The following is a 60,948-nucleotide window of genomic DNA, read 5'->3' as shown; positions in this document are numbered from 1 at the left end:
TTCCTTGAAACCCTCTGTTCCCTTGGTTTGTCGCACTCTCTTTTTTTCTCCTCCTTCGCCGGCGGCTCCTCAGACTGCTTGCCGGACTCTGGTTCCTTGGCCAACCTTACGTCTTGAGTGCCTCTGGACTCAGTCTGCCACCCAGTCTCTTATCATTTTACCTCATTCCCTAGGTGATTCTATTCAGTTCAATGATTTTAAATGCCATACATATGCCAGTGACTCTCACATTGAGATCTTCCGACCTGATTTCTTGTGCGCCCACCCCTGGGTCCCCCTGGACTCATGTATATGATACAACTGCCTAGCCAGCATCCCTACTTGAATGTCAGACAGAACTCTGGATTTGGTGCCAACAGTCACAGAATAGGTCATCCACCATATGCCTGTGGTAGGCCTGGGCCAGGCCTAGTCATGTGGCAGCAAAGAGAACTGAAAAATTAACCCCTATGGCACAGCAAAACCCTCTCTGTCAGGTAGTAGGTAGACCTTTGAGTGTGAACGTGGCCCTTCCCAAAGCCTAACAGTGTAAGACCATAAAACCACGGTTCTCTGCATTAACCCCCAAATTTCTAGTGTACCTTCAGGAGGACCCTCAGTTCAGAAACCTACTACTTCATTATATTTGAAGTCAAACCTCTAAATTAGCCAGCATGAAGGAGGGAAAGTTGCCCAACTACTACTAGGGAAGGAATTCCTGAAATCTGCTTTTTCTTTTTTCCTTTGTCCTCACTCAATGAGTTCTCATTGCATTGGGAAGGGGAAGAGTTGTGAGCACGTAGAATTGTTCTGTTCCATTGTCTTTCAGACAGAACTGGGATCCAGGTTCTAATTTTCTTTTAAGTTCAGGATCTGATCAGAGTCAGAGGAGGCTGACGGCTGTTGGGAGAAAGGCAGGAAACAGGAATGTACTTGACTTTGAAAGTCGCAGGTCCCAGGGCTCCCATTCAGGTTCCTGAGGACCCTCCAGATAGATCACCATGTAGAATATGGATGGCCTGAGCCTAGGGCTGGTCTCGGGAGATGGAAGGTCAACCACATGTGCAAAGGAAGGACCTGAGAAGCCACTGTCCTCTGATCTGTACCCCCAGGATGCTGTGAAGGGCCTTTTCATAAAGAGAGGGCCAGGTTCACTCCTCAGCCTCTGGTTGGTCTCATAAATGGTAGAGAGTAAATCCTGCAAATTTATGAGCATCTGGAGACATTGTTGCCATTTTTCTTTAGGCCCCTGTCCCTGAGACCCTGGCCAAATGCTTTTGACCATATGTGGTTCTTCCTTGCTCGATCACATTCAAGGAGATCTCGTTCTTGTAGGAAACTCTGGATTTCCTAGTCACTCTAAGGTTTAATTAATGGGCCCATGGGATTTTTTGGTCCTTGGGCTTCCTTTTCCTACTTTACTTCCTAGAAGTTTCTGGTGATTTCAGCCTGATGTGCAACTTGGTCCATTTTTATTCCTGAGTTTTCTCTGCAGCCACAGGGATCTAATCCAGGGCTGGCAGAGAGCTGGCACTTACTGGGCCCTGCTGCATTTCAGCAGAGTCTGGAGGTGCTCTGGTGCAGAAATGGGCTTGCTCCTCTCTGTTCTGGAGGTTTCTGCCTTTTCAAAGGATTTTCAACTTGTGATCGTGTTTTAGTCTCGCATCCCATGTCCAAAGGAAGCTTCCAATTTCTGAGTCTTTTGGTTGTTCTATGATATAAATGAGTTGTCCATTGGCTTTCCCCACGCCCCATTGAGGACCAAGCTTTCTCTCATCTGCTAACTTTGTCATCATTTCCCCTTTCGCTTTCCAATTTAAGAAGCCTTGTGGGCTGTTGTCTCCACTCCAATTTCCTTGAGTGTTTAATTGTTTTTAGCCAGACTTTTTACCATTATTTTCATTAGCTCTTATCATCTTCCTTGAACCCAAAAGCAAGACTTTAATATATGGAGACAAAAAGTTCTTAAAGGGGAGGATGGGTGACTCAGTCGGTTAAGCATCCACCTTCAGCTCAGGTCATGGTCTCATGGTTTGAGCCCTGCATTGGGCTCTCTGCTGACAGCTCAGAGCCTGCAGCCTGCTTCTGATTCTGTGTCTCCCTCTCTCTCTCTGCCCCTCCCCTTGGCCTCTCTCTCTCTCAAAAATTAACATTAAAATAATTTTTTTTTAAAGTTCCTCTTAAAGGAGGAGGTCAGGATGGAACAAAGGTGGGGCTGTTAATGCCCCTGGGGGCCTAAAGAATCTACCTAGATCCACAAACTGAATTATTCAGAGTTCCCTGGGAAGCTTTGAAACCTCACTTCATGCTTGTTAGCCTAAGGGATTGTCCATGGGAATTCTTATCTCTCTCCACTCAATCAAAGCATTCAGATGTGAGCATTTTGAGATAAATCATTTAATCTCTGTACAATCCAACCCCCCTCCACAGTTTTACCTCTAGGAACCAGGGTCCCTGCAAAGAAGGAAGGTCTCTCAAGTTGGAAAAAGAGGCACCCCAAAAGAAAATTTAGTAATTATGCCTCAATCTGTACCCCTCTGAGAGTCTGTCCCTCAGGAACTCCCAATGTCCCACAAGCATCCTTCTGTCTTATCAGACAGCCTTTGATCTGATTAATCTAAACTCATACAGAAAGGCACTCCCTGGCTCTACTTAAAAAGAATTTTTTTTAATGTTCATTTATTTTTTAGAGAGATAGACAGAGTGGGAGTGGGGGTAGGGTGAGAGAGAGAGGGAGATACAGAATCTGAAGCAGGCTCCAGTCTTTAAGCTGTCAGCACAGAGCCCCATGCAGGGCTTGAACTCACAAACCCCGAGGTCATGACCTGAGCTGATGTCTGCCGCTCAACCGACTGAACCACCCAGGCACTCTCTACAGAGGATCGTTTCCTCTGGATTGTCAGGGAGTTCTGTCTGGAGCGTCTCCTTTGCCTTCTGGAGGCAGTTTGCCGGCTGAGTTTACCGCAGCCCCATCTCCAAGTGCCCAGGTTTTAGGGTGTGTTTAGATGTACGCTTATTAGAATCAACATTTAATTTTACTTGCACAGCCAGCATAAGACAGCTAGACACAGGGGTCTGAGATTTCCTAATCAACTAACACAAGAGACGTCAGGTTATGTAGAAAGATCGGTCATATTAAATCAAGGCTATCAAAATTCAATGCCAATTTAAGTGAATACATTCCATTTTCTACTGCAAACATATCCTGTAGATTAAAGAAACACGGCAAAGTTGTATTTGCTTTGCGATAGTAGGGAGATGAAATGATGAATGAATGAAGGAAACACATGTGAATAGCAGTGGACATCTCAGGAAAATTTTTAGTATTTTTTATTGACCACAAGAGATAGAGCCTTGTAAATTACAATTAAGTAAGTCCTTTTCTCCTCCTATCTGATCCCCTATTCCTGAGATTACCAGATGGTACATACACTTTAATTTTTTTTTTTCCATGTTTATTTTATTTTCGAGAAAGTACATGTGTGAGCAGGGGAGGGGCAGAGAGAGAGGGAGAGAATCCCAAGTAGGCCCCATGCTGTCAGCACACCGCCTGATGCAGGGCTCGAACCCACAAACTATGAGATCATGACCTGAGCCAAAATTAAGATCTGGATGCTTAATGGACTGAGCTACCCAGTCGCCTCTATACATATTCTTGATCCCTAGTTTCTTAATTTACTGTGGAGGATAATAAGCCTAGTAGTTTGAAAATTTCAAGTACTTGACATAATAGGTTGTGGTCATAATAGGTTGCTTGCCTCAAAGCTTATTTTTTTAAAGTTCTTTTATTTATTTAAGTAATCTCTACACCCTATGTGGGGCTCGAACTCACAGCCCTGAGATCAAGAGTTGCACACTCTTCTGACTGAGCCAGCCAGGTGCCCTGCCCCAAAGTTCATTAAATGACATTAGAACCCATATAATTTATTTTTATTGAGATCAAGTGTAAGTGTAAAAATTTAAAGTTACTTTTCAAAAGAATTTTAAAGGAAAATAAAAATAAAAGCCTCCAGCAAGGGGACGCTACCCCCTGACTCTTCTCTCTTCAGGGAAGACTAGAAGACCTTCCTAAGGGGTCCCTGGCTGGCTCAGTTGGTGGAGCACGAGGCTCTTGATCTCAGAGTTGTGAGTTTAAGCCCCATGTTGGGTGTAGAGATTACCTAAAGGAAAAAGGAAACCTTCTTAAATAGAAACAGTCTCAGAGAGCACCAGTAAGTTATGTTTCGCCTCAGCCTTTCAACGGGGGTCAGGAAGATAGCAGAATGGCAGTTCTAGGAGGTTTTGGTTTTGTTTTGCTTTTTTTTTTTTTGCCCAAGTTCTATTGATAAAATAGAAAATAGTTTTCACCAAAAACAACTGACAATTAATGTTTATCGGGCTAATCACAGACTTCAGCAGGCTTCTCATTCAGGATTCAGCACTGGAAACCAAGATCTAATTGGCCTCTGCCATAGTCTGGCTGGATTTCGGGAGGCCCCCAGTCTGTTCCAGTGTATCCCCAAGGAGTCAGGAATTTTCAGATGGAGTATATTGACATACAGTATTTATTTTGACAGCTATGTCATTACTTTGATCAGCATTAGAAAAATACAACAAATTAAACCTATGATTCACTCAAGTGGAGTAAATACAAGTCAACCTGTAAAAATATCAGGTAAATAATGGTGCTCAGATCGTGCTCAAGCATGGCAACAGTCATGAAGCCTCAAGAATTGAATGGCCGGATTTGTACCAAGGCAACAAGGTCTGTAAACTCCTGCCTCACTTCTATGTCTACTGCACCACGGATTCCGATGTAAAGACTGGATCTAAGGACCACCACCAGCAGCCCGTGCTTCAGATCCAGCCTGCACTTTGGCAGATTCCCCTTATAGAATTCACAAATAACATTGGCAGAAGTGACAATACCAAAGCAACTAATGGGGCAGCGAACAAGAGGAAATGTTCTGCTGCCCTGAGCTTTGTTTCTTAATGCAGTAGGGTTAGGAAAAACTTCACCTTTTAAATGTCCTTTATTGTTTTTAAGGTATGGCCTGGACTGGAGCGCCTGGGTGGCTCAGTTGGTTAAGCAGCCGACTCGATTTCAGCTCAGGTCATGGTCTCACGGTTGGTGAGTTCAAGCCTGGGTCGGTCTCTGCACTGACAGCACAGAGCCTCCTTGGGATTATCTCTCTCTCCCTCTCTCTCTGCCCCCCCCCCATCCAAACAAATAAATAAACTTAAAAAAAAAAAGTATTATCTGTACCATTAAAAAAGTAAGATTAAGAAATTGCAAGTAGAATTACAATTTGTTTCACAGTCCAGACAGTTTTAAATAGCTCCTTGTTGGGGCCCCTGGGTACTCAGCTGGTTAAGCGTCTGACTTTGGCTCAAGTCATGATCTCATGGTTCATGAGTTTGATCTCTGCTTGGGGCTCTGGAGACTGCTTTGGATTCTGTCTCCCTCTCTCTCTGCCCTTCCCTGCTCTCTCTCTCTCTCTTTCTGTCTCTCAAAAATAAACAAACATTAAAAAAAAACATTTATGTAAATTATCACCACTCCAGGGGATAGAAATTGGCATAGAAGCTGGAGGGAACATGAGGATGTGTCCTTTTTGAATGTGGATAGTTCTCCATACAAGGAGTAATAGACTCTCTAAAAGAAATTAAACAGAATATCAACATTGCAAATCACTGTAGATAAATAGTGTAGAATAGATACTGTTCCTCCGTCTGTGAGTCCTACTATTCATTCTTCTAGTTATTCACTCATTCATTCAAAAAATAGTTGAGTGCTTACTATATGTGTAAGGAATTACTGCCAGCAATGAAAAATTCTTCTCCTAATCAGTTCCTTTGACCTACAAATCAAAGAAGCAAAAAAGTCCTTTTGCCATTTTTGGACCAAAATTCACAACTTCTTAGAAGCTCTTCTGGATCACCTCTATTCTATTCTAATGATTTGTTTACTGTCTCCCCTCAATATTTATTGTAAACACTAGTCAACATGTTGATTGGTCATTGTTATAGGCAAAATAATGCCCGCCCCCCCCCCGCCCCGCCCCGCAAAGATGTCCACATCCTAATGCCCCAAACCAGAGTGATGTGGCCAGAGGCCAAGGAATGTGGGCAGCCTCTAGAGGCTGGAAAAGACAAGAAACAGATTCTTCCCTAGAGTGTCAAGGAGGAGCACAGCTCTGCTGACCTCTTGATTTTAACCTCGTAAGATACATTGCAGTTTTCTGAGCTCTAGAATTAAAAGCTGATGCTTTTTGTTGTGTTTTGTTTTAAGCCATTAAGTTTGTGTAATGAGCGACGACAGCAATAGAAACTAATGTAAGCCTCAAAGCATTGGGCTTCATGTTGTGGGAGATGCAAAGATGAAACCCTCCTCTCAAGATGCTTATTTATAGTTTAGAACAGATGAGATGCCTAAGCTAAACTACTAAGCTAGAACATGATGACTATCATAAAAGAGGTACCACAGAACGGCTATGGGAGTCCAAGGAAGAAAATCGCTTCTTTTTTAGGGTATTTTGGAAGGGCATGGTGGAAGGAAAGGCTTTTGGGCTGACCCTAAGAGGATGAGTAAATTTTAAGAGATAAAAGGAAAGGGAGCACCTGGGTGGCTCAGTCAGTTAAGCATCCGACCTTGGCGCAGGTCAGGATCTCGTGGTTTGTGGGTTTGAGCCCCGTGGCGGGCTCCGTGCTGACAGCTCAGAGCCTGGATCCTGCTTCAGATTCTGTATCTCCCTCTCTCCCTGTCCCTCCCCCACTCATGCTCTGTCTCTCTTTCTCTTAAAAATAAAGAAACATTAAAAAAAGAGAGAGAGATAAAAAGGATGGAGAAAGTGGCATAACTCTTACCAATTAAATCACATAATAAATTGTTGTTTAAATCTGTTATTAGTCCTTTGATAAAGGAAACACTTCTGTGTTAAAAAACAAAATCATGCCCTAACACATCTTTTTTTAAAAAGCTGCTTATTGATTCTTGACAGTGAGCATGTGTGAGAGGGGAGGGACAGAGGGTCTGAAACAGGCTGTGGACTCCGTGCTGACGGCAGACAGCCTGACGTGAGGCTCAGACCCACAAACTGCACGATCATGAGCTGGAATGAAGTTGGACGCTTAACCGACTGAACCACCCAGGCGCCCCATAGGTTACACCAGATGTGGTCGGATCTTTGAACCTGAAGAATGACTTCCATCAGTCTTCCAGGGCTGCCATGACGGGATACCGCAGACGGAATGGCTTCAACAGAAATTTATTTTCTCACGGTTCAGGAGGCTGGACGTACAAGATCAAAGTGTCCCCAGGTTCGGTTTTTCTCCTGATACCTCTCGCCTGGCCTTGCAGACAGATACCCTCTCACTGTGTGTGCACGTGGCCTTTCCTGTGCGCATGCACACCCTTGGTGTCTTCCGCTTCTTAAAAAGCCACCTACAAAGCCACGCGTTCTTTACCAGTTCTTTTGGATTAGAAACCCCACCTTTATGACCTCACTTAAACCTGATCACCGTTTAAAGGCCCTATCTCCTAATCTAGTCACACCAGGGGTTTGGGCTCCTTTCTATGAACTTAGGGGAACACAGTTCAGTCCGTATCACACAGAATTATTGTTTTAAAAATTATAGATGTGAGATACACCAATGGTGCAAAAAATATAAACCAAACAACAGTATGTCATGTAGAAAATAAAAAATTTTCTTCTCTCTCATTGCCTCTAGAGGAAATCAGTTTCCTTCTGGAAAAGTCTGAAATAATTATAGCTAAGACACCGGAGAACTTGCTTCCTCTCTCTTTCTCTGCCCAAATGTACTTAAGAAAGGCCATGTGAAGACACAGTGAGGAGGCTGCCCTCTGCCACCCAAGGAGAGAACTCTCACTAGACACAGACCTTGCTGGCACCTTGATCTTGGACTTCTAGACTCTAGAACGGTGAGAAATAAATTTGTTGTCTAAGCCATCAGGCTATGGTGCTTGGTTATGGCAGCCCAAACAGACTAAGATAGCATCGTTCTCTGCATAAAACTATGCGTATATCTATCCATTTTTTAACACAAATAGGATCTTGCTAAACATAATGTTGTTCAACAAACTTTTTCCGTTTACAACATATATTGACAATCTTTCCATACCGGTACAGGTCTAGTGACCTCATTGTTGTTATTTTCCACTGTCGTTTTATTATACCAGTATCCAACCTGGAATACCATGATACCTTTAGTGATTATTCTCTTTATTTTTTAGTTTTAATTTTGTTTTGAGGTAATGGTGGATTCACACGTAGTTGCAAGAAATAACACATGTACTCTTTCCTCAGTTTCCTCCGATGGTAAGTAACATCTTGGAAAACTACACAACATTATTACAACCAGGATATTGACAGTGATACAGACAAGGCATGAACACTTCTGTCACCACAAGGATCTCTCTTGTGGCTCTCTCATCGCCACACCCACTTCTCTCCTGCCCCTTCCTTAACCCTGGCAACTACTAACTTGCTCTCCCTTTCTATAATTTTGTCTTTTCGAGAATGTGATATACATGGAATCATACAGTAGGTAACCTTTTACGTTGGGTTTTTTTACTCCGTCTAATAGTCTAGAGATTCATCCAGGTTGTGTGTGTATCAATGAATAGTTCTTCCTTTCTACTACTAAGTAGTATTCCATGGCTAGATGTAGTATAGCTTAACTGTTCACCAATTAAAAGATACCTGAATTGTTTCCAGCTTTTGACTATTGTAAATAAAGTTGCTACGATCATTCATGTACAAGTCTTTGTGTGAACATAAGTCTTCATTTCTCTCTGGTAAATGTCTAGGAGTAACATTTGCTGTGTCATATGATAGTTGCTTTTTTAGTTTTGTAGGAAACTGCCAAATTGTTTTCCAGAGTAGCTGTAGCATTTTACGTTCCCACCAGCAATGTATGAGAGACACGGTTTCTCTGCATCCTTGTCAGAATTTGGTGTTGTCACTGTTTTTATTTTAGCCAATTCTATTCGATGTATAGCAATAAGTCATTGTGGTTTCTATTCGCATTTTTGAAATGGCTAATAATGTTTAACATCTTTGCATGTGCTTATTTGCCATCTATACATCCCCTTCCGTGTAATGGCTTTTCGTGTCTATTTCTCATGTTTCAATAGGATTGTTTGATTTTTTTGCTATTGAGTTTTTGAGGTTTTTTAAAATGTTTATTTATTTGGGGGGGAGGTAGGGAGGAACAGAGAGAGAGAGAGAGGGAGACACAGAATCCGAAGCAGGCTCCAGGCTCTGAGCTGTCAGCACAGAGCCCTATGCGGGACTCAAACCCACGAACTGCAAGATCATGACCTGAATGGAAGTCAGACACTTAACTGACTGAGTCACCTAGGCGCCCTGAGTTTTTGAGTTTTACTATATCTAGACACTAGTACAGTAGGCCCTTGAACAATGCAGGAGTTAGGGGCACTGATCCCCCATGCAGTCAAAAATCCATACATAACTTTTGACTCCCCCCACCAAAACTTAATTACTAGTGTTGACCAGAAGCCTTACCAATATGGACATAGTCAGTTAACTGGGTGGCTCAGTGGGAAGAACATGTGACTTCTGATCTCAGGGTCATGAGTTTGACCCCACATTAGGTGTAGAGTTCACTAAAAAAGAAATAAATTTTTAAAAATAGTCAACACATATTTTGTATGTTATATATATAATATACTGTGCTCTTATAGAGTAGGCTAGAAAAAATGTTATTAAGAAAGTCAAATGGTAGCAAAAATGAACTACTGGGACCTCATCAAAATAAAAAGCTTCTGCGCAGCGAAGGAAACAATCAGCAAAGCTAAAAGGCAACCGACAGAATGGGAGAAGATATTTGCAAATGACATATCAGGTAAAGGGTTAGTATCCAAAATCTACAAAGAACTCATCAAACTCTGTGCCTGAAAAACAAATAATCCAGTGAAGAAATGGGCAAAAGACAAGAATAGACACTTCTCCAAAGAAGACATCCAGATGGCCAACCAACACATGAAAAAATGCTCAACATCACTCATCATCAGGGAAATACAAATCAAAACCACAATGAAATACCACCTCACACCTGTCAGAATGGCTAACATTAACAACTCAGGCAACAACAGATGTTGGCAAGGATGTGGAGAAAGAGGATCTCTTTTGCATGGCTGGTGGCAATGCAAGCTGGTGCAGCCACTCTGGAAAACAGTATGGAGGTTCCTCAAAAAATTAAAAATAGAACTACCCTATGACCCAGCAATTGCACTACTAGGCATTTATCCACGGGATACAGCTGTGCTGTTTCGAAGGGACACATGCACCCCCATGTTTATAGCAGCACTCCCAACAGTAGCCAAAGTATGGAAGGAGCCCAAATGTCCATCGATGGATGAATGGATAAAGAAGATGTGGTATATATATATACAATGGAGTATTACTCGGCAATCAAAATGAATGAAATCTTGCCATTTGCAACTACGTGGATGGAACTGGAGGGTATTATGCTAAGTGAAATTAATCAGGGAAAGACAAAAATCATATGACTTCACTCATGTGAAGACTTTAAGAGACGAAACAGATGGACCTAAGGGAAGGGAAACAAAAATAATATAAAAACAGGGAGGGGGACAAAACAGAAGAGACTCAAAAATATGGAGAACAAACTGAGGGTTACTGGCGGGGCTGGGGGAGGGGGAGGGGCTAAACGGGGAAGGGGCACTAAGGAATCTACTCCTGAACGTATTGTTGCACTATATGCCAACTAATTTGGATGTACATTTTAAAACCTAAAAAATAAAATTAAAAAAAATGAAAGTCAAAATACATTGTACAGAATGGTACTGCATTTATTGAAAAATATCTGTGTGTAAGTGGATCCAGACAGTTCAAACACGTGTTGCTCAAGGGTCAACTGTACTTTGTCAGATATGTGGTTTCCAGATATTTTCTCCCATGCTGTAGCTTGTCTTTTCATCCCTTTAACAGAGTATTTCAGGGAGCAAAGGTTTTCTTTCCTTGCATGAGGTCGAGACTGGGCTGCCTGTCTACCGGGCACCGGGGACCAGTAGCTGGGGGGTCGGGCTTCCACCTGGGCCAGGGACGGTCCTTCCTGAACACCTGCCTCCCTGCAGCCCCATCCCGAGTCTGGCTTTCAGTGGGAGCACACGGAGCATGAAATGGAAGAGGTGGGCAGGATGATGGGGCAGAAGACGAAGGAAGAAAAGGAGAAAAGGAAGGAAAAAAAGGAGCTGGAGGGGAGAATGTCACCCGAGAAGACCCAGGAACAGATTCTGAAGTTGCCAGAGAAGCTTTGCCCCCCCCCCCCCCCCCAAGAAGAGAAGCACCAGCTTTTTCTGCAGCTCAAGAAAAAGGAATTTTCCCACGAGGGAGAAACAGGGAGGCCCGGGGAGCAGAGCACCCTGACCACTGCATCAGCTCTGTGTACGAGCAGAGCTGGACGGTCAGGCCAGAGCTCACCTCCTCAGCCTGGGAAGACACAGCCAGCCGGGCGCCCTCAGGGCAGACGACCGCCAAACAGGTGTTGGGACCCCAAGTACTTACCAGCCAGAGCCGCGTGGGCTCAGCGGCTGCTTTTGTAGGGACCCCAGAGCCACGGGCAATTCCGCAGCCCGGGCAGTGCCTATGGGAGTGCTCGTCCCGCACCCGACTGAAGGCCCACGCAGCCCACCCACAGTGCTGGCGAGCAGCTCAGAGCATGTGAGCAGCACGTCCCCGCGGGGCGAGGCCGGTCTCGATCCGGCCACCGCCTGACGCCACGCACGGCCGCTTTCAGACCACCCAGACATGGGAGGCAAGAGCAAAAACCCAGGGAACTCACATGTCCGTCTCAAGGTTTCCAGCCAGCCTGCCCTCTTGTCCACCTCTCAGCCTTCTTGTGTCTGCTATATCCACAACGTCCGGGGGTTTTAGTTGTGCTTTGTGGGAGAAATAGGGAAAAGTGTGTCTACTGCATCTTCTTAGAAGAGAAAAGTGGACCTCATTGGTTTTCAATGGCTAAGTAATGTGCATGGCCTACAACTCATTAACCAGTCTCCTTTTGATAGACATTTAGACCGTTCCTAGGTTTTTTGCTATTAAAATAATGACGAAAGGAATAGATGTTCTCCTTCTTTGCGGGGGGGGGGGGGGGAGAGCGGGAAATGGGGAGAGGGCAGGGCAGATTCTGGGTTCTTGTGCTATTATACACAGAGGCTAAAATTCCCAACGGGAATTGTTGGGTCAAGGGACATGTGCATTTTAATTCACCATATTGTCAAAATATCCTCAAAAAATGTTTCACTAAACTCCCACCAACAGAAGAGTATGTGTTTTTCTATTGAGTATTGTCAAATTTTCTAATCTTTGATCACCTGATTGAGAAATGTTCTCTTAAGCTGTTTTTGTGTGCTTATTTTCCTTTCTTGGTAGGACTCAAAGTGAGAAGGGTGCCTTTTTCATTTTCTTGTTGTCTGCAAGGACCTGGCCCCAGGCTACATACCATAATAGTTATCTGTTAATAGTTTTAGCACTTCCAATAAAGGATTAGAGCTGGTCATACAGAATTCTGGCCAAGTCTCATGACTTCAAATAACACACAAAACTTCAACAGGCTTTACAAGCAGGTGTTTTTCAAAATGTCTGTAGATGAACCTGAATCAGAATCACTTGGGGGTAACGGGAACTCTAACACCACACATCTCCTGTTATGATGGACTCAAGAGGATGCTTTGCCACCTAGATGTAATATTCTTGCCAAAAAATGGTGACACTGAATCTAGTAAGGAGGGAACAATCAGACACATTCAAAGTGTGAGACATTCTAAAACAAAGAAACAAAACCAAACAGGTCTGGAATCTTCAAAAACTGAATGTGCTAGAAGACAGGAAACACAGCCACACTAGATTAATGAGGTCACAAGAAATGCAAGCCAATCCACATACACATATACTATATATATATATATATATATATATATATATATATATATAATGTATATTTATATATATAGAATATATATTAGAATTTCTTTTTTTAGGTTTATTTATTTTGAAAGGGAGGCAGTGCGCATTCACGTGTGTGCATGTGCAGGCGTGCAAGAGCGGGGGAGGGGCAGAGAGAGAGAGAGAGAAAGAGAGAGAATACCAGGCTCCATGCTGTCAGCACAGAGCCTGACTTGGGGCTTGAACTCACGAACCGCGAGATCATAACCTGAGCTGAAATTAAGCGTCAGATGCTTAACCGACTGAGTCACCCAGGCACCCCTGTGGTAGAATTTCTGATGAGAAAATCCCTTCTCCAAAGGGGGGTACTGTTCTAGATGAAAACAGACTAAAGAGACTGGGTCACTAAATATAATGGTTAACCCTTGATCGAGTCCTAGATTTTATTTTTAAGGCTATAAAGTACATTATGGGGACATTTGAGAAATGATGAATATTGATAGCTTTGTAGGTGTTATTGTAATAGCAAACTTGGGGGATATAATATTTCTGTAGTTTTATAGAAGAATATATTTTTAGGATGTAGTGCTGAAGTATTAGGAGTCAAGTGTCACTACTATGCCTAAAACTTCAGAAAGTTCAGAAAAAACTCAAAAGACAACAAATATAGTAAACGGTTAACAGTTGGTAAGTGCGAGAAACATTTGGTGTTCATTACTGTAATCTTGCAACTCTTCTTTAGTTTTCAAGATTTTCAAAATAAAAAGCTGGCCCTACCTCAGATCAGATCTGAATCTTGGTGGGAGGGCAGCACCCATTTGTATCTGCATTTCAAGTAGATCTTCCCATTGATTTTTATGTATACTGCAGTTTTAGATGTACTGATTTGAAGTACAATAATGTGTTTTTATTTTAGTCTTTATGAAGGTAGAGCTAAAAAAACAACAACAACAACAAACAAAAAAACCCAACCCTCCATATCTTGGTTACACAATAGAATTTAAGGATGTTGGGTTAACAGATTTAAACCCAGTCTTTTTCCACATTCCCTTCTGTGGTCCTCTTAATTTTCTCCATCTCCTTCAACTCTCTTAATCTTTACTTATCTTTATGCACAGTGTTTTCAAAGTTATTGTGAAGATTGTGTCAGTGAGGGCTGCCCTCTAAATTGCTGCAGTGGACACCGCCTATATTCAGGTAGAATCTAGCCTCTTATTTCCTCCAGCAACTGAATAATAAAGAGGTAAGTAGCACCACTGTCCCTATCCAGCTCAAAGCAATTCTTCTTAAACACTTAAATGACCGATGTAGGGACAGCACGTATTATGTGGTGTGTTTACCAAATAATAAATGACATTCACAAGTAATAAACTGGTGAAAGATCCAAAGCATGTGCCTTAACAAACTTACGCATATCGATAGCTTGTCAGGACACTGCTTTAAATGCGTAACTATCACCTAAGATCAACAGATGGACTTGAAATAATGTGGGAACCTCAAAAGAATACCTGGTACTTTCTGTAAGGAGCCATCACCATCAACATAAAGCCTACTGTTTTGAAGGTTCTGTTGTTGTACTGACAAATTCGTACTAACTCCTGGATTTCCTCTGGTGAACAGTGGCTTACAATTGCTAGCTGGATTTAGAATGGTCAGTTGAGGCTACTGAAGAGTATACATGGCCTCACATGATCCGGGGTAGCAAAGAAGCAGGTGCAGTTGACTTTGAGAAGGCTATCTAATTTTAGATCTCAGGTAAGTAGAAAGTTTATCATAACCATAAAAGAATATGCTCTCTGTTGGTATACAAACTTTGTTAATATGTATATTTCGGATCTTTAACTCACTTATTACTTAGTGGTATTTGGTAACCACATGCAAATGTTCCGTAAGCACAGCATTTATTAGAAATACATTGTAACGCTGCAGGCACTGTGGCTTTGGCTTTTGACTGTGGATTTTTACTGGATTTTTGATTGGGACGCTTCCCCCCCCCCCCTTTTTTTTTTTTTTACCTTGAAACCTCTTTAGCACTTGTGATCTAAACCAGAATCTAACCTTTATTTATTTATTTTTTAAAAAGAGATTCTGGAAATCCTCCACAGCATGTAACAGTAGCGCTAAATCTAAAGTAAACACTCAACAATTAGGTGTTAACTGTTGATTGATTTCACCCTGTGATTCATTGGTTTCACCCTAAGGACTCAAGTGAGACTAAATGGTTGGTCATTTTTCTGATTTAGTATTTCCTTGGGTTTCTTATATCCCCGGAGAGTTTTAGGTTTTAGATGAGACAGTAAGGACCTTTGACCCATTCTCAGAAAATGTCTGGCATTACCTCAAATCTGAATTTGATCATTATTACAGGGGGATGGGTAAGGAGCAGCAGCCCTAAACTGGGGCCCAAGTCTACTTTGTCATCTTGGTATTAGCTTTAGTCACAGTTTCTGGCACGCCAGTAATTTTCAAATAAATTTTTTGGAAAAAAATATATTCAGAATTAACTATCATATACAGATAAAATTAAGAGTCAGTTTTTCTCGTTAGCTGACTTTAGGTGGTTGTCTGAATTAATGAGGAAATGTTTCCCTTGACAATATCTTGCAGTGTGGGTAGCATTTTAAAGTTAAATGACTAAATACATTGATTTTTTTTTTTTTTTTCAACAGGCCTGGGTTAGGGCTACGGTTGCAAATCTCTGGGGCTTAAAGAATCAAGCAGTTTATTTAAGCAGCAAGGGTTGTACTGCTCTCACTTTCCATTAATTCAACATGCATTAGGTATTAAACAACTAGAGTTCAAAGCCTTTTGAAAAAACAAAAACAAAAAGACCAACATAGACTAGAATCAAAAATCTATCTAGTCCCCAAGGGGCACGGAGCTGTAGCTGCCGGAAGCGTCCATTTACATTCCTGCATCACAGGAAAATTACTCGTTCCTTAGCTGTCAAGCATTTGCAAAAGTTCTGTGATTTTATCGGGCATTCCTCACACGTTAAAATTACTGTTATTTTAAAAAGAGAACGAGAGAAGACCAGAGGCAACATGAGAACAGAGTTGCCTACTCCAGAGACATTTGTAAACGACACTATACAGTTTTTTCCCGCTTGGCACAATGCACTCCGGTGCACCGGGTTTTCTGGGACGAGCTGGGTGGCCGACATCTTCCCTCGCAGGAAGTTTCACACTTTTAAGATCTGAATAGATGTTCAGCGCTCAGCTAGCGGCCAGAAGGCTCTTCACGGTCGAGTTGAACAGCGGCGGGAGGCGGCGGAAGAACCCGAACCCCTCCTCCCCACGCCCCAGGTGCAGAGCGGGGCCGTGCCCCAGTCGCGGGCCCCGAGCGCCGGCGGCGGACGGCGAGCTCGGCCCCACTGGCCCGCGGGGAAACGCCGGCTGCCCAGCACGCAACCGCCCCAGGCTTCCGCCTCCCGGTCCCGCTCGGCTCCCCCGGCCGTCTCTGCTTCAGGGACGCGGAAACCCCGTAGGAGCGGGGCGGGCCGGGAGCTTGGTTTGGCCACCCCTTGCTGCAATATTCTTCCGCCGCAAGGCAAAGAGTCCCAACCTTCCCCCAAGGTCCTGGGATTTCCAGCGGCCCTGTAAGATCCAGAAATCACTAAATTTGGATTTTCCCACCCACTTGCTTAGGATATTTTCTGAGGTAAGGACCCCAGGATCACAATTTGGTGGATGACCGAAGAGCGACAAGAAAATTCCTCCGCAGAAAACGGGTTCCGGCCGCGAGCCTATAAAAAACGGGTGGCGCGGTACCGCTGTCTTTCCAGTCGGGCGCTGAGTGTTTTTTCGGATCATGTCTGGTGGCTCCGCGGATTATAACAGGTATGGCGCTTTCTCGGTGGTGGTAGTTTGTGGTGAAGGTCATATGACGCGAGCGGACAGTGTAATGGACGGCGTGGGGCAGGGAGCTCTGGGTTCATGGGCGTTTCCTTGGGGTGCAGTACCCCCCTGCCCTTCGAGAAGCTTCCATGATGGGTAAGGCCTGGGTTGTGGGGTGACTAGGGTACAAAAACGGAGTGGTGTTGGGAGGGTGTCTTCTCTCCTCCCGAAGACGCTTTGAAACCGCGGCCGGTTTCCCTGCCACGGGGCCACGTTTAAAGGGGTGGCGCAGTCCGCAGTCGGTACACTGTAACGGGCCCGAAAGCTTTATTGGCGGCGGATGGCGCGAGTTGTAGTGCTCGACTTTGGGTGGGGTGGGGGGAAGGGTGACAGCGGCGCCTGCTCGCCACCACCACAAGACGGCTGGGACCGCGCCGGCAACGGGGTCCCTGCGAACCGTTGGCACAGCTCTTGCCAGGCCTCGGCCCGCGTCAATCACCCCGGCTTGCGCAGTGTAAGGGGCGGAGCTCAGCGCGTGGAGCTCTCGCGAGACGGTCTGCCGCCGAGACGGCAGCGCCCGGCGGTCGGGCCTGGGGGGGAAGGGCCGCCGTCCGTGGGGCCTTTCCGGGCGTCCCCTATTCCCGGCCTTCGGACAGGCGCGCACGGGCCCTCTTGTGCTTTAGAGAGTGTACACGTGCAGGGGAGGGTAGCCCGAGGAGGCCGCCTAGAATAGGGCTGTCCCTTGGTGTGCCCCTGAGAAGACGTGGGAAAGGGAAGTTCTCTAACTGCAGTATTCTCGTCGGCAGAGAACATGGAGGCCCAGAGGGAATGGACCCCGATGGTGTCATCGAGGTAAGGAATGTGTGTGGATTTTGAAACGGTGGAAAGGTGAGCCGGTTCATCCCACTTACTCGGTCTTTTTTATATGTAACTTACAGAGCAACTGGAATGAGATTGTTGATAACTTTGACGATATGAATTTAAAGGAGTCTCTTCTTCGGGGCATCTATGCTTACGGTTTTGAGAAGCCTTCAGCTATTCAGCAGAGAGCTATTATTCCTTGTATTAAAGGTAAAAGAACTAGTTAGCACTTGATAGGAATGAATTAACTGTTCTACATAGACCTGGACCATAAAAGGGAAAATAACTTCTGGGGGACTAGCACCTGTTTGTATTCCTTAAAGTGAAATGATGGCAATCATCTTTCGGGACTGACCTGAAATGAAGAGAATGCTCATTGCTGATCACTTGATGATTTGGGCATAATTAATGTTCCAAACGGAATACATGGTGTGAACTAGAAGTGGCGGTTTGATGTGGGATCGGTAAATATGTATCCTACTTTTTTTAGGGTATGATGTGATTGCTCAAGCTCAGTCAGGTACTGGCAAGACAGCCACATTTGCTATTTCCATCCTGCAACAGTTGGAGATTGAGTTCAAGGAGACCCAAGCACTAGTATTGGCCCCCACCAGAGAACTGGCTCAACAGGTATTGATAGTGTAGTTCGAAAAAACTGCTTGCGTGTTGCATAGGTTTCAGGTTTCACAACTGTGAAGAATTTAAAACTTAGTGTAAATCGGTCCTATTAGAGCCCTCCTTTTAATTGTCCATGCATGCAGGGAGTTGTTGAAAGTTCAACATAGGAACTGGGTGTGCAGGTATGGTTTGCAAGGTTGTGTAAGAGGTTTGAGAAACCAAAGTTTTCTTTTCAGGGTGGACTAGGTCTGTTCCCATTTTGAAGTTTGAATGCAGTTGTGCAACATGAAAACTGCAGTGACATGTTCTTTGACTGTCTCAGTAGTTTGTGATGCATCTGTTGCATGCTATGTTTTCAAAGCTCACTGCTATATTGGCTTTGAAGTAAAACCTTGCTAATAAAACTAGGCTTTATTAAGGTCAAAATGACAAATTCCAGTACTTGGGGAAAACTTAAGTATCCACATGTTGTCCTAGATGTAATTGCAGAGATCATTCCACTGTTCCACTATTTACCCCTTCCTACACAATGAAGAGCAATGTAGGAAATGATTGAACTCAGATCTTTTAATTAACATAGCTGGTATCTGGGGCAACAAGATTCCAAGTTTGACAAGGCATAAGGAAGACACCTTAAGGGAATTTTTTCAGGAAGCTGTTAGATCAGTCTGCATTTTAAGCTTGGAAGTAGTTAAGTGCTGTGCATGCATAGAAGCTATTTGCAGACCAGATATTTGCCATTGTGCTTTGGAATTTTTAGTCACAGCCTATAATTCTGCTGCATAATAACTAAGGGTATTGGCTTTTAGATCCAAAAGGTAATTCTGGCCCTTGGAGACTATATGGGAGCAACTTGTCATGCCTGCATTGGTGGAACCAATGTTCGGAATGAAATGCAAAAACTGCAGGCTGAAGCACCACACATTGTTGTTGGTACACCAGGAAGAGTGTTTGATATGTTAAACAGAAGATACCTTTGTAAGTATTGTTGATTGAATATAATTTGTTTTTGCTATTACAAATTAAAATTTGCAATCCTATTCTTACCAATCTAGAGCTGATAGTATGTATGGCTTTGTCTTTGTCAGCTCCAAAATGGATCAAGATGTTTGTTTTGGATGAGGCAGATGAAATGTTGAGCCGAGGGTTTAAGGATCAAATCTATGAGATTTTCCAAAAATTAAATACGAGTATTCAGGTGAGCTTTAATTTTACTCCCTCTCCTATAGTAGTTGGGACTTTGGTTAATGCAGGTTGCAGTACAATTGAAATGTTGGTCTTTTCCCTTAAAGCAATTGGTGCAGAACTGTAACACAGTTTCATTGTGAGGCTGGTCTGTTTTTTGAGTATTGTGAAAGTTTGTTATTTGTGCAGTAACATAAACATGGTCTTTTTAAGGTTGTGTTGCTTTCTGCCACAATGCCAACTGATGTGTTGGAAGTGACCAAAAAATTCATGAGAGATCCAATTCGAATTCTGGTGAAAAAGGAAGAATTGACCCTTGAAGGAATCAAACAGTTTTATATTAATGTTGAAAGAGAGGTAATGTATCTAATTACTAGACATTAAGATGTAGTTTTTTTTTTTAACCTTCTTGTATAAGCACTGTGCTAAAATTACAGAACCTAAGATTGTCTTAGTTTCTGTAGTAATGCTAGCAGAGTACACACAAGAAGAAAAATAACTGCACTAGATTGTAAAGACTGGGGTGGACCTCTTTCTTAATGTCCAGTGTCCTTTGTCTTAAGATTTGGTGCTATATGTATTAGGCCTAACAATGAATTTCTCATGGGAGTTGGAAACTAGATTTTAATAACTGTTAACTTTGAAATATTGTAGGAATGGAAGTTGGATACACTTTGTGACTTGTACGAGACCCTGACGATTACTCAGGCTGTTATTTTTCTTAATACAAGGCGCAAGGTGGACTGGCTCACTGAGAAAATGCACGCCAGGGACTTCACAGTTTCTGCTCTGGTAAGAGGTGTTGTAACCTAGCAGTGATAATTACAGTGTTGTATTTTCATTAAAGCAGGATTTAGACTACAATATAGCTGTTAAGTGCTGTGTTGTCGTTCCCCCTGCTCAAAATAAAGTTGTTTCTTAACTATACCTGTCTGCTATACTCCTGTAGCAGCCAGGGACGCTTGGTCTCATACATGTCAATAAAGTTAAATATTGGTTTGACTGGTGATTCTTGAATTAAGGTTTGTTAATTTGCAGCATGGTGACATGGACCAGAAGGAAAGAGATGTTATCATGAGGGAATTTCGATCAGGGTCAAGCCGCGTTCTGATCACTACTGACTTGTTGGTAAGTCTCTTACTGTTCTGTTTAATCTACCAAAAGTTTGTTTTGGGGGGAAGGTTTTTTAATAACCTTTACCAACTTGGGCTCTTTGGGAGAATAAAGAAAAGACCACACTCCACAGTGGGCTATACCACTTAACATAGTTCACTACTATTTTGTGGCCTACATTACATAGCTGTGTGGGGTTTTTTTTTTGAGTTGAACATTATATTACTGTATTTCAGGCTCGTGGGATTGATGTGCAACAAGTGTCATTGGTTATAAACTATGATCTACCTACCAATCGTGAAAACTATATTCACAGGTGAGTAGGTGGCATCTTGACTGCATTGGGAAAAGGAATTCATGTATGGCTTTTCTACTGACTGATTTATTTGAAAGGTAACTTCAAATCAGGGAAGTAAAAAGACTTAGTAACTTGGTAAGGTGTAACTAAAATTGTACTTGGGAAGATTGGTCATCTTACAGTGGGAAAACAGTTGTAAATGTTGCCCAAATTGTGGACTTAATACATACAAATCTGGTTGTTTAGATCTGTTGGTCTTAGCTTATTTTTGAGTTTTTAGTGAAGTTCCTGTGTCCATGTGCTTTCTCGATGATTCCTCTGTAGTTGGGATTTTCTTGGTGTTGTCTGGTAGCAATTTGAGCAGTCCCTGGTTTAGTTATAGTGGCTTTATCCCTAAGTAAATTGAACTGTACTTTGTTATATGATGTAAAAAAAGACTTTTTAAAAAATACAGGAGTCGATAGCAGCAGTTGATGACGAGATGGCGCTCAGAAACGGCGTTGACGTAATTTAGGACGTGGAATCATAAGCGAAACAGCACACTGTTTGAATAAAGAGCGAGTCGGTATTTATATTTGTTTTTCTTTTGTCATGATTATTTGATATTTTTAAGTTGCTCCAGCCAAGGCATTTTGTATGTTAGTCTAGTAGGTGGTTTGTGTTGTCTGGTTTCTATCAGGAAGGTAGAAAGCTGTTTTGGAGGTAAACACGTTTTGAGTAATTTGAGTTACAACGTGTGAAACTGAGCAAAAAAGCAGTGATAAGTTTGGGTTACCATACCAAATGCTTGTTTTCCCACTGGAAAAAGTTGTGAGTTTTAGGCAGTAGTTAACCTTGCAGCATTTGTATTTACAGTTTACAGTTCCAGAGGTGCGTCGAAATGGATTACATAACTGTTCTTTTTGTTTTATCCCTGGTGTTTACATCTGTCCCAGGCTGACATCTGCTCTTGGCTGGCCCACTTTGGTATGGGCTTTAATTTCACTACCCCAAACACAATACTGCCATCTGCTTTAAAAGTAGTGCTCAAGACACCTGATAAAATCTCATTTTGCAGCCAGACAAGCCTTGAATCCTTTTGGCACTAACTGCAAAGGAAGATTTTTTTCTCTAGATATTGATTAGCAGCTAGTGCTCCAATTAGAAGCACGAACTATAACCTTGTTAAGTAAACAGCAGCTGATGGTTAACAAGTGGATCATCATGTTCAGTAGTTCATTTGAATTTGAGAAGAAACATTCTAATTGCTGATTTTTTTTTTTCTTACACAGAATTGGCAGAGGGGGTCGATTTGGGAGGAAAGGTGTGGCTATAAACTTTGTTACTGAAGAAGACAAGAGGATTCTTCGTGACATTGAGACTTTCTACAATACTACAGTGGAGGAAATGCCAATGAATGTGGCTGACCTTATTTAATTCCTGGGATGAGATAGTTTTGAATGCAGTGCTCGCTGTTGCTGAATAGGCGATCACAACGTGCATTGTGCTTCTTTCTTTGGGAATATTTGAATCTTGTCTCAATGCTCATAACGGATCAGAAATACAGATTTTGATAGCAAAGCGACTTTAGTCGTGAGCTCTTGTGAGGAGAAAGGCATTGGCTTTATCCTCTTTAGAGTTAGACTGTTGGGGTTGGGTATAAAAGATGGGGTCTGTAAAATCTTTCTTTCTTAGAAATTTATTTCCTAGTTCTGTAGAAATGGTTGTATTAGATGTTCTCTATCATTTAATAATATACTTGTGGACTAAAAGATATAAGTGCTGTATAAAATCAGCCAATTATGTTAAACTAGCATATCTGCCTTTATTGTGTTTGTCATTAGCCTGAATAGAAAGGCCTTTAAAATTGATTTTTTTTTTTTTTTTAGAAAGCATTTGAATGCATTTTGTTTGGTATTGTATTTATTCAATAAAGTATTTAATTAGTGCTAAGTGTGAACTGGACCCTGTTGCTAAGCCCCAGCAAGCAATCATATCCTAGGTAGGGTTAAACCCCCAGTAATTAAAATTGCCATATTGCACATGTCTTAATGAAGTTTGAATGTTAAATAAATTGTATATTCACTTTAAAGGTGTTTTGGTTATTTTATTTGTGTAAGTTTTAAACATCTTACGAACATTTCAGCAATTCTGAGTTAACTGCTGCATCACAGTAGCACAGAGGCTGATCAGTTGTAGATGTTCATCAGCACCATCCGCTAAGCACTTGTCTACTTCCTACAAGAAAATTAAAGGTTAGTAAAATTTCCCTTGGAGTTCCACATTTTGCTGAAGTGTGCAAACAGGTGCCTACTTACAGCAAGTTTTTCTGTCATGATGGATTTCTGTTTGTCGGAAAGGTTCTCGTTTTCTACAACCACATCATGAAGTTGATTTACAAGCTGAGTGGCTGCATGGCCCTCATCTATTAAATTCTGCAACAGGAAAGTACAGCATTTGGGGTGATTCTTTTAAGTTTTCCCTTCCCCATAGTTATGAGTGAAGTGATGACTTACTTTTACCACACCTTCTAGTTTGTCAAAAGAGCCACTCTGACATGCAGCAAATAGTCCATCGATGGTCTCAGCTGGTATTACCTAAAAAGGTTATAAGGTTTGGTTTCTGGGTCTGAACATGCCTGAACCCACTTTTCTCTCAGGCCTGGGTAGGGTAGTTCATTGTATGCAAAAAGACGTCCTGTGGCATGGGATGTAGAGCTGTTAACCTTAACTAAACCCATGCAGAGCTGGAAAGCCCCTTTATGGCTTCTATCCTGAACTCCAGATACATGATCCAGACACATGATGATAGGGAGCTGAGTTTTCCATATGGCCCTGGCCTTTTACCCTGTGTTGGACCACCTTAAATTAGTCCAGTCACTATTCTATATCCACGGTGATGCATTTTGCTTTCAAAAATCCCTTAATGTCTGAAGTCTACAAAATTTCCTTTGCTCCTGATAGCTTCAAGTTTGAGCCCATGATGAAACAAGAATAGCTGATCTGGGCAGTGGGTGAACAGCTAAAAATTGTCCCTACTGGCTGCTGTCATACCCCAGTGGCTCAAATGAGCCAAGTAGTTTAAAAAAGACTTTAAAGGAGAGTGCCCCCACCCCTTTCCAAACAAAGATGCTACTAATAAGAGACTGCTCTCAGAAGGCCCAAAGTACCCAGAAAATTAAAGGCAACTAATGCCATCAATTTCATTACGGCACTGAAAAATACCTTTGGGAACTTAAGTTTTGAAAGTAGTAGCAGTAGTAATCCTAGTAGAGATGAACCCTGACAAATGATTTCTGTAAGTAGGATATTGCCCCTCTATATATGTATGACCTTTTGTCCAGAAGAGATTTGTCAGAACAGGGATAGCTGTTAAATCTATTTTAATGCCACATCCCTGAAGTGTTGTGATGCTTCCAGGTTGTTCCCTTATTACACGGTTTCTAGCACAGTACTTGGCACATGCTATAACCTAATAACCCCAAGACTCCTATTAAAAATCCCTATTGTGATGTTAAGAAGGTAGGAGGCTGTTGGGAGGTTGATTAGGTCCTGAGGGTGAAACCCCCATGAATGGGATTAGTGCCCTTATAAAAGACCTTTCTGCCAGGGGAGGATGCAGTGAGTCTAGTCCACAAACTAGAGTCTAGGCACTAAGAAGTTAGTTCTCACCAGATACTCCATACATAATATTTGACCTCAGACTGCCCAGCCTCTAGAATTGTGAAATTCTGTTTATAAGCCACTCAGCCTATGGGATTTTGCTAAAGCTGCCCAAATGGAATAAACCAGCACATATTAAGCATTCTGTATATATTTGATGAAAATTTTCTAAAAGCCACAAAGCCAACTAAAAATTTCAATCTTACCCCAGCAATGTCTGTGATCACCTTCTCTGTGATCTCCTTTCCACCTGTTAATCGAGTAGCACTTTGAAGAAATGTAATAGCTTTTCTTAAGTCTCCTTCTGACACTTTAACAAGATAAGCTATTCCCTAGGAAAAAAAAAAAAATTTTTTTTTTTTACCAGTGATGGACAGCCAATTATGACTTTTGGCTTTAATAAAGGAAAGTGGAAAAACACTATGTTTTAGCCTAGAGTTAATGGGGAAAAATGTATTTTCATTTTTAGGGGAATATTATCAGTCCTATAAAATGGCAGAATTCATGAAGGACAGCATCAGTCCAATAGAAGGATATAGATCTTTTGCCTCTGAAAGAAATTTGCAGAGACAGAGATGTTCCACACTTCGAACCCTATTTTCTATTTAATACATGAAGCAAAAACGATTCAAATTATGGTTAAATTCTGTTAAAATGAATTAGGCCTATATAGTCTCTTTCTGTACCTGAATTTCATCACCAAATTTGCTCCTGAAGTGAAACATGAGCTAGGACACTAAAATCTTGTCATTATGCAGAGATTTTTTGCAGAATTTGTGTCAGGTGTATGAAATCTGCCCCAGTTCTGGGTCTCTGAAATATAATAAACTTCTCATAGTAACAAGAATGCTGAAGCTATAATTCCTTGACATTCCAACTGTCACTCTTTTAGCTTAACTTTGCCTAAAGGTATCAGAAATTAAAGCAACACATTTGATGCTTTCAGGACCTTTTTACATGAATTCATCAAAGGAATTAGTAATTGCAATAATTAGGAATTACCTCATTGCTAATTTTGACATGTTCTTTATCAGCAATGTCTAGTAATCGCTGCTGTTGAATTTTATCTGACAGTGGTTTGAAGCGGAATTTAGAACATCTAGAGGTCAGAGGTTCAATTATTCTGTAAAATATTGGGGAAAAGAAAGTCAGTGTCTAAAGAATTTCCCCCCAAAGACCTTTTTATCAAGAACAAATCAAGATGTGATAGAGGAGAAATTACTGTAGCCTTGAAACATTTAAAGTTTTTTTCTCCCTAATTGGAGTTATCAAAATAAGGCTGCCTAGCATCTATCTTCAGGGCAATACACATACCGACTGACATAGTTACAGATGAGACAGAATCGGGTGGTTTTAGACTCCTTCTCCATAGTACGTCGTAAAGCTGCCTGAGCAGCCGAGGTCATAGAATCTGCTTCATCCAGAATCACAATCTTAAAAGGTGGACATGGCTTCCCACTGATTCAGAGAAACAGGAGTTATAATTCACATATCACCACCACAATCTACTTTTAGAATATTCTCATGGTCCCCCAAAAAAACCCCATGCCCACTAGGAGTCACTTCTCCCAACTCTCCCAGCCATAGGCAATCATGGATCTCTACTTTCTCTCTCCACAGATGTGCATATTCTAGACATTTCATATAAATGGAATAATATGTTGTCTTTTGTGATTGGCTTCTTTCACTTAGCATGCTTTCAAGGTTCATTCATTTTGTTGCGTCATTACTTCATTCCTTTTTATGGCTAAATAATATGGCAAAGGGATATACCACAGTTTATTCGGTCATTCATAAGTTAATGGATATTTGGATTTTCCCATGTTTTGACTATTGTAAATAATACTGCTATGAACATTTTTGTACATGTTTTGAACAGACCTATTTTTTCATTTCTTGTGGCTATATACCTAGGATTGGAATTGCTGGGTCATCTGGTAAATCTATGTTTAACTTTTAAAGGACCCACCAAAGTACTTTCAAAATGTTTGTACATTATAGTCATTATAGTCAGCAAAGTATAAGGGTTCCAATTTCTTAACATTCTTACCAATATGAATTATTTTCTTTTTGATAACAACCATCCAAGTATGTGTAAAGTGGTATCTCATCATGGTTTCCATTTGCATTTCTCTGTGGCTAATGATGTTGATGAGCATGTTTTCACATGCTTACTGGCCATTTGTATAGTAGTCCCCCCCCCTTATCCACAGGGAGTACATTCCAAGACCCTGCTGGATGCCTGAAGCCCGGGATAGTACACCAAACAGCATATAAAAAAATATATATACCATGTATTTTCCTATTCACACATACCCCCTATATACTTACCTATGAAAAAGTTCAATTTATAAATCAGGCATAGGAAAAGATGAACAATAATGTAATTAATAATGAAATAGAACAATTACAATTATAGTGTAATAAAATTTATGTGAACATGGTCTCAGAATATCTTATGAGACTGTACTAACCCTTCTTGTGATCATGTGAGATGGTAAAATGCCTATGTGATGAGATGAAGTGATGTCAGGCTACTAATGACCTTCTGAGGATTATGTCAGAAGGTAGATCATTTGTTTCTGTACTTCAGCTGAGTGCAGGCAAATGAAACCACAGAAACAATATATAATGGGGGGGGGGGGGCGGGGGGAGAACTACTGTATCTTCTTTGGTGTAAGATCTATTCAGTTCCTTTGCCTTTTAAACTGGGTTTTCTTTTTATCATTAAAATGTAAGAGTTCTTTATATATTTTTGATCTAAGTCCCTTATCAAATACAGGATTTATATGCATTGTCAGGCCAAGGTAGATATCAAAAATCACTTTCTACAAATTCTTAAATATGCTCAGATACAAATTTAAATATATACCAGCTTCCAAAAATTTTATCTTGGTACTTTGCCATCTAAACAGTATAAGTAGCTGACTAAACATCACTGTTTAACTCAGGGCAGTCCTATTTAAATTATTAATAATACCTCCTCTTTTAGTCTAAAAGTGTCTGAGTTTGGACAAGAACTTATATGGTCACCCTAAGTATGAAATATACACTGAAGCTTAAGATACCTGAAATTTTTTTCAAATAACACAGTAACAAAAAAATGGATTTTTTATTATGAGTGTACCACCAAACTATCAAATTTGATTAATACTCCTTAGACAAAACATCAGTTAAAAACTCTTGACAGTAAACAATTTAAAATTAGTTATTATAATAGAAAGGTCACTTGGTGGGTTTAAATAATTTAGATAATTGGGCACCTGGCTGGCTCAGTCAGCAGAGAATATAACTCAATCTTGGAGTTGTAAGTTCGAGCCCTACAGGGTGTAGAGATTACTTAAAAAAATAAAATCTTAAAAAAAGATATGATCCAAGGAGTTGGACAAGGGTGCCTGGGTGGCTCAGTCGGTTAAGCTTCCGACTTCAGCTCAGGTCATGATCTCACGGTCCTTGAGTTGGAGCCCCGCATTGGGCTTTGTGCTGACAGCTCAGAGCCTGGAGCCTGCTTCGGATTCTGTGTCTCCTTCTCTCTCTGCCCCTCCCCCACTTGTGCTCTGTCTCTCTCAAAAATAAACATTAAAAAAAATTAAAAAAGAAGGGGCACCTGGGTGGCTCAGTCAGTTAGGCATCCGACTTCAGCTCAGGTCATGATCTCACAGTCTGTGAGTTCCAGCCCCGCGTCGGGCTCTGTGCTGACAGCTCGGAGCCTGGCGCCTACTTCAGATTCTGTGTCTCCCTCTCTCTGACCCTCCCCTTTCATGTTCTGTCTCTGTCTCAAAAATAAACATAAGAAAAATTTTTAAAAAAATTAAAAAAGAAAAAGGAGTTGGACATTTGGCAGAGAAGTATTTTACATGCAATGACATGGGATGAAGAAGGGAAAGTGAGCTTACTTACTCTGAACGACTTCCTGACACAGTTAATTGAGCAAAATTCTTCACTTTTTCTCTAACAACCTGTATTCCACGTTCATCAGATGCATTTAATTCAAGAACTCTCAATCGAAACAACTCAGGCCTATGTCAAAATGAAACAAATATGAAACATCATACAGCATATAAATAACCAAGGTTTAAACTACATTTTAAAAATGGCACATTTTGAAGTAGTTTAAAATCCACCTAGTAAACACTATAGATAGAAGGCACACAATCACTTTTATATTTTTTCTTTTGCATGGACATAGGTTTTTTTTTCCATGGAGTTTAAAAAGCAGATGGGGAAAAAAAAAGATGGTATCACATAATTTATAACATTTTAAATCAATTTTTCACTTAGGATTATATCATGAACATCTTGCCATATTATCAGAACCACCGTAAATATCATTTTAAAAAAAAGTTTTTAACGTTTATTCATCTTTTGAGACAGAGAATAGAGCACAAGCTGGGGAGGGGCAGAGAGAGAGGGAGATAGAATTCAAAGCAGGCTCCAGGCTCTGAGCTCTCAGCACAGAGCCCAACGTGGGGCTCGAACTAACCGACCGCGAGATCATGACCTGAGTAAGTCGGACGCTTAACTGACTGAGCCACCCAGGCGCCCCATAAATACCATTTTAAAAGCTTTATGATGTTCTATCCTATGACTGTACCATTTGCTTAATTTATTGTTGGACATCTAGATAGTTTTAAATATGTTCAATTTTAAATACTGCTGCAATAGAGCATATTTTCGATTATTTCCATAAGGTGGCTTTCTATCAGGGCTATTACTGAATTAATACATGAAGTTTTTCTTAAGTGAGTTTTTAAAAAAATTCTTAAAGGTAGTTCACCAGGGGTGCCTGGGTGACTTAGTCGGTTAAGTGTCCAACTTCAGCTCAGGTCATGATCTCATGGTTTGGTTCGTGAGTTTGAGCCCCGCATTGGGCTTCTGCTGTCAGCACAGAAGCGCACTTCAGATCCTCTGTCCCCTGCCCCTCCCCTGCTCACGTGTGCTCTCAAATTCTCTCTCTAGAAAATAAATATTAAAAAAAAAAGTAGCTCACCATAGGACCATCTGAGAAATCAGAAGAAAATTAAAAGAACAATTAAAACACCCTGCCACACCAGTGTTTTGAAAATGGGTTCCCCTTTTTCATTATACATATTTTTTAATTAAAAAAGAGTTGGGATTTAGTCTTCTCTTTATTTTTCCTAAACAGCATGAGATCCTAGGCATTTTTCTTTGGGCATAAACACACAAAGCTCTGTGTATATATTTTCTATTTTAAAACTACATATACTATGAAATGTGGAATTCATAATTAAAGTTCTTTTAGTTCTATAAGGACATTATTTTTAAGAGGATATTTTAAAAGTTATATAATTTGGATTGACCTCTCAAAAAACTAACAAAGTACTTAAGTTCATTATGACTACATTGCTAAGGCTGGTTCAGTTTGGACTGGAGTTGTGGAATAATCCAAATAACTTTTATAATTTCCTTGAGAAACAAAAGTTGCTGTCAAATAAATAAAATATTAGGTTCACAGCAGCTTCCCCATTTTTCTTCCTTCACATTTCACATAGTTCCTTCACATTAGTTCACATAGAACTAATTATCTCTACATATTTGGTGCTTTCAGAGGCACCTGATTATTTTTACGTGTAGGATTTCAGATGTACCCTTTGACCTTATGCTTGATACAAAAACTGTGGAGAAATCCAAGGGCTGCTCTAAAATGGTTGGCTAAGCCAAGACAGTCAATCCAGAAAGAAGAATCTAAGAAATTGGCTCACAGATTTCCTGGTGTTCCTGGACTCCTACTGCATCAACTACCACATACTGTGCTCACTCAAGATACTTGAGGGCAAGGAGCTGGCCTAGTTACTCCAGAGGCAACGATGGAAAGGCCTGAGCCAGAAGAAACTCTGGAAGGGGTGGTGTGGGTCAGTAGCATCAGACACAGCAGATTCTATCACACAAGGACATAGATGCGAACACACCATTAACAGACTGAGGTGAGTACTGGCATGATTGAAGAAAGATAGGATAGGTCCTCTGGGCTCCAAAAATCATAATGAAAAAGTTCAAGTGATGAAAAATCATGACGCTACTGTGTTGTAGTACATTCCAGCATCTGAATAAGGTTCAAAATGAAGATTACAAAAGATGTAGCCGAGCTTATTTATTGGAAGGGAAGAACTTGAAATGGGCCTGCTGAATTAATAAAAAAATACAGAAATAAAAACAAAGCCAATAACCATGCAGAGAAACCAAATATAAATTTTTAGAGAAAGAAAAGCAGAGATTTTTGGTGTCAAGGCCTTTTTAAACAGAGAGATTTGAACTTACCCAAAAAGCTCTCTAGCTGCTGCCAGAATAGTGGATGTTTTTCCAGTTCCAGGTGGCCCATAAAACAAGAGATTAGGGAGCTGTAGAAGTTAAATTTCATTTTTTAAAAACTGTATTCTGGCACAAATAGATGAAAATGATGACTGAAAATGTCTATGGAACAGTGCAATGACTTCCCTAATAGTGCACATATCTGAATACAAATATTTCTTCATATAACCAGTATCACAGTATTAGCAGTTGTAAATCCTGCTTTTTCTTTTTTCAGGTAATACTGTACTTTCTTCCAAAATGTCTAATATCTTAAGCTGAATCCATATTTATGACTGCTCTATTCCCAATATACTTAAGTGAAGCTTTCAAAGCTGGAATTAGGAACTTTTTTTTTTTTTTAAAGATTACATTTCTTAAGTAATCTCTACACTCAGTGTGGGGCTTAAACTCACAACCAACCCTGAGATCAAGAGTCTCACACTCCACCAACTGAGCCAGCTAGGCACCCCAAAACTGGAATCTCAGGCTTCTTTCAGTGCCCTATCCCACCCCTTTGCTCAGGATTGGGCAAGATTTTATATTTTATAAACATGTCAGTTGCTTCAAAGAGGAAATGGACCAAAGGAGAACCTGGATTTGGCTAATACTGAGGAAAAAGGAATGAAAAAGACTCATCAGGGCTCTCGATAATGTTCCAAGAATAGGAGAAAAAAAAAAACAAAAACAAAAAACATTTATTAAGTGCTAGGTAGTACTCTATACCATGATTATATACTGTGTAGGGATGCCCAATATATCAGGGAGAATTAATTAGAGGAAGAAAGGATTAAACTAAATCACTAGTTATCTTTTTGTATACCTTAAATCCTGTTAGCTTGGCTCATATCAAGCACACAATCTGTGGTACAGACTGATAAATCTACAAAAATCTAATGAGCTGTTACAAAACTGCATTCTTCAGTACATCCTTTCACATACAGAAATCACCGCACATAGGAAACTAGGCAGCACAGTTCATGTGTTTCCACTCTTGTCTAACCCTCGGCCTTCCCATCCATTCTTCACCCAAATCAGATGCCACTCTGCTTGCCACTTAAAAACTATTCACCGACTTCACACTCTACTTAGAAAAACAAAACCAGACAAAAATCAACCTATACCTACAAGGACATCCATGATCTGCTCACCAACTCTCTCACCTTCTAGGCTCCAACTTACAGTGAATTCTAACAACTAAGCACTTTATGGCCTATGCTTCCCCCATGAGCTAGGTAGGGTCTGTTTTTTTCTGCTTAGCCAACTCTTACTGCATTACAAGTCAGAAGCCTTCCCTGACCACCCAGTCTAAAGTGGAACTCTTGTGTTACTCTCTCGTCAGTCTTTGCACTTAACGCACTTTGTAATTATTTATTTATATACAGTAACTTACAATTGTTAGTGATTGGGTTTGATTGTAAAATACCGGTCTACCTCACTAGATGGTAAGCGTAAGAAGGTCAAGAACTTTGTCTGTTCTCTTCGTATTTGTGTTCTCAGCATCTTGTACTGTACTCAACATGTGTCAAATAAATAAACCGATGTGCAAATGTATAGACTGAAGACTGCTACTGTCACGTTAGTAACATAGCTTAAGACACAAGCTATGAGTTTCACTACTTAAAAACAAACACCAAAAACCTTCTAAGCATTTTAACCGGTTTTGGAATCAGGAAAATACTAGCCTCATAGAACAAATTTGGTAGTTTTCCTTCCTCTTCTACTTTTTTGATTAGTTTGAGAAGAAAAGATATTACCTCTTCTTTAAATGTTTAGTTGAATTTACCTATGAAGTCATCTGGTCCTGGACTTTTGTCTGCTGGGAGTTTTGGGATTACCAATTCAACTTCATTACTAGTAACTTGTTTATTCAGATTTTCTATTTCTTCCTGATTCAGTTTTGGAAGATTATATGTTTTTAGAATTTATCTATTTCTTCTGGGTTGTCCAATCTGTTGGTATATACTTTTCCATCATGTTCTCTTATAATTCTTTGTATTTCTGTGGTGTCATTTGGTGTCTCTATTCTTTCATTTCTGATTTTGAGTCTGGTCTTTTTCTTGAGGAGTCTGGCTAAAGGTCTATCAATTTTGTTTATCTTTTCAAAGAACCAGCTCTTGGTTTCACTGATCTTTTCTACTGTTTTTGTTTTGTTTAGTCTCTATTTTACTTATTTCCACTCTAATCCTTATTATTGCGTTCCTTCTAGTAGCTCTGGGCTAGTCAACTTGGGTACGTCAATTTTATTAAAAAAATATTCCTGGGCTTCTTCGTCTTTAAGATTATAACTATTTTTTTTTTTAAATGTTTGTTTATTTTTGAGAGAGAGTGCATGCGCTCATGCAAGAGAATCTCAAGCAGACTCCGTGCTGTCAGTGCAGAGCCTGACACAAGACTCAATCCTATGAACCATGAGATCATGACCTGAGCAGAAATCAAGAGTTGGATGCTCAACCAACTGAGCCACCCAGGTGCCCCTTTAAGGTCATTACTATTATTTTGATTCATGCATGCTTCAACATTTATAGTAATTCATCCATGTAACTATCACATACAATAACTTAAATTCTTTGAAACATGGCAAACTTATTAAGCCTTACATTACATAACGGTGATATATATGGTGCGATCAAGAACTGTATGTGGAATATTAGGGCTTAAAATTGATTTCTGGAGGTGCCTGGGCGGCACAGTCGGTTAAGCAACTGACTCTTGATTTCTGCTCAGGTCACGATCTCAGAGTTTCTGAGTCTGAGCTTTACATGGGGCTCTGTGCTAACGGTGTGGATCCTGCTTGTGATTATCTCTCTCCCTCTATCTCTCTGCCCCTCTCCTGCGTACTCTCTCTCAAAATAAATACATAAACTGAAAAAAAAAAAAAAAGTCTGAAAAACATCTATTATAATTCTACTTTAATAACTTTTCATCTAAATGAGGGAATGAGTACTCACTTCAGCAGCACATACACTAAAGTAAATGAAGGTATGGATTGTTTTTCTTTACTCTATAGAATTTAAAAATTATTTCATCTTGGGACACCTGGGTGGTTCAGTGTTAAGTGTCTGGCTTGAGTTCAGGTCATAATCTCATGGTCTGTGAGTTCGAGCCCCACATTGGGCTTGTGCTGATAGCTCAGTCTGGAGACTGCTTCGAATTCTGTATCTCCCTCTCTTTCCCTTCCCACTTGCACTCTCTCTCAAAAATAAACAAACATAAAAGCATTTATTAAAAAAATATTTCATCTTTAAGTTTTCTAAAACTTGGTCTGAAAACAAACATAAAATATTAAACAAAGGTTTAAAAAAGAAACTTCTTAATTCAGCCTTATAAGATAGATGGTATAAAGTCAACAACTGGATCATAATCCCACTACATATGCCTAAAGAGTTGAGAATACTACCAATTAAAATATATCTTGTCCTGCAGTCTGTGTAGTTATTACTACACAATTAAAATTGTATACACCAGGGACATCTGAGTGGCTTAGTCAGTTCAGCATCCGACTTCAGCTTAGGCCATGATCTCACAGTGTGCAGGTTCAAGCCCAGAGCCTGGGACCTGCTTTGGATTCTGTGTCTCCCTCTCTCTCTGCCCCTCCCCCACTCACTCTCTGTCTCTCAAAAATGAATAAACGTTAAAAAAATTTTTTTTAATTAAAAAGAAACTGTATACACCAAAATTAAAAGGTAAAGACATTTGTGTCAAGATCAAATCAAAACAAAAACTGGCAAAGATTTTAAATAGTTTGAGAAATAGAACTACTTTCAAAATATGTACTACTGTAGTATAATTCCAGGAAGAGAATAATGGCAGCAAAAGCCAAAAGAACCTCTAATCCAAAGTAGCCAGGTAGAGAGGAAGGAAGCAACTCTTCCTTGGGAAAAAAAGTAAAAACCACATCCCACTTTCATCTGCAACTTTTCCCCTTCTTTTACTGAGTTCTTAAAGCACTTCATAATACAACTTTAAACTGCTAATTCTTCTTACAGAGTTATCTTGCCCCTGAATAACCTAAGATGCAAGTCATTCAAAGGTTTTTTGGGTTTTTTTTTGTTTTTTAAGAAAGGCAGACTGCCAATTGCAGCACCTCATTTGGATGTGTCTGGAGTCTTGGAAACTTGACTACCCTATATTCTCCTACAAATGGACCTTGAGAGCTTGTTTGGAGGTTTCGGCAGGGGAGCGCAGCTACTCGTACACCCTTGACCAAAGAACGGTCCTCCTCTATCGGGGAAGGTTGTCCTCTTCAACCGAGCGCCCAGCTTCAGGAGGGACACACATGGAGCGGTGAGGGAGGAAGGGGACACCCGCCTAGCCAGCCCGATCAGCCGAATCAACCCTGGCCATCAATGGGGTGACAGATGTTACAGCCAGATCACCCTCACATCCATAAAGAGTTTTTTTAAATCTCACATACCACAGCAGGAGACACAATGCTATAAGCAGAAATACTCATGTTTTTTATGTTGTAGTTCAAACCAAATCCTAACATTAGGTGAGCAATTAGTTTCAAAGAATCTCTAACTCTTCTTCAGAGCACAATTATCTACAATTCTCTTATTTATTTGGCTTGCAGATTTATTCTCTGTCACTCTCCACCAAAATAAAAGCTCATGAGCCAAAGAACCCAGCGTGTCTCGTTCAATGGTCTCCACTTGAGTATTACATAACAATGCCACAGGACAGAATGGGAGATGCTCAATCAATATTTGAACCAATCATCTACTGTACAAATAGTTATCAAGGGCATACTGTATGTACAGCTAGTATTTTAGGGGAGCAGGCAATTATAAAAGGAAGGAAGAGGGTAAGTAAATTAAATCTGCAATCTCCCAATGACGTGACACATCATTTGCTACTCACATCAGCTCCTTCTAAAGACTTTTTCAGTACTGCAACCACTTCTTCCTGGAAAGCGACTTCATCCACACATTTTGGGCGACTGGAAAAAAACCCCAGAGATTATTTAGTATAATAGCTACAGTAATGTCTTAAGTGTTCCTTTTGCTAAAATACCAATGATAATTCTTATATATTGGTGATAAAATGGGAAACTTTCATAATTGGAAGTAGGTGGAAGCCCCATTTGTATTTACCTTAAGCTAATATATACTGAAGGAGTGAAATCACTTTTCCTTTTACATGCATTGCTTGCATCTAGAGTACTTACAACAATTAAGTAAAAATATTTTGCTTTATTACACCACAAATGTCCACTGGTTAAAAATTTAAAGTAAACAGTGGCCTAGAACATAATGTATTTTGATAAGATCATGCACTTAAGCTGAAAAGAGAGACCTACTTAGTAACCCAGAATAAGCAACTATTTTGGTTAATATAGTTAATACACAGTTAACATAGTTAATTGGTTAATACCAATTTCATCCATCACCTAACTGTGCAGAAAATGCATACCTATTCACTTGACTGAGGGCTAACAAAATAACACGTTTAACCAAAATGAAGTATAACAACATGTAATTTTCATCTTACATCAGTAGTGATTTTAAGAGAAACTGGAACAAAGTTATACTCCTAACCCTAAGATTAGGTACTGCACTTAGTTAGTTGGCTAAAAGCTCTTCCTTGATTTATACATTTCTAATAAATGAGGTCAATGCTGGGTGGGAATTTTATGTCAGATAATGCTTTCTAGGGAAACCAGTGTATGTTATACACCAGGGTTTCATATGCAAATACCTGCAGGGGCCAGGGAGAAAGCAAGAGTAAAGAAGGCAGAGTGTAAGGCAAGAGAAAACAGAAGAACGATGGTGAATTGAAGAACATATGACCTTGCCAGAACGAGAAGCAGTACTCAGGTCTCATGATGTCAAGGGAGAATCTGCATCTAGTACTGTCTAATCCCCTGAGAAGCTGAAAACCTAGGTTCCCCCCCCCCAGTATATTTTTTAAATTAAAAATCTAGATTTGAATGTGAAATCTCCCATTTTAAAAACCATCATTGGTAGCAAATAAAACACAGGAGGATCTTATTTGACCTATAAGTAATCCACAAACTTTTGGTAATAATTGAGGCTATATTATTATAACAACAAGGGTTATAACAACTTGTCATAATATCACTAGCTGATTTAAATTTAAGCGCCACCTCAAAAACTCAACAATGTCCACTTATCAGCAATGAAAGGGGGAACAGATTATTTGGATTTAAATGGAACTCCTGACAAGACCTTATGGTCACCTTCTAGAAACTGTTTTCTTCTGCTGTATCTCAATCCCTAAACCACAGACCTGAGTTATACAGAAGACCTTAGTTCATCTATAAAGTAATTAAACTAGATCATTCTACAGTAGTTTCAGCTGCAAGGCTCTATGACTTACCTAATTGGGTGATTCTTAAGGACATCTAAACAAAGCAAATCATCCCTCTCCCCGTAAGTTAAAAAAAAAAAAAAAAGTGATGAAAACTGGTTAGAGACGTAATATATTAACTATTTCAACAAAACCACAAGCATTCTTACTATTTTTCCACCCACGGAACAGGTTTGGCTTTCTTGTTCTCTCCACTGCTTCCAGCTGTGGCAGCTACTCGATCCTTCAGTGGTGGTTTAGTACTGACAGATGTGCCTTTTAGAAAAGCCTGCATGGTTACTTCACCCTGACCAGGTGCAAGACAGAAAAGGAAAAGCTCTTTTGAAATCATTATGAGGACATACGGCGTGAAAGCACCCTTAACCTTGTGCAAAATATTCCAATAATTACTTACCAAATAAAGGACATCACCTCATGACCTAGCATCTTCTAAATGTACTGTACTGAGAACTAAAGGGACCATAAAACTGGCCGAAGTGCTTAGGACACTTAGAATTTATTTATAATGAGAGAGTTACAGAACAAAGATAAATTTATGAATGAAAAATTTTGAATTCCACACTTTTTGACAAATATGATGTCATTAATGGCCAAACTATGTATGGGCCTCTACAGTCTCTTCCATTTCAGTCAGGGGCCTAGCTTTAGCTCAGACCCAGGGATGGACTTAGCAATGAGGAGTTGGGACCACAAATGAGAACTTTCATTTCTTTTCTTGGGCCTAGAGCTCTACTCAAAGATCTGTTTTAGTGGCAGAGCCAATGACTACCGCTGACTCTGAAGAGGCTGTTTTGTGGGGAGGGTCGGGTCTGGGAATTTGTTGTTAAAATGGAAACAGTTCTTTTGCTTAATAACATGCTCATCTGAAGAAATCAAAACAAAGTGGGAAAGCATGAATTGTTCTAAAAAGTCATGCAAAAATCTCACCCAGAAGATAACCACTATTAACATTCAGATATACTTTCTTACAGGCAGCAGAAGGCTGTTTTATGGATAAGAGAGCATTGTTAGCTTGCCCGAAAATTCTGTTTTTTTCACTGCTCTTGCTCAGGGCCTAGAGCAGTAACTAGTACATGATAGATGCTCCATAGTATTTGGTGACTGAATTACCATTTATGAGACTCAGCTTCCCCTTCTGTAAAAGGAGCTAAGGCCTACTCCATAAGGCAGTTAATAAAAGAATAAAAGGTAAATAAAAGAATTGTGCCAGCCCTCATGCCCTGTTGGTGGGAATTATATTGGTGCAGACACTATGAAAACCAGTATGGAGTTTCCTCAAAGTATTAGAAAACAGAGGTATCATATGATCCAGCAATTCCACTATTGGGTATTCAAAAAGATCTATGCGCCCCTATGTTCAATGCAGCATTATTTATAACAGCCAAGATATGGAACAATTCGTGTTCATCAGTGGATAAATGGATAAAGATGATGTGATACACACATGATGTTACTCAGCCATAAACAAGAAAAAAAATCTTGCCATTTGTGGCAACACGGACAGACCTTGCAGATGTTCTACTAACCAAAGACAAAAGAAAGCCAAATACTGCATGATTTCACTTACATGAGGAATCTAAACAAAACAAAACAAAACAAAACAAAACCCAGACTCAGCGAACAGACTGGTGCTTGTCAGAAGGGAGGGGGCAGAATGAATGAAGGGGATTAAGAAGCACAAACTTCCAGTTATAAAATAAATTGAACCACGGGATGTAACCTACAGCACAGGGAATGTAGTCAATAGTTTCGCAATGTATACAAACGTTTAAGCACTGTGGTACACCTGAAACTAATATCGTATGTCAATTTAATCTTTTTTTTTTTTAAAGAAATACACAGAAAAAGCATACTTCTGTGTACACATACCTCTATGCTTGGCATATGAGTAAATACTCGGTAAAAAAAATGATTAAAACCTGTAAACAGCCTAGCTTTTTAGCGTTACTGGATTATTCCCTCCATCCCTGCCACAGGTTGCAGCAATTACTAAACACTATTACAAGCCAAAGCAGGGCTCTGAAAGATGCTGTATGAGCTACCATTCTGCGAACGGGAGCGACGGGGGAAGACATCACAGGGGCATCAAGGGCGCAAGAGGTGAGGAGAGCGAAGGCCACCCTTGCAATTTCTCCGGCCGGTCGCCCGTTATCCCTGGCTCGCCTGCTCCTGGGCACTACCTGGGCCTCTCAGCCGCTCGTCTCCGGAGCGAGGATGCCGCAGGGTCGTCCCCGGGGCTCCCGGGGATAGGGAAGGGGCGAGGTGGCCGCGAAATTCTAGCTCCGTTCCCCAATGTGAGACCATCAGGCCTCGGAGGCCTGGAGCCGCCAGACCGGGTGACACTTACAGTAGCCGCCGTCAGGACGGTCGCCCGGGTTCCCGCCACGGAACAGCCGGCGAAGGGCAGGGCGGGAATACGCGGGCACGGAGCGCGTCACTTCCGGCTCGCCGCGCGCGCTCCGCGCCCACGGGGCCTTTAACTTCTACCCCGTTTTATTTGCACAGGTGACACGCTTTGGGGGTCGCACAGACTGGGGCAAGAGTGACAAAGAGGTGTAGATTAAGTTCCACGCCGTCCCCGTGCATTCCTCGGACTGGAGGCTGCAGGGCAAGGGAAACACAGCGACCCAGGCGGGAGGAGCCGCGGGCACGACGGCCCCGGCATGCTCTGCGAAAGTGGGCGGGGAGGGGTCTGCGACGGCTCCCACGAGGGGCCGGACGGGGCGTGGGCCTGCCCAGAGCCTGCGGTCCGCGGAGGGCCTCGGGAGTCCTGTTTTCCTCTACCGCACCGTGGACTTGATCGGTAGTCCTGGGGCGTCTCACTGACGTTTCTGCCTGGACACAATTTGGCCTGCAACCTACTTCACCCCAAGGAAAGAGGGGGATTGGGGAGGGTGGAGTCGGTCCCTGGCCAGAAGAGGGCACCCTGATTATCCTGCCCTGTAACTCCACCTTGGTGGTTGCCTGGCAAACTTTGTGCTTAAAAGGGAGACAGCGGGACGCCTGGGCGGTCAGTCCGTTAAGCCTCAGGGACTCTCGGTTTCAGCTCAAATCATGATCTCAGTTCGTGAGAACTGTCGAGCCCCACATTGGGCTGCAAGCTGAGTGTGTAGCCTGCTTGGGATTTTCTCTCTCCCCTCTCTCTCTGCTCCTCCCCTATTTGAGCGCTCTCTCTCTCTCAAAATAAATAAACTTTAAAAAAAATAAAGGGGGAGGGGCGCCTGGGTGGCTCAGTCGGTTAAGCATGTACTTAGATTCAGGTCATGATCTCACCATTCCTGGGTTCGGACCCAGAGTGGGTCTCTATGCTGACAGCCCAGAACCTGGGGCCTGCTTCAGTTTTGGTGTGTCCCTCTCTCTCTCTCAAAAATAAACATTAAAAAGAAAAAAAAAATTGAAATAAAGGGAGAGACATCAGAAGTCTGAAGTCGAGGTCTTTGCCCTTTTGAATGCATGTGGCTCATACCTCTATTAGTAACTGGCTGTTGGTGAGAGGGAGCACTTTTCCATGCAGCTGCTGTGATCATCTTCTAATCCCAGAGCCCTGCCCAGAAATCTGGTGGTGCAGATGCTCAATGAAAATCAGAAGATTGATAATAATGTTTAACCCTACCATGACACATGCCCTATGGGCCCTAGGCAAGTCTTTATCTTTACTCATTTCTTAGTTCTGAATTTTTCCTACATCTTACTGAAATCTGACCCCTTTTAAATGCAACCTTTGCTGTAGGGCTTTCCCCTAACTCATAAGGTTGATCTGGGTCTTCTCTAAATGAATGAGTATAAATTTTGTTTGATACAAGCTCAACATGATATTCATTGTTAATTTTACGCGTTTATTCATTTGTATTTTAACTAGTGCTTACAAAGTGCCTAGACACTTCTAGGTGGTGGGGGTACATCAGGAAACAAGGTAGAAGGTCTTTGCCTTCAAGTAGCTTTACAGCCTAGGAGGGTGACATGTGTTGTGTGTGATGTGTGTTAGGGAGAGGAAGCATGGGGCTCTGAGTACATATATCCCAAGCCTAACCTAATCAAGGGGCTAACCAGATTAAGTATCCTTTATACTACTGTCTAACTCTCACAGGGCCTGGTACACTTCCTGGAGAGTATAAAAAACACACAGGTAACCTCTCCGGTCACTGGTTTACAATGTCAGGACCCATGAAAATGTATACTTAATGTATGTACATTTTATTGTATGTAAATTATACCTCTATAATAAAGTTGCTAAAGATCTGTAAAGGTAGGTGGTATTCAGTTGCTACCTGAACAAACACCACAACCACACAGAGGGAGATATACCCCCATTTTATAGATAAGAAAACCAATGCTTAGACGGATAAGGTTAACAGCAAATAAGCAAGAAAGCCAGAATCCACATCTAGGACTGTCTGACTCCAGAGTTAAGACTTATAATTAGTTACTGGGCAGGGTCAGGGCTGACACAGAGATGCCATTATCATAAGTAGAAAAGAGAGACCTGAATGATAGCATGCTTGGGCAATTGGTTTTAAAAAATGCGCCATATTCCTCTGGTATATTCAGCCCCTTAATGGAGTGAAAAACTTGGTGATTAGAGGCTGGGCCAGATTTCAACCTCACTTGCCTTCTTAGACAACCATTTCATTCCTGAACACAGCTATAGGTAGCATCCTAACCTAGGTATTTCATAATCTTTTTTTTTTTTTTAGACGGATTTTTTCAAGTTTATTTATTTATTTTGAGAGAGAGCATGTTCAGGAGGGGCAGAGAGGGAGGGGGAGAGAGAGAATCCCAAGCAGGCTCTACACTGTCAGTGCAGAGCCCAACGTAGGGCTTGAACCCACCAACTGTGAAATCATGACCTGAGCCAAAACCGAGTCAGACGCTTAACTGACTGAGCCACCCAGGTGTCCCTAGCATTTCATAATTTTATGTGGCCACCATGCACTGTCTCTGTCACCGGAACAAGAAAAGTCTTTATATAATTACATACTACTTTGTTTGTAGTATACCTGGGTGTTCATGTGATTAAACCAGTTAATAAATTTATAATAGCTTTTGCTTTTTTAGCCATTCATTTACCATTATGGTATTATGTGGAGATGTGTGAAGTTTTTAATGTTAAAAGAGGGCTTTTTAAAAAATGTTGTTATGTTTGAGATAGACAGTGCAAACGGGGGAGGGCAGAGAGAGAGAGACACAGAATCCAAAGCAGGCTCCGGGTTCTAAGCTGTCAGCACAGAGCCCAACGTGGGGCTCGAACTAATGAGCCATGAGATCATGACCTGAGCCAAAGTCGGAGGCTCAACCGACTGAGCCACTCAGGCTCCCCAAAAGAGGGCTTTTAAAAGTTGAGTACAACTCTACTTAGTGTGTTGCCTTTTGAAACAGACAAGGATTATGTTTTATGGGCCCTCTAGAAAAAGATGACTGGGGTAGAAAATAAAAGAAGATTGCTGTTAAGAATGAGAAGGATTAAATAGTGAATGACAGTGTCAATTTTGAAAACAGGAAATGTAGGTGTAGGGGGTGCTCTGGTGTGCTACCTTTTAGGGCTGAGACCCTCACTTCCCCAGCTGTTGGGACTGTCGAGAGCTGACAGCTCTCAGCTGAGTCCTTTCTAGAACTTGTGCTCAGCCACCAGAGCCACTGCGGCCAAAATCACATTTCCTTGGGGGTAGCCCACCTTCAAGGACTAGTCTAGGAGGAGGAGAGAAACTTAACCTCTTTGCCTTGGGGTGGCACAGCTCATGGACTGTCTCAGCTCCAGATCTCTATTGCACTTGCACCACAGTATTTTTGCCCAGTCCTGCTTCCCTGAGCCCTCTCAGGTATTTTCCCAAGAGTACCAACCAATAAAAAACCTCCATTCAGATCTCAGAATCTGTTTCCTGTAAATTCAACTTATGATGGCGCGTATAAGAAGTAGTCCTAGAAAAAGACTCTAAGATGTAATTTTGTAGTTGGGTCACTTGCCAGCCTGCTGGTAATGAGAACCCATCCTTGGTGATAATGGAGCACCGATAGCCCCTGGAATGCTATGGCAATTGTTAAAACTTTCACCGGTGGCAAACTGGAATGGGATGCCTTTGGAAACGAGTACACTGACGGATGCAATATCTTAGGGATTTTAGGAAATAGTAATTATATGAATTTTGGAATTGGATGGCCATTTGGGGGAAGGGAGGGCTTATTAATTAAAACAAGACAAAGGCTGAGGGTGATTCATTGCTAGTACCAGACCAGGTGTGAAAGCCAGAGGGTCTAATCGGCAACATATAAAGCGATCACATATCCTACAGCCAGAGGGCAAAAAATAAAATTAAAATCTGTGGCGGGGTATCTGGGTGGCTCACGTGGTTAAGGGGTTAAGTGTCTGAATCTTGATTTCAGCTCAGGCCATGATCTCATGATTTGTGAGGTGGAACCCTGAGTTGGGCTCTATACTTACAACGCAGAGCCTGCTGGGGATTCTCTCTCTCTGCCCCTCCCCCTCACTTGGGCTCTCTCTCTCTCACACACACACACACACACACACACACACACACACACACACACAAGTTCTGTGGGCCAGACCCCAAAACTAAATTATAGGAGTAGGAGTTCCAGAGGAGGTTAAGTTTTCAACTCCATCTAGTCTCCCACATCAAGGTCAAGGTCCTGATTGGGAAAAAATGGGATGCTGAGACTTGAAATGGGGTCATCTGGGTTGATGCATTTGAAAGTCTTAAATTTCCATATTCCCTTGAATGCTGTTGATAACAGAGGTAGCGCATTCTTCAGTTAAAGGCTGAAGCTTGATGACATAGAGGTTTCTGCCTTGTAACACAACACATATCTTCCCTTACCCCTCAATGGTCTACCCCACTCTTCACTCCTGACCACCAGAGCTATAGCCAGGATGAAGAATGCTGGGTCAGCTAATGGTAGAAAAGGACTACCTACTAAAAAAGCTGGCTGGATGGGTGACACAATCCAGCTGAGCAAGCAGGAGAGAATATATGGGGCTGCACTGGATGGAAAAGGGAGAAAAACCTGTGGCATAGTATTTAATAGCTAGGCAAAGAATCCAGGTGACAGCATTTGGTTGTCCCTTGGAAACTTGGAAAAAGCAATCACTCACACTAAGTAGGAATGCTGGCCTGCAGTGGCAAGCAGTGGGGGAAGAAGTCAAGACACTTGATTGGGATATACTATGGAAGGCCAAAAAGCGATTAGCCTCCTCTGTTCTCAGGATAAAGTGTTCTTCAAAGTGACAAGGGATGTGCTGATTGAGGGGGCTTCAGTATTGTTAAGAAGCTTGATGGTGGACTGTCCCCTGTAGGCCAAGATCACTGGTAGGAAATGTGGGGACAGAACAGGGTTTTCTGATAGCAATGGGGACAACAGAATTCCAAAATAGAAGCCAGATGGCAATACTTAACTCTCAAAAGCAAGTTATCATGAGTGACAATGTCAGAGGCAGAGAGGTCTGAGTCACAGAGAGCTGGGGAGGTGGTTAATACAGCATAGCATCCTGAGAGACGTGATAGATGAATAGCAGATGAGAGTACTGCTCAACCTATAGAACCAAAATAAATCCAACGTATGATCAGGAGGTGAACCACAGTCATGACCATCAAAAGTCTTGGTCACTTTCTCTGTTTTCCAACCTGACCAGTTTTCCAACCTAAATCCCACTTATTGACAGCAGCTCACAAAAGAGGACCCTGCAAACACGATGGCAACAATATAATGATTTCCTTAGCCCTTCTCCAAACCCATCTACTCATATACCTACCCTGAAAGAAATAGGAATACAAAGACTTTCAGGTCTACTGGATGCATGGTCTGAGTTGAGAGATCCAGGAACCCAAACCATCCTTGTAATTCCCCTGTTGGAGTAGGGTGCATAAGGGGTAGCGTAATAAATGGAGTTCTTACCCAGGTCTGGTTCATGTAGGTCCACCCACTCCACACACTCATCTGCTGGTAATTTCCCTGGTTCCCCAAACAATGGAATGACCATGCTTAGGAATTGGCAGAACCCACACTGGCTCCTTGGACTGTGGTGTAAGGGCCATCATAGTGGAGAATGCCAAGTAGAACCCCGGGAAACAAGTGTACCCTTCCCAGCCAAGACAGTAAATCAAAACCCATACCATATGAAGGGATACGGCAAATACTAGTGCTACCCTTAAATACGTGAAGTAGGCAGGAATGGTCCTTATCATAGGCCTTTTCCATTCATGAGTATGTCCCCCACAAACACTGAATGTATCCTGGAGGATAACGGTGGGTTACCATAAACTCAACCAAGTAGTAGCCTCCCATTGCAGCTTTGAGCCAGATAGGGTATCTTTGCTAGATCAGATTTAAATGGCCTTGGATACATAGTAAACAGCCATCAATCTCATACATGTATTCTTTTCAATCCTCATTAAGAAGGATGATCAGAGGAGTTCACATTCACATGGCACAGGACATGGTATAAATTCACAGTGTTGCCTTTGATATATGTTAAGTCTGCCCTCTCGCATAATATAGCCTTAAGGACCTGGACCACCTGGACATTCTGCAAAGACCACATTCATCTATTAATGATCAGATGAGCAAGAAGTGGCCAATATACTGGAGGACTGGGTAAGACCTGTGCAAGCCAGAGGACAGAAAAAAAAGCTAAATGAAGAATCAGGGGCTCACCCCATGGGCGAAGTTCTTAGGGATCCAGCGGTTTGGTGCAAGCTGGGCCATATTCTCCCATCTCCATCAAATTAGGACAAATTAGTATCTCACATCTCATGCAACTAAAAAGAAAGCACAATGCCTGGCAGTCCTCTTGGTTTCTGGAGGCAGCATATTCCATATTTAGAAATAACTGCTCCCATTTACTCAGTGACAAGAAAACTTGCCAGCAGGAAAGGGTTTTGCAGCAGATCCAGGCTGAGGTGCAAGCATCCCTGCCGCCGGGGCAGTACAATCAGTGGGCTATAAGCCACATAGACCCTGTGGTGTCCGAATTATCTGTGGTGAGAAAATATGTCATGTGGAGAAGAACAGAATGACAACGTAAAGCCCCAGGGTCCTGATACAAGCCTGTGCCATCTGCAGCAGAGAATCGTTTGGAAAAGAGATTCCCATGTGCAAGTGAGCCCTGGTATAGATTAAGCACCTAACCATGGGACATGAAATGACCAAGTATCCAGATTTATCTATCAGGAGCTGCATTCTGTCAAATTCACCTAGGTTGGGAGGAACCAGCAGCATTCCATCACAAGCTGGAAGTGGTAAGTCTGGGAACAGCCATGTGCGGCACCAGACAATACAGGAAGCCTGCATGAGCAAGTGACCCAGGCTCCCATGTCACCTACCATTCTGTACCGGTGCCTCTCGGCTCACATTTCCGGCTGTGTATTAGTTTTCTATTGCTGCGTTAACAGTATTACCACAAACTTAGCAGCTTAAGACAATACATATTTATTATTTCACAGTTTTTGTGGGTCAACATTTGGGCCATGACTTACCTGGGTCCTATTATCAGGTTTTCACAAAGCTGCAATCAAGGCATTGTCTGGGGCTGTGATCATTACCTGAGCACCAACTGAGGAGAGATTCGCTTCCAGCCCCGTATGGTTATTGTCTGAGTCCTTGCAGACTGCCACACTCAGGGGTTTAGCTTCTAATTGGCTGTTACCCAGAGGCCCCCTTCAGCTCCCTGTCACATGTTCCTTCCCATGTGGCAGCTCATAACATGACCACTTGCTTCTTCACAGCAAACAAGGCACAGGGAGTGTCCTTGCAAGATGGGTGTTACAACCTTCTATAGTGTATTAAGTACACATGCTCATGTACTTCCCAACATCTTTGCCATATTCCCATTGATTAGAAGCAAGTCGCTGGACTTGCCTACACTGAAGGGAAGGGGATTACCCAAGACAGTGAACGCCTGGAGGTCATCTTAGCATCAGCCCTCTACAGACTACCTGGAAGGCTCCTATTTCTAGCTGACAGAGGAGGGAAAAGGCTAAGCTTGGTTCATGGACAGGTCAGTTGGTATGTGGGTGCGAGAGAAAAATGGGCAGCTACTGTAGTGCATCCTCACTTAGGAGAACCTCAGGGACTGCAGTGAAAATCCCCTCCTCACGCTGGTATCAGGCAGTGCATCAAGGCATCTGCTTTGTGAAGGATGCACAGAGGCTTGTGGGTAGTGGTGAATAGCTTGGCCAGTTGGTCAGGGACTTGAAAAGAGAAAACATTGGAAGATTGGGGATGAAGGTGCGTGGGAAAGAGGCATGTGGTTAGTGGACCCAGAGCATGGAGTGGGCATGGAGTGTGAACATCTTCATAACCTACGTTAATGCCCAGCAGAAAGCATCTCCCATAGGACAGGCACGAATCAACCAAACAGAATGACTCTTCCAGTTGTCCTCAGCCACCCTCTTCCCTCGGCTAGTCTAGTGTTGGCACAATAAAGTCATGAAAAGAGTAGCCACGGTGGCAGAGATGGCGGCCACAGGGGCTGTTCTAGCTACTGCACTGCTGAAAGTTCAAACTGCCACAGACAGGCCAGTGGTGGGCACTCCTCTCCCTTCGAGGCTCCATCTTTCAAGACGACTTCCCAACCTTCTTCCCACAAAGAAAGAAAACATCACTTGCTGCCACCAAAAAGAAGAAATTTCTACTCTTCGCATTGTCCTAAAAATCCTTACTTCTTAGAGTAATATTTCTCAGAGGCTATAGCTTCAGAATCACTTGAGGGGCTTGTCGCAAGCGCAGATTTCCACCCAACCTAGTGAGTCAGAATCTCTAATTTGGTGCCCAAGTATCCGTATTTGTAGAATATGGCCTTTGACTACACTTCAATATTCTAACTGGCCTTTGACTACACTTCAATATTCTAACTACATTATTCCAGTTATGGGAAGGGGAAAGAAAATATAAACTTAGGGGTGTCCAAAGTAAAACATATATGGAACTGATACAACTCAGCACCCAAAACACAAATAATCCAATAAAAAAAATGGGCAGAAGACATTAACAGACGTTTCTCCACAGAAGACATACAGATGGCCAATGGACATAGGAAAGGATGTCCAACATCACTCATCATTAGGGAAAAGTAAATCAAAACTACAATGAGAGATCACTTCACATCTGTCAGAATGGCTCAAATCAAAAACACAAGAAACAAGTGTTGGCAAGGACGTGGAGAGAAAGGAACCCTTGTGCACTGTTGGTGGGAATGCAAACTGGTGTGGCCACTATATAAAACAGGATGGAAGTTCCTCAAAAAATTAAAAATAGAAGGACCCCACAATCCAGTAATTGCACTGCTGGGTATTTGCCCCCCGAATGCAAAATCGCTAATTCAAAGCGATACGTGCATCCCTACATTTCTTGCAGCATTATTTACAAACAGCCAAACTATGGAAGCAGTCCAAGTGTCCATCAACAGATGAATGGATAAAGAAGAGGTGGTTTACGTGTATACAGTGGAATATTATTCAGCTATAAAAAAGAATGAAATCTAGGGGCATCTGGGTGGCTCAGTCAGTTAAGCATCCGACTTTGGCTCAGGTCACGATCAAGGTTCATGAGTTTGAGCCCCACATCAGGCTCTGTGCTGAAGGCTTGGAGCCTGGAGCCTGCTTCAGATTCTGTATCTCCCTCTCTCTCTGCCCTCCCCCACTCATGCTCTGTCTCTCTCTCTCAAAAATAAATAAACATTTAAAAAAAAAAAAGAATGAAATCTTGCCATTTACAACAACATGGATAGAGCTAGAGAGTATAATGCTAAGTGAGGCAAGTCAGAAAAAGACAAATACCACATGATCTCACTCATATGTGGAATTTAAGAAATTAAACAAAGAAAAAAGAGGGGCGCCTGGGTGGCGCAGTCGGTTAGGCGTCCGACTTCAGCCAGGTCACGATCTCGCGGTCCGTGAGTTCGAGCCCCGCGTCAGGCTCTGGGCTGATGGCTCGGAGCCTGGAGCCTGTTTCCAATTCTGTGTCTCCCTCTCTCTCTGCCCCTCCCCTGTTCATGCTCTGTCTCTCTCTGTCCCAAAAATAAAATTAAAAAAAAAAAAAAAAAAACAAAAAAAAAACAAAGAAAAAAGAGAGAGAGAGACAACCAAGAAACAGATTCTTTAACAAACCTATGGTTTACCAGAGGGGAGGCTGGTGGGGGGATGGGTGAAATAGTTGATGGGGATTAAAGACTACAGTTATCATGATGAAAACAATAAATTAAAAATTTTTTAATTAAAAAAAGCACAAAGTGAAAAATCACTTTATCTCATCAGTAGGACAAACCCGTTATTCAGTTACCAACCCAGAAATACATTTATAGGGTGTCTGTGAGCCTGGCACTGTGCTCTAGGTTGTGATGGGGATTAAAAGCATAAAGTTTAGAGAAGGAAAAAGTCTACACACATAAAACATCAGAACCGAAAGACAGGTCCAGAGGTAGTCTGGCCCCTTCTTTTATAGTCTGGCAAACAAGGGGTCAGTTCCACCCAACTCTTTCGCAGCAGAGCCAGATGTCCTGAGTGTGGCTCACCAAACAGGGTCTGATGGAATGCCACTGAGAATGACGCCAACAGTGAGGGCTCTAGGAACTCAGAGGGGCCTCGGTGCACTGTGTGCGGGAGTGGGAGCTGGGCTGTGGGCTGGTCCCTGAGAGGACAGGAGACTCCTGGACAGAACGCAGACTCAGGGGCATCAGGCAATGGGGGAGGGAGAGGGAGGTTTCAGGATCAGGAATACCAGGATCTTATGTCTGCCTAGCACTTTACAAAGCTCTGACACATGCGACATTATCACCCCAGTTCATTCCTGTACCACTGTTACCCCCCCCGGGATTGCTGGGCATAACTTTGTACACTCTGGGCAAGGCACACAGGGACACCCAGTGACAAGGACACTGGCAGCCGCTGAGGGATGTGGAGACAGGGCCTCTGGAGACAGCCAGGAGGAAGGCGCCTTGGGCCCAGAGGGAGTTATGGACGCAGATGGGGCTTGGGTGGGGAAGTGCAGTGTAGCCTGATGGGTGTGACACGGCAGCATGACAAATCAAGGAAGGAGGCAGGCACTGTGGTTTGGGACAACTCTTCACTTGTGGCCTGACCACCTACGACTCAGGAGGTCTCAAGAAACTGGAGGAAAGCTTAGGCCCATCAAGGAAGGGCTATGGCAGCAGACAGCTTAGTAGGGGCAGCACGGTGTGCAGGATAGGAGGCAAAGAGCCAGTTCTGGCACAGTCTGAGCATGAGGGCAGGAAGTGAAGGCCACAGGCCCACTGCAGCAGCTGGGTAAATTGTGCCAGCTGCATGGGGAATGAAGAGTGGACCCAGGAACCTCTGAAAATCATTGAGCTACCTCTAAATGAGCAAGTTCAGTGGTGATTTGGAGCCCTGCTTGAAAGATTCATGGATGGAGTGGAAGGACACGAGAAGGAGGTGGGAGGTATCCTCAAATATTAGGCTGAGGACAAAGCATAAGAGACTCTTAAAAACTGAGAACTGAGGGTTGATGGGGGGTGGGAGGGAGGGGAGGGTGGGTGATGGGTATTGAGGAGGGCACCTTTTGGGATGAGCACTGGGTGTTGTATGGAAACCAATTTGACAATAAACTTCATATATTGAAAAAAAAATTAGGCTGAGGAGTTGGGCTTTTCTGCAGGTGCAGGCAGTGGGGAGCCACTGGAGGCCAAGACCTGGTGTTACTCTTGTAGCTGGGACAACACCTGAACGAGACGTGTGTTTCCCCACCAGCTTCTATAGTTTGGGCTCATTTCCATTCTCTTTTGGTGCACACGGGGAAGAATGGAGAATGGTGGGCTCATTGCCATTCCTTACTTCCGTAGGAACAGAGCTAGCTGGGTGGACCCAGAATCAAGGCACACAGGGAACATAGCATGGTAGGTGGATAAGTGGGAGAGGACGCCAGGGCCAAATGAGTCAGAACTACAGAAACATTTTCTGGATATATGAGAGGAAAAAAAAGATGACAACAAACATTTATATACACATAAATAGATACAGTGCTTTATGTGTGTGGTGGCCTTATTCCTTTAATACTTGCTTACTTAAATTTGTGTGTGTGTAAATTAAAATTGGCTTCATTCTGAGTGATTTTTTTTCTTTCAGCGTGAAACAAGCTTTGTCATGAAACATGCAAAAATTGCATGCTCGGGTAAATATTATTTTTTCTTTGAAAGAAATATTAACCATTTTGAGACTTCACACTGATTATTGTTTTTCTTAGCTTTTTAGTTTTTATATGAAAGATACCAGTTCTCTCTTGGTGCTTATTAGTAACTCTGATTCCTCTTGGTCTTAGATTGGTTTGGAAGGAAATACACACTTCAGAGATATACTAGTCTAAGTGTGCAAGTTTAAACTCTAGTTCACAGAGAAAAACTTTGCAAAAGGTCCTGATTCAGCCTGACAACCTAGACTAATCCTGAGACGACTCCTTTTTTGAGACCTAGGTGGCTAGTGGGGCAGATGAGGCAGAAATCAGCCCCGTGGTTAAACACCCACCAGGTAACAGCACCAGGCAGGTGGCATAGCAGTGTGGTTAAGCGAAAACATTTGAGGTCCCAGAGTTCCAGGCTCAAACTCAGCTCTGGACAAAGTTACTTACCCTCAATGTGGCTCAAGTTCTTAATGTTGTCTTTTATAACACAGAGGTGACACCTTACAGTCTCTCTGTGAGGAATGAATGAGATGGAACTCCTAGCCCAGTGCCTGGCTTGGGTACTTTCACTCATGTTACCACAACAGTACTACCCAATGTTCCTCCAAAGGAACAGGACAAATCCCCCTGGCTCAGGCCTTCAGGCAAGGAACAAGAAGCTTTTTTAAGGCAGCTCCAGCTCCCCAGTTAAAATAACTCTGTTTGTATGCCACAGAGTGTCCTAAAATGTTCACAAAGTTTATGTTTCTTTCGATTGGGATGAGAGCAAAATCTGGAAGGAACAAAACAAAAATAGAGTTTGGCCATTTAAAATCGGTGCAGAAAGAGCTGCCAGGGCATTGGCAGGATCCAGAGTGGTTCTGATCCGCCATCTAGTGGACAAGAAGGGAAAGGAGAAATTTAGAGCAAAATAATTGAACCGAGGATTTTGTCAATGTCTGTACTTAACCAAAAAAGTGTTTTCTGATTAGTATAAACTCTGTACTGAATTTTCTTATTAATAGATGAACTTAACTTTTTTTAAAGTAAAACAACTCAGTATTTTATTTTATTTATTTTATTTTTTATTATTATTTTTTAAATTTTTTTAATGTTTATTTATTTTTGAGACAGAGAGAGACAGAGCATGAATGGGGGAGGGGCAGAGAGAGAGGGAGACACAGAATCGGAAGCAGGCTCCAGGCTCTGAGCCATCAGCCCAGAGCCTGACGCGGGGCTCGAACTCACGAACCGTGAGATCGTGACCTGAGCTGAAGTCGGACGCTCAACCGACTGAGCCACCCAGGCGCCCCCAACTCAGTATTTTAAACATTAAACACTAAAACTAAGTTCGCTAAAGCATTTTTATTTACAAACTAAGTTGTGAAGACTGGGAGAATGATCTTGAGTTCCTACCACCATGATTTTTTTCTGGTCCATCTTTCCCATTTATATTATCCATTTCTATACAGTACTCTTTGCATTTATTTTGTCACACAGACTAGGAGTAGCTAGAGCCTGTGAGGGTTGTCTTCCCCCCAATACTGACTGAAGTCAGTGGGGAAATAAGTCATTCCATTAATTTTTCAAGAATGTACAGCAACTTAAAGTGCTGATATAGCCAAGCTGAACATCTGTTAAAGTCTACATGCTTAAATTAGTCTTTTGCTAATTTATGCATGCACATATTTCCTCTGGTTTTATTTCTAAGGTCATTTCCTTATGTGTCTATGAGGATTTCCATTCTTATCTAGGATGAAGACATTGGCAGCCAAACTGCCCCAAAACGATAGTGACAGAGCATACCTGAGGTGGCGTTTCTTTACTCTTGTCACTACTAACAATAATAACAGCAGGTGCTGGGGCGCTTGGGTGGCTCAGTCAGTTAAGCGCCCTACTCATGGTTGTGAGTTTGAGCCCTGAGTCAGGCTCTGCACTGACAGCTGCAGAGCCTGCTTGGGATTCTCTGTCTTCCTCTTTCTCTGCCCCTCCCCCACTCGCTCTTTCTCTCTCAAGACGAACATTTAAAAAATAATAATAGCAGGTGCTATTTGAGCTTCCATGATGTACCAGACATGTGTATGTTCCTGATGTACATAGTGCTAATCCTCTAACTCTCCAAAATGGGTATTATCTTCAGTTTACATGACAAACTGATACTTGTGACCCACTGGGCAAATCTTGACTGTGCTATATAATCACTGACTGGCTGACCCTCCAAGGCATTTTCCTCCTCTGGAAATTGGAAAGCTTTGACTACGGCCTGTTTTCTAAGACTGTGCCTCCCTCTGCTGGGAGGTGTGGGGCTTCCAAAGTGAAAAAGATTTTGTCCTTGCCACCAAGTAGGCCGGGGTCTCATGGAAAAGGATGCCCTAAGGGCACGCACAGAGTGGGGTGGTAGTGTATCTTAGAACAGATGCCCTGGAAGGGACATGATGGCAGGCACCTGTGTGACCTCCCACAAAACACCTTTTTGCACTCTGTCCTTGCCTTCTTTCTCTGTTCTACCTTTCCCATGCCCCTACCATTCTCCTTCTGCTTATTCTTTTCTTTCTTCCTCTGCCATGCCCTATAATGATGCTTTTCTAACTGTGGGTTTTAATCCATTAGTAGGTAAAAATATCCGTTCAGTGGGTGTAGACCAGCCTTAAAAAAAATGAAATTACACAATTCAAACTATTAAAGGGCATCACTCATGCTGAAGGTAATGTGCTTTTTCATTTAAATTTAATTATTCATTTTTTAATTTTAATGCCAGTGTAGTCGACATACAGTGCTTTATTACTTTAAGGTGTACAATATAGTGATCCAACAGTTCCATACATTATTCAGTGCTCATCAAGACAAGCATACTCCTAATCTGAGGGTAATGTCTGATGTAAAACTTGTTTTAATAGGTGTATCTGTGTTTGTGAATACGCTGTCAAGATGTAAACTTTGTATCTTAAGACATTAGGAAAACACTGCCCTAGACTAGAGTGGGGACCCCATCCCTTACCTGTGGAATTGCCAGCAAGAAGGCCACATGGACAGTCCCCAGCAGGGAGGTGCTACCCGGGTCCTGAAGCGCTGGGAAAATCCTTTCTCCTTCCAGGCTCCGGCAGATCCTTCCTGGAGGCAGGGAATGGCCCAGGTGGCCCTGAAATAATGCAGTCAACATGTGGCCAAGTGTGTGAGAGATCTTCCGGTGCCAGTCTGAGCGTCCCCCCCCCCCCCGGCCCAGGGCCCCCAGGAGGGAGAGGAAAGCAGGCACCAGTGCCTGGTCATCATTTTACCCCAGGTACCACTTACCTGTGGAGCGGCTGGAACTGGCTGGTCTCCCAGTTCCTGCGTTGTCCTCCAGCCCTGCCAGCCCCAGGCCCTGGGTGCTCCATGGCTGCCGAAGGCCTCAGAGCCCGGCCTCACCCCCGACCTCCCAGAGGGTGGCTCTGGGGTCCCTGGCCACTACCCCTAACCAACTCCCCCAACCCCCCATCACCGCCAGCCCGGCTTTGTCTGGGGCACTGAGGCCACGGCCCCTGGAGACGCAGCCCTTTCGTTCACAGGCGGCAGTGACAACATTTGGGTGTGAAAGAGGAAAGAACAAAGAGCGAATCTGTTAGCCGTTGCTCCTCTGACTTTCTTCTTGGAATTTTAGGCCAACAAACACAACTAAGGAGAGCGCTGCGGTGCCCGCTGCCTTGCTCGGCCCTGCGGGGGACGCGACTAGTTTCCGGGCGAAAGCAGAGCAGGCGAGGGAAGGATGCCTGCGCACCCCCTCCCCCGAGAACTGACACTGGTTCTAGAACACCGCGGCTCCCCCGCTCGGCCGGGCCTCCCCACGCCGCCTCCATTCCCGGCCCGGCCTGCTGCGGACGCCGAGGGCCCGGCCCACCCTCCAGCGGGAAAGCAGCCAAGGGGCCGCCTCGGACCCTGCGGATCTGCCACTGGGGGTGGGGGTGGGGTGAGATAGGACCGCCTTCCAGAAGCCTGAGGAAGGGCCCACGGCCTGCCCGCGGAGGCCACCCTCCCGGCGAGGGCCGCTGAGAACCTGGGAGCTGCTTCACACGCGTCAGCGTTAGCCCTGGGGACTCGGCTCAGACGGCCGCGAACCTCGGGGCTGCTCCACACGCGCCTGCGCGAACGCCTGGACTCCGTGCAGACACCCGCGAACCTCAGGACTGCTCCCCACGCGCCTGCGCGAGCGCCGGGACTCCGTGTAGTAGCCTTCGGGATGTTCAGGCGCCAGCGCGAGCGCCGGGACTCCGCGCAGACGCCCGCGAACCTCGGTGCTGATTCACACGCGCCTGCGCGGGCGCCGGGACTCGCTGCAGACGTCCGCGAATCTCGGGGCTGCTCCACACGCGCGCCTGCGCGAGCGCGGGACTCGGTACTGACGCCGGCGGGGCCCGGCAGGAATCCGAGCCGGCTTCGTGCACCCGCGTGTGCGCGGGGTCTCTACTGGAGTCCATGCCAGTGTCTGGTGCTGCGCTGGTCCCTGATCGCCGAGGCCGTTTACTTTCAGGGAGGGTTCGGTCCATGTTGACTTACGTGTAGACAGAGATTCACGTGTAGACTTTTTAGTTTTAGAATTAATTTTAGAGTTATTTGCTTCTTCGTTTTAGCAGGTATTGTAATTTTCATTTATGTTGAGCTAGTTTTCCAGTTATTTAATTTTGTAGTTTTCAGTTTGTTTTCGAAGCTTGTTTCCAGTTACTTATCTTCAGGTATTTTTGAATTAGCTTTTAGAATTATTTACTTAATATTTAGTTTTAGACTCAGTGTTTAGTTCTTCATAGTTTCTCTTTTCAGTTATTGTCATTGTGAGCTTTTTTAGTTTTTTCAGTGTGACTTTTTTTGGTAGTTTTTAGCTCTATATTTTTACATTTATTTAGCTTTTGAATTAGTTTTTAGTTACTTTTTTTGAATTATTTTCAGACCTATTTAATTTTTAGTTTTTTTTTTTTCCTGAAATTTTTGTCATAAAATTTCACCTTATATAGTTTTGAATTATCTTCGGAGCTATCTATTGCCAATTTTTTTCTTTCCTTTTTTAATAAAAAAAGCTTTTCCGTTCCTTATTTTTACTTGTTTAGAGTTTATTTATTTTAAAAATTCCTTGGGGCACCTGGGTGGCTCAGTCGGTTAGGTGTCCGACTTCCGCTCAGGTCATGATCTCGCCCTCCCTGAGTTTGAACCCTGCATTGGGCTCTGTGCAGACAGCTCAGAGCCTGGAGCCTGTTTCAGATTCTGTGTGTGTGTGTGTGTGTGTCTCTCTCTCTCTCTCTCTCTCTCTCTCTCTGCCCCTCCCCTGCTCATGCTGTCTCTCTCTCTGTCTCAGAAATAAATAAACGTTAAAATAAATAAATAAATAAATAAATAAATAAATATTGATTAGTTTTGGAGGGGCTCCTGGGTGGTTCAGTCTGGTAAGCGGCTGACTCCTGATTTAGACTTAGGTCATGATGTCAGGGTTTGTGGGATTCAGCTGGCCTTGGGTTCTGCACTGACAGTGTGGAGTCTGCTTGGGATTCTCTCCTCTCTCTGTCCCTCCCCTGCTTGCGTGTGTGCATGTGCGCTCGCTCGCTCTCTCTCTCTCTCTCTCTCTCTCCTTCTCTCTCAAAATAAATAAACTTTACAAAATTGCTTAGTCTTAGATCTCTGTCAGGGGCCAATCACTGATGGAGACACCATACGGATTATAATGGAAAGAATTCAACATAAAGAATTGTTACTCAGCTAGCAGAGAACTAAAATAGAAAAAAAAAAAATGTGATAATATGAGATCATGGAGATGTTAACCACAAGGAGCAGCTACCAGCCCACTGGCTGAGGGAGCAAAGGGGAGAGGTTGGAGGTGGCCCATGGGACAGGTGTCCCAGGAGGGGGAAGTTGGTTGAGAGCTGGATGCCGAACTCTGAAAGGCAGGCAGGGGTTGGTGGGGGGGGTGCGTGATGAGGCTGGTTGTGGAAGTGTTGGGAAAATGGCAAAGGGCAGCTACTGGAACGAGCTGTTGCTCTCAGTGTGAAAAGCAATTGCGGAGGAGGCTGGGAGGAAGTCAGGCACACGGGGGTCCCTCTCCCCTCCCCTCTTCCCATCAGTCTGCCCTATTGGCCAAGCCTCATAGGGAACAGCTGGCAAAGGAGGTGAGTGGCCCCGGGGCCACAAAGCAGAGATTAGAAGGGTGGGCTGAAAGCTGAGAAATCATGGCTAATAACCAGCACATTGAGCTCTGGAGTTACTTAGTTTTAGTTCTGAATTTAGTTAATTTTGGAATTGTTAGGGCTCCTTGGTTTTAACTTTTTACCTGATGAATCTGTCTGAGTCTTCAGTCTTCTGATTTGTTTCTGGAATGGAATGGGTCACCAAACACCTGAGGAGTGTCTCCCATAAAACTAAAGAAAATCGCTTTAGAATCAAGAAAACACAAATGAATGTCTCACTTTGTTCATAAAGAAGCCCTTTGACTGCATGGCCAAAATGGGGCAGAAATTAAGAAAACAGACAGGAAGGGGTCCTTTGGCACAATTGTCCAGCAAATTTTTTCAGAGATTTGTGCTGTGTTATGGGGCCACATTCTCCCAGCCCCTTCCCTAACAACAACATAGCTCTATTCTTAGATACAGAGTATATTTCAAAATTTTTCAGAAAGTTACTGTCTGTGGTTGCCCTGTGGAGAACAGGATTGAGGTTTCCCCCCACACCCCCTGCAAAAAAAAAAAAAAAAAAAAAAATGGCTCTGATGTCCAGGCTGCTGCTGATGCCACACATGAAAAGGTTTGTTCCTCAAATGATAAGCCTTCGTGGGCAGAGCAGAGGCAAATATCCAAGCTAATCTGAAATGACTTGAGTGAAGGGACAAGGGAGTGGCTTTAGTTTTATTTACTTATTTAACTTTATTTTTAGAGAGTGTGTGAGCAGGGGAGAGGGGCAGAGGGAGAGAAAGAATCTCAAGCAGGCTCCACTCTCAGTGTGGAGCCTGACATGGGGCTCGATCCCATGATGGGAGCATGACCTGAGCCAAAATCAAGAGTTGGATGTTCAACTGACTGAGCCAGCCAGGTGTCCCACAGCTTTGAATTTTACTGTGATTGGGGTGGGGTGGGGCCAAGAGAAAGGTTACCAGGAACAGGCTGGGTTTTGTGTGGTTTGAACGTCACTTCTGGTACCAAGGGAGAGGATGTACACCCTTTATCAGCTTGCTCAGATGTGGAACAAAAGGGAAAGAGAAAGGTGGAGTTTGAAAGTTGTCAGTAGTCAAACATTAAAAATGGAGCCAGACTCTCTCTCTGTTAAGGTTAAGCTATGTTGTGGGGCTACCTTATCCTTGTCCATTCCCTATCCAAATGACAAAATCTCTTTCTTGGGAGACAGAGTATGTTTCAAATTGGTAGACTACAATGATTTTTATCTGCACAACAAAATAAAGATCTTTCCAAATCCACAGGGAGTCTTATTTCCTTCTCCCTGCATTGTCTTCCAACCCACATTGTTCCATATGGACCATAAGAACATTTCTTTATTTATGTATGTATTTGTTCATTTCAATCAACACCTATTTCTTGAGCACCCCTGTCCTCAAGAAGGTGTTGGCATCAGAAGAGACCATGGAGGTGTGAAGGTGAGTGAGAAACTCTCAGTGCAGTTGAGGGAGACAGATGTGGAAACATCATCACAACACAGTGTGACAAATACTATGGGGCACGGAACCCTGCCACTGACTTCCTGATGTAGTCAGGGATGGGCTGACATCTGAGCTGGTCTCCTGGAGCAAGCGTTTTCTCCAAGTGGAGAAGGAGAAGGATACCCTGGTCATGCATAGGCACGGAGGCACGGAGGAGGGATGCATGGCAGAGAGAATGCATTGACAGAGGCCACTGGGCCACAGGGTTCAGAAAGTCCCTGGTGCTTGACAGGTAGGACCTCATTTGGTCCTCACAGCCAGTCTGCAAGAGAGTAGGGAGCGACATCAGGAGTCAGTGCTCTTCCTGATCTTAGGGTTCCAACCACAGCTTACAAGATCCTCTGACTTGTCATTCCTGGAATTCTTCATCTCATTCCTGGCTTTATCCTTGGTCCATTCACTCCTTCCCCCTCACTCTTGGAGGTGAGTGCCTCCCTCGTCTACCTTTTGATTCCTGCTTCTTAAACATCCGTGGGGAGGGAGGAGGGTTGAGACCAGCCAGCTGTGAAGCACAGGTGATGCCAGCTGCAGAGGAGGCAGAGCAGAGCAGAGCCCCCTCGGGGTCTCTTAGGGGAGTTCTGCAGACCAGCACCGCGGGAACTGAGCTCTTGTCGAACCAATCGTAGCCTGTAACTGCATTCAGCACCCCTTGAAAGTTTGTGGGGATGCTTTCCCAAAGTGGGGAACCTGCTTCAGATCCAGCCCAAGCTTGTGAATCAATAGAGAGCTTTTAAAGCACACAGAGCCCTTTGCTGTATTAACAGCACTGGACATGTCTACCAGGTCAAAAGAAAGTATAGTCCTTCACGATCTATGATGGCATATTTTCACACTTTTTATAGAACACATTCATTCAGTCAGTCTTGAATACGTTTCTCAGCACACTTCTCTACTTTGGTCTCTCCGATTGTCTTACCCATCACCATATCCGTTTCTCCGTGAGAACATGTAAGTACTGGGGCTGGATGGAGGAATCTTCTGGATTCTGACTATTAGAATAGTCAGGAAACGCATCACCTGGATCCTCTTAAACACTTTGACTGTTGACGAGCCCACTGCAGAGACAGCCCAAAGCTCTCCCAATCCTTTGGGCCCCGATCGTTTTCTGTATCTACAAAATCAGCCACCCTCGCTGGTGCTGGCAGAGGTCAAAATGCCCAGACCTCCCAGGCCTCATGTGAGGAGCCTCTCCACAAATCCTGCATCACAGGTGGGCGACAGAGGGGCCATTTCAGCACCAGACATCATTGCTTTTGCTTCTGGAGGGCCTGGCCTTCCAATCTGGACATCACATTTTCTTCTCTGTGGTGGTGCACCCAGTAGTCACTCAGGAAATAGTTGCTGAATGACTTGTGATTGAAGTACATTTTTAAGACCTTTTAAAAGACACAAAAAAGGACGATTCTTCTCTGGGTGACATTTGTGTCACCTTTCCATTTGTTTAGATGAGAAAGAATACAGCACAATGAGATAAAAACAAGCAAGCAAGCAAACAAACAAACAAAAACCCTCCTGAACCTTTTGGAAGAATTATTCTGGATGGTTTTGTAATATTGCCTGTTGTCCCCTAGAGGTAACATGATCTGACTGAAGTGGGTGTACTAAAGGCAGCCTTGATTCTGTGAAATTTGGTGGTGTTCTGAATGCACACTAAACACTTTGCTGTGCATTATGCAATATTTAGGGCAAATAGAAATCTTCGAAATCAGCATCTTTCGGATGTGTTTTTCAGAACCAGTAAGAGAATACAAGACGTCAGCCATTTTCTCCCTCAAGTTGCAATAGAGGAGCAAAGAAAGCATGTAGCCAGGTTCAGACACTCCCTATAGGAAGGGAACCTGCATACTTTTATTCCCCTTCATTTCCCAAACTATTTGACTGCGGTACTATTGTCTTTATGGAATACCACATGCCACGTGGGTTAGTAAGCGGCTGCAACAGAGCTCCACCAATACAATGAGGCAAACGATGAGTTAATTTCTGTCTCATGGAATAGTTCAGGACAGGTAGGAAGCCTGTTCTGCTCCACAGTCCCTCA

At 42.8% G+C, this 60,948-nt stretch overlaps 2 protein-coding genes and 4 non-coding genes across 12 annotated transcripts; 5 read left to right on the top strand and 1 right to left on the bottom strand.

Moving 5' to 3' along the window:
* Nucleotides 1-16,627: 16,627 nt before the first annotated feature.
* On the top strand, nt 16,628-22,893 carry EIF4A2 (eukaryotic translation initiation factor 4A2). 3 transcript variants are annotated; one of them, XR_002084038.2, is made up of 12 exons: nt 16,628-16,750; nt 17,554-17,599; nt 17,686-17,818; nt 18,099-18,238; nt 19,036-19,204; nt 19,315-19,424; nt 19,625-19,768; nt 20,066-20,203; nt 20,450-20,539; nt 20,761-20,840; nt 21,277-21,383; nt 22,094-22,209. XR_002084038.2 is itself a non-coding variant. In XM_019463452.2 (11 exons), exons 1-11 carry the CDS (start codon nt 16,722-16,724, stop codon nt 22,236-22,238), a joined length of 1,224 nt encoding a protein of 407 aa, XP_019318997.1. In that variant the 5' UTR covers nt 16,629-16,721; the 3' UTR covers nt 22,239-22,893. The 3 variants fall into 3 exon arrangements, 1 of the variants encoding a protein (XP_019318997.1); XR_002084037.2 differs by having other exon boundaries at nt 21,277-21,387; nt 22,094-22,208; XM_019463452.2 differs by lacking the exon at nt 21,277-21,383 and having other exon boundaries at nt 16,629-16,750; nt 22,094-22,893.
* On the top strand, nt 17,929-17,997 carry LOC128777534 (small nucleolar RNA SNORD2). Its single transcript, XR_008422778.1, has one exon. It is a non-coding gene; the product is annotated as a small nucleolar RNA SNORD2 (small nucleolar RNA).
* LOC128777529 (small nucleolar RNA SNORA81) lies at nt 19,815-19,990 on the top strand. The gene has a single exon (XR_008422773.1). It is a non-coding gene; the product is annotated as a small nucleolar RNA SNORA81 (small nucleolar RNA).
* On the top strand, nt 20,256-20,387 carry LOC128777501 (small nucleolar RNA SNORA63). Its single transcript, XR_008422748.1, has one exon. It is a non-coding gene; the product is annotated as a small nucleolar RNA SNORA63 (small nucleolar RNA).
* Nucleotides 20,566-20,705, top strand: LOC128777511 (small nucleolar RNA SNORA4). The gene has a single exon (XR_008422756.1). It is a non-coding gene; the product is annotated as a small nucleolar RNA SNORA4 (small nucleolar RNA).
* RFC4 (replication factor C subunit 4) lies at nt 22,642-55,402 on the bottom strand. 5 transcript variants are annotated; one of them, XM_053903554.1, is made up of 12 exons: nt 55,278-55,402; nt 54,246-54,386; nt 37,255-37,391; nt 35,636-35,714; nt 30,743-30,822; nt 28,364-28,483; nt 25,778-25,921; nt 25,466-25,586; nt 24,670-24,795; nt 23,318-23,398; nt 23,120-23,236; nt 22,642-23,039 (listed from the first exon to the last, which is right to left on the bottom strand). In XM_053903554.1, exons 3-12 carry the CDS (start codon nt 37,377-37,379, stop codon nt 22,944-22,946), a joined length of 1,089 nt encoding a protein of 362 aa, XP_053759529.1. In that variant the 5' UTR covers nt 37,380-37,391; nt 54,246-54,386; nt 55,278-55,402; the 3' UTR covers nt 22,642-22,943. The 5 variants fall into 5 exon arrangements, with proteins under 5 accessions (XP_053759529.1, XP_019319001.1, XP_019319000.1 ...); XM_019463456.2 differs by having other exon boundaries at nt 54,539-55,375; XM_019463455.2 differs by lacking the exons at nt 54,246-54,386; nt 55,278-55,402 and adding an exon at nt 39,453-39,770.
* Nucleotides 55,403-60,948: the final 5,546 nt, after the last annotated feature.

Source organism: Panthera pardus, unplaced genomic scaffold (genome assembly GCF_024362965.1).
Source record: "Panthera pardus isolate Hobbes unplaced genomic scaffold, ASM2436296v1 HiC_scaffold_16, whole genome shotgun sequence".
Classification (NCBI taxonomy): Eukaryota; Metazoa; Chordata; class Mammalia; order Carnivora; family Felidae; genus Panthera; species Panthera pardus.
This window is presented reverse-complemented; position numbering and strand designations above follow the sequence as displayed.

Coding starts and splice junctions, on each gene's coding strand:
- EIF4A2 (XM_019463452.2), top strand. CDS start 16,722: ATGTCTGGTGGCTCCGCGGATTATAACAG. Junction 17,819..18,098: donor TATTATTCCTTGTATTAAAG/GTAAAAGAACTA, acceptor TACTTTTTTTAG/GGTATGATGTGATTGCTCAA. Junction 20,841..22,093: donor CGTGAAAACTATATTCACAG/GTGAGTAGGTGG, acceptor TTTCTTACACAG/AATTGGCAGAGGGGGTCGAT.
- RFC4 (XM_019463453.2), bottom strand. CDS start 39,180: ATGTCTTCCCCCGTCGCTCCCGTTCGCAGAATG. Junction 23,399..24,669: donor TGATCACAGACATTGCTGGG/GTAAGATTGAAA, acceptor TAACCTTTTTAG/GTAATACCAGCTGAGACCAT. Junction 23,237..23,317: donor AACTAGAAGGTGTGGTAAAA/GTAAGTCATCAC, acceptor TTCCTGTTGCAG/AATTTAATAGATGAGGGCCA.